This window comes from Apodemus sylvaticus, chromosome X, assembly GCF_947179515.1.
Source record: "Apodemus sylvaticus chromosome X, mApoSyl1.1, whole genome shotgun sequence".
Taxonomy (NCBI): domain Eukaryota; kingdom Metazoa; phylum Chordata; class Mammalia; order Rodentia; family Muridae; genus Apodemus; species Apodemus sylvaticus.
In genome coordinates this window covers 127,850,583-127,922,671 of record NC_067495.1, presented here as the reverse complement: position 1 = coordinate 127,922,671, position 72,089 = coordinate 127,850,583, and positions in this window count along the sequence as shown.

Sequence of the window (72,089 nt, the reverse complement as noted above, 5' to 3'; positions counted from 1 at the left end):
AAATGTATGAAACTGTAAGGCAATTATAAAACTCATAATTCTTTAGTGTCAAATATAAAAGAAAGAACCAGGTCAGTTTTTGTTATACCAAATTCTTCCCATGGTATAAAGTGATCCCCTCCCAGTTAGTGATTCCTCTAGTAAATTAGGCATTAATGGACTTCAACTTTATTCTGTGCCTTACTTTATGTTTAGAGTTCATGTTAAAGATAGGCTTAGGGTTTGACTTTCTCTTAGCTACAGACATTGAAGAAATCAAGTGGTCAACAGTCAGTGTGCCCTGCTAGAAGAAGAAACATCTTACAGTTGCCAGAGAGTCACCTTGGCAGACTGCCCAGGCTTTGTGGAAAATCCTGCTTGCCTTATTTCTTCCCCTGCCTGTATAAATTCCCTGAGAAAATACAGTTTGTCAGACCTTGATCAGAAAACCTGTCTTGGTCTCATTCCTTGCGTTTCCTGTCCTTTCCATTCTCTCCCCTTCTCTCTTAGGGTCCCCTGTTGAAAACCCCTGCAGGCTGGGGCAATACTGTACTTTGATTCTCTCTGTCTTTGGTATTTTCTAACCAGTCTTCACCCCAATAGTCATTTGCTCCTTTAATAATCTAAATTCTTTTCCTTATTAAAAGTCCAATGCTAGTGTTAGTGCTTTTGAGAATTTTTCTCCTAGTTCTCCAACCATCTCCTACATTTTTGGGATTGTGTTGACAATGGTATGATGTTGAGAATTTTAGAATTAAGAAAATTAAGTTGTACCCCTCTGAGAAAGTCACAACTATAAGGACTGTGATTAACTGAGTGCCTGTCTCTCAGATTCAATAATCTACAATACCTAGACTACTATACTAAAGCACAAATCTCAGTAGAAGAAATCAGAGGCCAGATAAATGGGAATGGCAGAGGAGAGGGGAATAGAAGTAACTCCAGCAGTGAGTTAAGGAAGAGAGTGAGGGATAATTAAGGAACTAAACATTGGCCTCCTCATAGGTTGATCCAAAGCTCTCACTCTTTCTCTGAGAAAAGTTTTCGTTTTTATTTTTAGATTTTCTTAGGTAAATTATATTACTTTAATTGTATATGTTAAATGAAGACAGATCTTTTCTGAATGTTCCACATATGAAAGAATTCACGAGTTTTGTAGATTTAATTTCTTCTACCTGGAAAATCATAAATCAAGAATTATACAAAATTAAAATAAGCAAAATAAAACATACTGTAATATTTCTTTGTCTATGTAGCCAATATTCCTGACCAGACACACATGTGGTTTGCTAAAAAGCAAGTTTACCAGATGAGCTCCTGAATTGACCAAAGTTGTATCTCTGTTTTTTTTTGTTTGTTTGTTTTTTGTTTCTTGTTTTTTAGTGGATCAGTTTCTTGGTTATATAGGTATAAGGATGGTTAATTCAGGAAGTTGTCATACCAGGAAATCTAACTTATTTGTAGATTCTATATAGTATATATAGAATTCAAATTTTTGGGTAAGGTCAACCCAAAAGATCAATGGGGTTTAGAACATCACTGGAAGGATAAGGAGCCAAGGACTAAAGCTAATTGTGAATTTTAAGGGCTGATTGCAGTAGTATATATAATAATTTTAGCAAGAGTTACATAGCTAGTCAGTGGCAGAACCATTCCCTACTTCAATCTTTTTTACTTCTTTCAAATCATCTCCTGGTACTGCACAGTAATAGAAGATTTGTGTGCCCAAAACGTACAATGAATAATTATCAACCAGCATATAAAGGGTGAATGGATTAATTTACATAAGTTAACTTGTATTTCTCTTTAAAGGTTTACGTTTTCTCCCTTTTTGTGTGTTTTTACGTAGCTAATGATTCTTTCCACAATTACCTGCACCCAATTCCCTCATCCCCAACACTGTAGCTTCAAGTGTTAAGTATTAGAATCCAGTGAGACTGATCAAAATCTGATTTAGTACCCTTTTCTTACTAACAAACTTATTTTGCTTAGACTAAGTTTGTGAAACTTTATTGTTTTTATAGAATCCCACCATTAATAATTATGTTTATTACTTATATTAGATGGTATCTTTTTTTCCAACTAGACTCTGTTTCAAAGGACAGTTTGATACTTTTATATAAGCCTCATAAAAAAGTTTTTAAAAATTATATTCCAGATCTCCCAAAGCTCTCAGGGGCTAAACCACCAACCAAAGAGTACACATGGGAGACCCATGGCTCCTGCTGCATAAGCAGCAAGGACGGCCTTATCTGGGATCACTGGGAAGATAGCCCCTTGGTCCTGTGGAGGCTTGATGACCCAGGATAGGGGAACACTAGGCCACTGAAGCAGGAGTAGGTGGGGGGGAGCACCCCCATACAGGCAGGGGTAGGGAGGAGGGCATAGGGGGCTTGTGGAGGGCAAACTGGGAAGGGGGGGTAACATATGAAATGTAAATAAATATAATAAATAATAAAAAAGAAAAAAATATATTCTCATTCCTGTAGTTTTCTGTTACTGCACTAAAATACCATAATCAAGGCTACTTATAAAAGATAGTGTTTAATATGGAGCTGACAGTTTCAAGGAGTTAGAGCTTATAGCCACCATGATGGAGAGCAGGCAGGCAGGTATGGCAATGAGGCGTGCCACTGAGAGCTTACATCTTGGGACAAAATATGAGACAGTGAGAGAGAATGGGAGGAGTTTTTTGAAACCTCAAAACCTGACACTAGAGACATAACTCCTCCACAAGGCCACAACTCCTAATTCTTTCCAAACAATTCCACCAATTAAATACCAAGTTTTTAAATATATGAGCTTATGGAAGGCATTTTTTTTCATAGCAGCCTTATTTATTTATTTATTTATTTATTTATGTATTTATTTATTTATTTTTTATTTTTGTTTTTAATTTATTTTTTATTCGATATAATTTATTTACATTTCAAATGATTTCCCCTTTTCTAGACCCCCCACTCCCCAAAAGTCCCGTAAGCCCCCTTCTCTTCCCCTGTCCTCCCACCCACCCCTTCCCACTTCCCCGTTCTGGTTTTGCCGAATACCGTTTCACTGAGTCTTTCCAGAACCAGGGGCCACTCCTCCATTCTTCTTGTACCTCATTTGATGTATGGATTATGTTTTGGGTATTCCAGTTTTCTAGGTTAATATCCACTTATTAGTGAGTGCATACCATGATTCACCTTTTGAATCTGGGTTACCTCACTTAGTATGATGTTCTCTAGCTCCATCCATTTGCCTAAGAATTTCATGAATTCATTGTTTCTAATGGCTGAATAGTACTCCATTGTGTAGATATACCACATTTTTTGCATCCACTCTTCTGTTGAGGGATACCTGGGTTCTTTCCAGCATCTGGCAATTATAAATAGGGCTGCTATGAACATAGTAGAGCATGTATCCTTATTACATGGTGGGGAATCCTCTGGGTATATGCCCAGGAGTGGTATAGCAGGATCTTCTGGAAGTGAGGTGCCCAGTTTTCAGTGGAACCGCCAGACTGATTTCCAGAGTGGTTGTACCAATTTGCAACCCCACCAGCAGTGGAGGAGTGTTCCTCTTTCTCCACACCCTCTCCAACACCTGCTGTCTCCTGAATTTTTAATCTTAGCCATTCTGGCTGGTGTAAGGCATTCTTATTGAAATCACCTGACTCATTAAGGTCGATCACTTCAGTTGGGATTATTTCAGAATAGTTTGGGGATGCTTTTGCTAAAAAATAGATTTTTTTCCATACATTTTTTTTGATTACTGTTTTCAGGGAAGCCTCTGTGTTTGCAATGAGTGGTGTATTTTCTTCCACTGGGTCTTCAAATAGACCTGCTAAAAATCCTCCTTTTATCAACTTTGGTAAAACAACCTCTTCATCAGATCTTACACTTATTCATGTATTATTATTATTATTGTTGTTGTTTCTAATCAACCTATATCATGAGCTATTAAGCATGTGCTAAGATCTTCTTACTTCTGACATATTTTAGTTCTACCACAGTGATGTTAGTTTTGTCAAGTCTTTTTTTCTTTTTTTGAGACAGGGTTTCTCTGTATAGCCCTGGCTGTCCTAGAAATAACTCTGTAGACCAGGCTGGCCTTGAACTCAGAAATCCGCCTGCCTCTGCCTTCCAGAGTGCTGGGATTACAGGTGTGTGCCACCACCCTATTGTCAAGTCTTTAAACAAATTCCTGTCCGCTATCTGGAATCAAAAATATAATGGATATTAAAGAACAAGTACTATAGTCATTTTCCTTGTGATTCAATTGTAATAAAATAATTTTTATATAATTTCTAGTTTCAAATTAAACTATATTCATATGTGGCTTACTTACATATTAATGAGGTATTTAAGTGAAAAAATATATGAACACCTTAAACATTTGTTAATCTATATCTATTATCAGACACTGAGATTCAAAGATGAGAACCTAGCTAAGGTTCTTCAGTTTGAATAAAAGGTTACTTTTATTTACCAAGAAATGTAAATGTACATATTTTTAAAACTATATTTCATTTTCCTAATTTATTTGGAAAATTTCATATGAGACTTTGTAATAACATTTTTCCTGAGAATCTTAATAAAAAACTAATCACCCAGCAAAACAAATACTGACATTTTCATTAGAAACACTACCTTGGATTTTTTAAAATGATGAATAATGACCAAAATTGTAAAGGTTTTCAAACTTTAACTCCTTGCTACTCTACTGCTAATTATTTGAACACATTTACCAACAGACACTTCCAAGTATAATATTTAAGTCCCCTAGCCTCCTTAGTTGAATGCCAGTTTCTATTTTATAATTTTGAAGACAGGTCAAGGAAAGGTATGATTAAATAACTGACCTTTTCTATTTCTTTTGCCATTGATAATACCATAGAATCTTTAAAATAGTTTGAGTTATCAATCTTATATTCCAACATCTCTTTGTAACACTATAGGCCAGATTTTTAAATAAATGCTACCATAAAGGAGTATTTTTTGAAGCAAAATGAAAAACAGACTTTTGAAACAATCAATTTTGATTGTGTGCTGATAGAGGGGAAGAGCAACTCAAAATATGAAAACAGTTTATGGCTTTGGATGTTCTCAACATGTGAAGATTTAATCTGCATGTGTCTGATATGCTAGGAAATTTTGGTGCCTCCAAAGAGCAAATGAAGCCGGTAGATTCCAGAATCAGGAATTGTCTAGGTTCTAACTCAACTCCTGTTCTTTCTACAAGCACCTCTCTTATGCTGAGGATGGGTGGGCATTACTGTCCTGGTTGCTGAAAAGCATTAGTTACAGTTGAGATGCTTGTATCTATTTCCTTTCCTTCAGATAACTTAAGCTCCCATTATGAGAGCCAGGGATATGTAGCTATTGTTCCTTAATTTGTTGTTATTTTTTTCTTGATGACTGCTATTCTGATTGGAGGAAGATAGCATTTGAATGTAATGTTAATTTGCTCTTTCCTTATGGATAGTAACACTGAAAATGTTCTCTAGCTTGTTGGCCATTTTTAATTCATATTTTGAGAATCATGTATATTTTATTAGTCATTATTGATGTTTATTGATTTCTCATGGTTTAATTTTTTGAGTATTTTGTATAGTCTAGATATTAATCCTTTGCCAGATCTATAGCTAGAAAAGATTTTCCTACAATTCTAAATGCCTTCTCTTCACTCCATTGTTCCCTTCATTGTCAGCCATAAATAAGAGCAAATTTAATTAGCATGAAAACAGATGCAGTGCAGGCTGGTACAGCCAGGAGCACAGGGAACACAGGAGTGTTAGAGCAGCATGGACAGGGTCCTTCCAGGTTCCATCTGCAACCCAAAAGCTGGTCTGAGCCACAGCCCTCTGTGCCAGGGAAGAGCTGGTCTCCCAGGAGTGCTGACATGGGCTTTCAGGTCCACAGGAGGGACAGACTCCAGCCTGAGATAGTGGAACCAACTAATACCAGAGATAACCATATGGCAAAAGGCAAACTCAAAAGCATTACTAACAGAAACCAAGGCAACACGGCACCATCCAAACTCAGGTCTCCCACAACAGCAAGTCCTGGATACCCCAACACACCTGAAAATCAACATCTGGATTTAAAATCACATCTCATGATGCTGATAGAGGACTTAAAGAAGGACATAAATAACTTCCTTAAAGAAATATAGGAGAGCTCCAGGCATCTCAGCTGCCTGGTGGTCAACAAATCATGGATGGAGATGAGTGCCTAATATTTGAGGATCTTGAAAACTTCCTTAAGCAGCAGTTGCTGTGCTCGCCTCCTAGGACATTCAGCAGTTGTCCTGTCACCTGCCAGGGTCTCTTTTTTTGGTGTTTGTCACCACCTATTAAAAATCAATTTTCGAGTCCTGAGGCCTCTGGCGGCAGCCCTCAGACCTCTCCGCTTCCGGATCCAGATCAGCCTGAGCAGCAACACCACATCTCCAGGTCCTGAAAGAGGTAAGTGGGGCTTCCAGGCAGCCAGCGGGGAGAAGTCGGTGTGCTCCAGTGAATCCAGCGGGCCCCAGCAGGAGCCTTCAGGCACCAGCTTTGGGATCTGAACAGCCTGGGCCACAGCACTCGGTCTCCAGGAAGTGCGGGAGACCTGGTGTGCACCCAGAGGCAGTCTGGGAGCTCAAAACACAGCTCATTCTTGTGGCACAGAGCTTAGGCTTCAGTCCTGAGGCCTCTGGCAGTAGCCCTCAGACTTCTCCACTTCCAGATCCAGATCAGCCTGAGCGGCAACACCACATCTCCGGGTCCTGAAAGAGGCAAGTGGGGCTTCCAGGCAGCCAGCAGGGAGAAGTTGGTGTGCTCCGGTGAATCCAGCTGGCCCCAGCAGGAGCCTTCAGGTGTCTACTTCGAGATCTGAACAGCCTGGACAACAACACCCTGTCTCCAGGCAGTGCAGGAGGTAAGCTGTGCACCAGAGGCCACCTGGGAAGGGGCAGCTTGCACTGGTGAGTCCAGCATTGACAACACCAACTAACACCAGTGAGAACTAGATGGCAAAAGGCAAACGCAGGAACGTCACTAACAGAAATCAAGGCAATATGGCAACATCTGAACCCAATTCTCCTTTACCAGCATGTCCTGGATACCGCATCACACCAGTAAAACAAGATTTGGATTTAAAATCACTGGTCATGATGCTGGTACAGGAACACATGAAGGACATACTTAAAGAAATTCAGGAGAAAATGGATCAAAAGTTAGAAGCCCTTGCAAGGGAAACACAAAAATCATTAAAAGAAATCCAGGAGAATACAAAAGCCAATAATGAGGAAACGCAAAAAAACACTTAAAGAAATACAGGAGAACTTTGGTCAACAGGATGAGGTCATGAAAGAGGAAACACAAAAATCTCTTAAAGAATTACAGGAAAGCACAAACAAGCAAGTGAAGGAGCTAAGCAAAACCATCCAGGATCTGAAATCAGAAGTAGAAACAACTAAGAAAACACAAAGAGAGACAACTTTGGAGATAGAAAGCCTTGGGAAGAAATCAGTGGTTATAGATACAAATATCAACAACAGAATACAAGAGATAGAAGAAAGAATCTCAGATACTGAAGATACCATAGAAACCATGGACTCAACAGTTAAAGAAAATGCAAAAAGCAAAAAGCTTGTAACCCAAAATATCCAGGAAATCCAGGACACAATGAGAAGACCAAACCTAAGGATTATAGGCATAGATGAGAGTGAAGATTTACAACTTAAAGGGCCAGCAAATATCTTCAATAAAATTATGGAAGAAAACTTCCCTAACCTAAAGAGAGAGATGCCCATGAATAAACAAGAAGCCTACAGAACTCCAAACAGACTGGACCAGAACAGAAATACTTCCCGTCACATAATAATCAAAACCCCAAATGTTCTAAACAAAGAAAGAATACTAAAGGCAGTAAGAGAAAAAGGCCAAGTAACATATAAAGGAAGACCTATCAGAATCACAGCAGACTTTTCACCTGAGACTATGAAGGCTAGAAGATCCTGGGCTGATCTCATACAGACTCTAAGAGAACACAAATGCCAGCAAAAACTACTATATCCAGCAAAACTCTCAATCACCATAGATGGAGAAACTAAGATATTCCATGACAAAACCAAGTTTACCCAATATCTATCCACAAACCCAGCCCTACAAAGGATAATAAGAGGAAAACACCAATACAAGGAGGGAAACTTCACCCTGGAAAAAGCAAGATAGTAACCTTTCATCAAACACAAAAGAAGTTAACCAATCAAATTTAAAAAATAATGTCAAAAATGACAGGAAGTAACAATCATTATTCCTTAATATCTCTTAACATCAATGGACTCAATGCCCCAATAAAAAGACATAGACTAACTGACTGGATACGTAAACAGGACCCTACATTTTGCTGCTTACAGGAAACACACCTAAGGGTCAAAGACAAACACTACCTTAGAGTAAAAGGCTGGAAGACAATATTACAAGCAAATGGTCTCAGGAAACAAGCTGGAGTAGCCATTTTAATATCAGATAAAATTGACTTTCAACCCAAAGTCATCAAAAGAGACTCTGAGGGACACTTCTGGCTGGTCAAAGGAAAAATACAACAAGAACTCTCAATCCTGAACATCTATGCTCCAAATGCAAGGGCACCCTCTTTCGTAAAAGAAACTTTATTAAAGCTCAAAGCACACATTGCACCTAACACAATAATTGTGGGTGACTTCAACACTGCACTTTCCTCAATGGACCGATCAGGAAAACAGAAACTAAACAGGGACATAATGAAACTAATTGAAGCTTTGGACCAATTAGATTTAACAGATATAGAACATTCTATCCTAAAGCAAAAGAATATACCTTTTTCTCAGCACCTCATGGTACCTTCTCCAAAATCGACCATATAATTGGTCACAAGTCAGACCTCAACAAATATAAGAAGATCGAACTAATCCCATGCCTCCTATCAGATCACTATGGAGTAAAAGTGGTCTTCAATAGCAACAAAAACAACAGAAAACTCACATACATGTGGAAACTGAACAATATTCTACACAATGATACTTTGGTCAAGGAAGACATAAAGAAAGAAATTAAAGACTTTTTAGAACACAATGAAAATGAAGACACAACATACCCAAATCTATGGGACACAATGAAAGCAGTGCTAAGAGAAAAACTCATAGCCCTGAGTGCCTCCAAAAAGAAAATGGAGAGAGCATACATTACCAGCTTAATGACACACCTGAAAGCCCTGGAACAAAAAGAAGCTATTTCACCCAGGAGAAGTAGAAGGCAGGAAATCATCAAACTCAGGGCTGAAATCAATCAAGTAGAATCAAAGAGAACCATACAAAGAATCAACAAAACCAGGAGCTGGTTCTTTGAGAAAATCAACAAGATAGATAAACCCTTAGCCAGACTGACCAAAGAGCACAGAGAAAGTATCCAAATTAACAAACTTAGAAACAAAAAGGGAGATATAAAGAACAGGAATTCAAGGCCCATACCTAAACAGGGCTGCCCCCTTCTCCTTATCTTTTCAATATTGTACTTGAGGTCCTAGCTCAGGCAATTCGACAACATAAGGAGGTCAAAGGGATACAAATTGGAAAGGAAGAAGTCAAACTATCATTATTTGTAGATGACATGATAGTCTATCTAAGTGACCCAAAAAACTCCACTAGAGAGCTCCTACAGCTGATAAACAACTTCAGCAAAGTGGCAGGTTATATAATCAACTCAAGCAAATCAGTGGCCTTCCTATACTCAAAGGATAAGCAGGCTGAGAAAGAAACTAGGGAAATTTCCCCCTTCACAATAGCCACAAACAGTATAAAGTATCTTGGGTTGACTCTTACCAAACATGTGAAAGATCTGTATGACAAGAACTTCAAGACTCTGAAGAAGGAAATGGAAGAAGACCTCAAAAAATGGGAAAACCTCCCATGCTCATGGATCGGTAGAATTAATATAGTTAAAATGGCCATTTTGCCTAAAGCACTATACAGATTCAATGCAATACCCATCAAAATCCCAACTCAATTCTTCACAGAGTTAGAAAGAGCAATTATCAAATTCATCTGGAATAACAAAAAAATCAGGATAGCTAAAACTATTCTCAGCAACAAAAGAAAGTCTGGGGGAATCAGTATCCCTGACCTCAAGCAATACTACAGAGCAATAGTGTTAAAAACTGCATGGTATTGGTACAGTGACAGGCAGGAGGATCAATGGAACAGGATTGAAGATCCAGAAATGAACCCACACACCTATGGCCACTTGATCCTCGACAAAGAGGCTGAAAACATCCAATGGAAAAAAGATAGCCTTTTCAACAAATGGTGCTGGTTCAACTGGAGGTCAGCCTGCAGAAGAATGCGAATTGATCCATCCTTGTCTCCTTGTACTAAGTTCAAATCCAAATGGATCAAGGACCTCCACATAAAGCCAGACACTCTGAAGTTAATAGAAAAGAAACTGGGGAAGACCCTTGAGGACATAGGTACAGGGAGAAAGTTTCTGAACAGAACACCAATAGCATATGCTCTAAGATCAAGAATTGACAAATGGGACCTCATAAAATTACAAAGTTTCTGTAAGGCAAAGAACACCATCAAGAGGACAAATCGGCAACCAACAAATTGGGAAAAGATCTTCACCAATCCTACATCAGATAGAGGGCTAATATCCAATATATATAACGAACTCAAGAAGTTAGACTCCAGAAAACCAAACAACCCTATTAAAAAATGGGGTACAGAGTTAAACAAAGAATTCTCAACTGAAGAACTTCGGATGGTGGAGAAGCATCTTAAAAAATGCTCAACTTCATTAGTCATTAGGGACATGCAAATCAAAACAACCCTGAGATTTCACCTTACACCAGTCAGAATGGCTAAGATTAAAACTTCAGGAGACAGCAGGTTTTGGAGAGGGTGTGGAGAAAGAGGAACACTCCTCCACTGCTGGTGGGGTTGCAAACTGGTACAACCACTCTGGAAATCAGTCTGGCGGTTCCTCTGAAAACTGGGCAGCTCACTTCCAGAAGATCCTGCTATAACACTCCTGGGCATATACCCAGAGTATTCCCCACCATGTAATAAGGATACATGCTCTACTATGTTCATAGCAGCCCTATTTATAATTGCCAGATGCTGGAAAGAACCCAGATATCCCTCAACAGAAGAATGGATGCAAAAAATGTGGTATATATACACAATGAAGTACTATTCAGCCATTAGAAACAATGAATTCATGAAATTCTTAGGCAAATGGATGGAGCTAGAGAACATCATACTAAGTGAGGTAACCCAGACTCAAAAGGTGAATCATGGTATGCACTCACTAATAAGTGGATATTAACCTAGAAAACTGGAATACCCAAAACATAATCTACACATCAAATGAGGTACAAGAAGAAAGGAAGAGTGGCCCCCTGTTCTGGAAAGACTTAGTGAAGCAGTATTCGGCAAAACCAGAACGGGGAAATGGGAAGGGGTGGGTGGGAGGACAGGGGGAGAGAAGGGGGCTTGCGGGACTTTCGGGGAGTGGGGGGTTAGAAAAGGGGAAATCATTTGAAATGTAAATAAAAATATATTGAATAAAAAAATTTAAGAAAAAAAAAGAAATATAGGAGAATATGGGTCAACAGGTAGAAGCCATTTAAGGAGGAAACACAAATATCCCTTAAAAATTACAGGAAAAAAAAAGCAAACTGAACAAAACCATACAAGATCTAAAAAGGGTAGTAGAAACAATAAAGAAATCAAAAAGTGAGACGAAGCTAGAGATAGAAAACCTTGGAAAGAAATCAGGAGTCATAGATGCAAGCATCAAAAACAGAATACAAGAGATTGAAGAAAGAATCTCAGGTGCTGGAGATACCATAGAAAACATTGACACAACAGTCAAAGAAAATGCAAAATGCAAAAAGCTTGTAACCCAAAACATCCAGGAAATCCAAGACACAATGAGAAGACCAAACCTAAGGATTATAGGTATAGAAGAGAACAAAGATTTACAACTTAAAGGGCCAGTAAATATCTTCGACAAAATTATAGAAAATGTCCCTAACCTAAAGAAAGAGATACCCATGAACATACAAGAAGCCTACAGAACTCCAAACAGACTGGACCAGAATGGAAATATCAAGACATGTCAGAATGTGCACAGTGTACTAATAAATTTGTGTTTTTTTCTCTGAAGTAATGAGAAGCTACCATGCTCTTTAAATAGCAAATAAATGCCTATGAATCTACCTAAATATACAAACATGTAAATGCTATATCTGTTTCTATATATATACACTTGTATGTCTAGGTTAATATATATATATATATATATATATATATATATATATATATATATATATATTATCATTATATATTTTGATAAAGCAATATACTATAACTTTTGAAGTACAAAAAATAAAATATAATTTAAATAAAAAAACCCGGTCACAAAAGAACACACATGGTGTGCACTCACTGATAAGTGGATATTAGCCCAAAAGCTCAAAATAAACAAGTTACAATAAACAGACCACGGGCAACACAAGAAGAAGGAAGACCAAAGTGGGGGTGCTTTGGTTCCTCTGGGAAAGGGAACAAAATAATCACAGGAACAACTATGGAAACAAAGTATGGAGCAGATACTGAAGGAAAGGCCACCCAGAGACTGTCCTACCTGGGGATTCATCCTATAAACAGTCACCAAACCCCAAAACTACTATGGATGACAAGAAGTGTGTACCAAAAGGAGCCTATTATGGTTGTCTTCTGGAGCAGCCCTGCCGTAGCCTTACAGATACAGAGGTGAATACTAGCAGCTAACCATTGGACTGAGCGAGGGGTTTTCAATAGAGGAGTTGGAGGGCAGACTGGAGGAGCTTGGGGGGTTTGCAGCCCCATGGGAAGAATGAAGATGTCGGCCACCCAGACACCCCAGGTCTCCCCGGGACTAAGCCATCAACCAAGGGGTACACATGGTTCCAGCCAAAAGAGTGGCAAAGGAATGCCTTGCCAGGCATCAGTGGGAGGAGTGGTCCTTGGTCAGGTGAAGGCTCAAAGGTGCTGCACCCTGGAGAAATTCAGAAGTGTTCCTGTGAGTTGGTTGGGTTGAGGAGCATATTCTTGGAGGCTGGGGGTGGGAGGATGGGTTGTGGGTTTTCAGGGAAGGGGAAAACAAGGAAAGAGCATAACATTTGAAATGTAAATGAAGAATATATTCAATAACAAAAGAAGATTGAATTAATCTCACGCCTCCTATTAGAGCACTACAGACTAAGGTTGGTCTTCAATAGCAACAAAAACAACGGAAAGCTCACATACATATGGAAGCTGAACAATACCCTACTCATTGATAACTTGGTCAAGGAAGAAATAAGGAAAGAAATCAAAGACTTTTTAGAATTTAACAAAAATGAACACACAACATAACCAACCTCATGGGACACAATGAAAGCAGTGCTAAGAGGGAAACTCATAGCTCTGAGTGCCTCCAAAAAGAAACTGGACAGAGCACACACCAGCAGCTGAATAGCACACCTGATATCTCTAGAACAAAAAGAAGCTAATAATATGCACAAGAGGAGTAGAAGGCAGGAAATAATCAAACTCAGGGCTGAAATTAACCAAGTAAAAACAAAAAGAATTATACAAAGAATCAACAAAATCAGGAGCTGGTTCTTTGAGAAAATCAACAAGATAGATAAACGCTTAGACAGACTAACGAGAGGGCACAGAGACAGTATCCAAATTAACAAAATCAGAAATGAAAAGGGGGATATAACAACAGAAACTGAGGAAATTCAAAAAATCATCAGATCCTATTACAAAAGCCTTACTGGAAAATCTGGATGAAATGGACAATTCCCTAGACAGATACTAACTACCAAAGTTAAATCAGGATCAAATAGATCATCTAAACAGTCCCATAAGCCCTAAAGAAATAGAAGCAGGCATTGAAAGTCTTCCAACCAAAAAAAAGTACAAGACCAGATGGTTTTAAAGCAGAATTCTATCAGACCTTCAAAGAAGACCTAATACCAATACTCTTCAAACTATTCCACAAAATAGAAACAGAAGGAACACTACTCAACTCATTCTATGAAGCCACAATTGAGGTTGTTACCAAAACCACACAGAGGTCCAACAAAGTAAGAGAACTTCAGACCAACTTCCCTTATGAATATCCATGCAAAAATACTCAATAAAATTCTTGCCAACCAAATCCAAGAACACATCAAAACGATCATCCACCATGATCAAGTAGGCTTCATCCCAGGGATGCAGGATGGTTCAATATACAGAAATCCATCAATGCAAATGACTACATAAACAAACTCAATGAAAAAAAACGCATTATCATTACATTAGATGCTGAAAAAGCATTTGACAAAATTCAGCATCTCTTCATGTTAAAATTCTTAGAAAGATCAGGAATTCAAGGCCCATGCCTTTTTTTTGGATAACATTAATGATTTTTATTTCCTTCAATAAAAAGATATAGATTAATAGATTGGACTTAAAAAGAGGACTCATTTTTCTGCTGTATTCAAAGAAAGACATTTCACCATCAAAAACTGACATTACTTTAGGTTAAAAGGATGAAAAATGATATGCCAAGAGAATGGACTCTAAAAGAAAATCATTTCTATATCTGGTAAAATAGTCTTGAGGCCAAAACAAATCAGAAAAGATAGCGAATGAAACTACAAACTCATTAAAGAAAAAAATCAACCAAGAGGATATTGTAATTCTAAACATTTACATAGCAAACACAAGGGTACCCAAGCTTGTAAAAGAAACACTAATGTACCTAAATTCATATATTGGCCTTCACACAGTAATATTAGATGACTTTAAAACCCTACTTTCACTATTTTTAGATTTTAAATCAATATTATGTACTTTTATATATATATATATATATATATATATATATATATATTATTTATTTTATTTTCTATATTCTATGTTTACATTCCAAATGATTTTTCCTTTCCTGGTTCCCCCCTCCCCATAAGTTCCCTGAGCCCTCTTCCCTCCGCCCATTCTATCAACCCCCTCCTACTTCTCTGTTCTGGTACTCCCCTGCAATGCTGGAATAACCCTTTTCAGGTTCTGAGACCTCTCCTTCCTTCTTCTTGGGAGTCATTTGATATGTGAATTGTGTCTTGGATATTCAGAGTTTCTGAGTTAATATCCACTTATCAGTGACTGAATTCTATGAGTGTTCTTTTGTGACTGGGTTACCTCACTTAGGATGATATTTTCCAGATCCAACCATTTGCCTATGAATTTCATGAATTCATTGTTTTTAATTGCTGAATAGTACTCCATTGTGTAAATATACCACACTTTCTGTATCCATTCCTCCATGAGGGACATCTGGGTTCTTTCCAGCTTCTGGCTATTATAAATAGTACTACTATGAACATAGTGGAACATGTGTCCTTATTGCATGCTGGAGAATCCTCTCGGTATATGGCCAGGAGAGGTATAGCAGGGTCCTCCAGAAGTGTTATGCTCAATTTTCTGAGGAAAAGCCAGACTGATTTCCAAAGTGGTTGTAGGAAAGTGTCATGACCAGTTTTCTGGATATATTCCCAGGAATGGTATAGCAGGGTCCTCCAGAAGTATTATGCCCAATTTTCTGAGGAAAAGCCAGACTGATTTCCAAAGTGGTTGTACCAACTTGCATTCCTACCAGCAGTGGAGGAATGTTCCTCTTTCTCCACATCCTCACCACCACCTATTGTCTCCTGAGTTTTTCATCTTAGCCATTCTAACTGGTGTAAGGTGAAATCTCAGGGTTGTTTTGATTTGCATTTCCCTAATGACTAGTGATGCTGAACATTTCTTACGGTGCTTCGCAGTCATTCGAAGTTCTTCATGTGAAAATTCTTTGTTTAGCTCTGTACCCCATTTTTAATAGGGTTATTTGGCTCTCTGGCATCTAGCTTGAGTTCTTTGTATATATTGGATATTAGCCCTCTGTTGGATGTAGGGTTGGTGAAGATTCTTTCCCAATTTGTTGGTTGCCATTTTGTCTGCTTTACAGTGTCCTTTGCCTTACAGAAACTTTATAGTTTTATGAGGTCCCATTTGTCAATTCTTGATCTTAGAGCATAAGCTATTAGTGTTCTATTCAGAAACATTTCCCCTGTGCCCTTGTCCTCAAGGGTTTTCCCCAGTTTCTTTTATATTAATTTCAGTGTGTCTGGTTTATGTGGAGGCCCTTAATCCACTTGGAGTTGAGCTTAATACAAGGAGATAAGAATGGGTCAATTCACATTCTCCTGCATGCTGACCTCCAGTAGAACCAGCACCATTTGTTGAAAAGGCTATCTTTTTTCCACTGGATGTTTTCAGCTCCTTTGTCATGGATCAAGTGACCATAGGTGTGTGTGTTCATTTCTGGGTCTTCAGTCCTATTCCATTGATCTACCTGCCTGTAACTGTATCAATACCATGCAGTTTTTTAACACTATTGCTCTGTAGTACTGCTTGAGGTCCCATATACTGATTCCCCCCAGAAGTTCTCTTACTGTTGAGAATAGTTTTAGCTATCCTGGGGTTTTGTTATTCCAGATGAATTTGAGAATTGCTCTTTCTAACTCTATGAAGAACTGAGTTGGGATTTTAATGGGGATTTCATTGAATCTGTATATTGCTTTTGGTAAGATGGCTATTTTAACTATATTAATCCTGCCAATCCATGAGCATGGAAGATTTTTTTCCATTTTCTGATCTTTTTCGATTTCCTTCTTCAGAGACCTGAAGTTCTTCTCATACAGACATTTCACTTATTTGGTTAGAGTCACACCAAGATACTTTATACTGTTTGTGGCTACTGTGAAGGGTGTCATTTTCCTAATTTCTTTATCTGTCTGCTTATCCTTTGTGTATAGGAAGGCTATTGATTTGCTTGAGTTGATTTTATAACCAGCCACTTTGCTGAAGTTGTTTATCAGCTATTAGGAGTTCTCTGATGGAGTTTTTTGGGTCGCTTAAGTATACTATCATATCATCTGGAAATAGTGGTAATTTGATTTCTTTCTTTCCAATTTGTATCCCTTTGACCTCCTTATGTTGTCTAATTGCTCTAGCTAGAACTTCAAGTACTATATTAAGTAAATATGGAGAGAGAAGGCAGCCTTGTATAGTCCCTGATTTCAGTGGTCTTGCTTCAAGTTTCTCCGCATTTAGTTTGATGTTGGCTACTTGTTTGCTATATATTACTTTTACTATGTTTATGGATGGGCCTTGAATTCATGGAAGGATTACCCAGGACACAGTCTGCCTGCATTCCTTCCCTACCAGGAAGCTAGGCAGCTCTACAGCTGTCTGGGCATTTATCCTTAAGGGAGCTTCTGACCTGTAGGAAGCCCTGTGGTTAGGCTGAGCCCCTCAGGTTTGAGGTTGCCAGTCACCATCTTGGCTCTGGGAGCTCAGCCCAGGAACCATCTGACCTCAAGGCCCATACCTAAACATAGTAAAAGCAATATATGGCAAACCAGTAGCCAACATCAAACTAAATGGAGAGAAACTTGAAGCAATCCCACTAAAATCAGGGACTAGACAAGGCTGCCCTCTCTCTCCATATCTTTTCAATATAGTACTTGAAGTTCTAGCTAGAGCGATTAGACAACATAAGGAGGTCAAAGGGATACAAATTGGAAAAGAAGTCAAATTACCACTATTTGCAGATGATATGATAGTCTACTTAAGCAACCCAAAAACTCCACCAGAGAACTCCTACAGCTGATAACTTCAGCAAAGTGGCTGGATATAAAATCAACTCAAGCAAACATTAGCCTTCCTATACTCAAAGGATAAACAGGCTGAGAAAGAAGTTAGGGAAATGACGAAACCCTTCACAGTAGCCACAAACAATATAAAGTACCTTGGTGTGACTCTATTTTTTTTAATATTTTTATTTTCTATATTCTTTGTTTACATTCCAAATGATTTCCCCTTTCCCAGATCCCCCCTCCCCATGTCCCATAAACCTTCTTCTCTCCATTCATTCTCCAATCACCTCCCTCCTTTTTCTCTGTCCTTATATTCCCCTCCAATGCTAGATCAATCCTTTCCAGGATCAGGACCTTCTCCATACTTCTTCATGGGAGTCATTTGTTATGCGATTTGTGCCTTGGGTATTCAGGGCTTCTGAGCTAATTAATATCCACTTATCAGAGATTGCATTCCATGTGTATTCTTTTGTGACTGGGTTACCTCAATTAGGATGATATTTTCCAGATCAAACCATTTGCCTAAAAATTTTGTGAATTCATTGTTTCTAATTGCTGAGTTTCTAATTCCATTGTGTAAATATCCCACATTTTCTGTATCCATTCCTCCTTTGACAGGCATCTGGGTTCTTTCCAGCTTCTGGCTATTATAAATAAGGCTGCTATGAACATAATGGAGCATGTGTCTTTATTGCATGCTAGGGAATCCTTTGGGCATATTCCCAGGAGAGGTATAGCAGGGTCCACTGGAAGTGTCATGTCCAGTTTTCTGGGGAACCACCAGACTGATTTCCAAAGTGGTTGTACCATCATACAGTCCCACCAGCAGTGGAGGAATGTTCCTCTTTCTCCACATCCTTGCCAACACCTGCTGTCTCCTGAGTTTTTGACCTTAGCCATTCTGACTGATGTAAGGTGAAATCTCAGGGTTGTTTCGATTTGCATTTCCATAATGACTAATGATGTTGAGCACTTCTTAAGGTGCCTCTAGGCCATCCGAATTTCTTCAGTTGAAAATTCTTTGTTTAGATCTGTACCCCATTTTTTAATAGGGTTATTTGGTTCCCTGGGGTCTAACTTCTTGAGTTCTTTGTATATATTGGATATTAGCCCTCTATCAGATGTAGGGTTGGTGAATATTCTTTCCCAATTTGATGGTTGCTGTTTTGTCCTTTTAACAGTGTCCTTTGCATTACAGAAGCTTTGTAATTTTATGAGGTCCCATTTGTCAATTCTTGATCTTAGAGCATAAGCTATTGGTGACCTGTTCAGGAACTTTCCCCTTGTGCCCATGTCCTGTAGGGTCTTCCCCAGTTTCTTTTCTATTAGTTTCAGTGTGTCTGGTTTTACATGGAGTTTCTTGATCCACTTGGAGTGAAGTTTAGTACATGGAGATAAGAATGGATCAATTCGCATTCTTCTGCATGCTGACCTCCAATTGAACCAGCGCCATTTGTTGAAAAGGCTATCTTTTTTCCACTGGATGTTTTCAGCTCCTTTGTCGAAGATCAAGTGACCATAGGTGTGTGTATTCATTTCTGGATCTTCAATTCTATTCCATTGGCCCACTTGTCTGTCACTGTGCCAATACCATGCAGTTTTTAATACTATTGCACTGTAGTATTGCTTGAAGTCAGGGATACTGATTCCCCGAGAATTTCTTTTGTTGTTGAGAATAGTTTTAGCTATCCTGGGTTTTTTGTTATTACAGATGTATTTGAGACTTGCTTTTTCTAACTCTGTGAAGAATTGAGTTGGGATTTTGAAGGGGATTGCATTGAATCTGTAGATTGCTTTTGGCAAGATGGCCATTTTAACTATATTAATCCTGCCGATCCACGAGCATGGCAGATTTTTCCATTTTATTGAGTATTTTTACATTGATGTTCATAAGGGAAATTGGTCTGAAGTTCCCTTTCTTTTCTGGATCTTTGTGTGCTTTTGGTATCAGCGTAATTGTGGCTTCATAGTAGGAATTGTGTAGTGTTCCTTCTGTTTCTATTTTGTGGAATAATTTGAAGAGTATTGGTGTTAAATCTTCTTTGAAGGTCTGATAGAACTCTGCACTGAAACCATCTGGTCCTGTGCTTTTTTTTTGGTTGGAAGACTTTCTATGACTCCTTCTATTTCTTTAGGCATTATGGGACTGTTTAGATGATCTATTTGGTCCTGATTTAATTTTGGTATTTGGTATCTGTCAAGGAAATTGTCCATTTCCCCCAGAATCTCCAGTTGTGTTGAGTACAGGTTCTTGTAGTAGGATCTGATGATTTTTTGGATTTCCTCAGTTTCCATTGTTATATCTCCCTTTTCATTTCTAAGTTTGTTAATTTGGATACTTTCTCTGTGCCCTTTGGTCAGTCTGGCTAAGGGTTTATCTATCTTGTTGATTTTCTCAAAGAACCAGCTTCTGGTTTTGTTGATTCTTTGTATGGTTCTCTTTGTTTCTACTTGATTGATTTCAGCCCTGAGTTTGATGATTTCCTGCCTTCTACTCCTCCTGGGTGAAATAGCTTCTTTTTGTTCCAGGGCTTTCAGGTGTGTCATTAAGCTGGTAATGTATGCTCTCTCCATTTTCTTTTTGGAGGCACTCAGGGCTATGAGTTTTCCTCTTAGCACTGCTTTCATTGTGTCCCATAGATTTGGGTATGTTGTGTCTTCATTTTCATTGTGTTCTAAAATGTCTTTTAATTTCTTTCTTTATTTCATCCTTGACCAAGGTATCATTGAGTAGAATATTGTTCAATTTCCATGTGTATGTGGGTTTTCTGTTGTTTTTGTTGCTATTGAAGACCACTTTTACTCCATAGTGATCTGATAGGAGGCATGGGATTAGTTCGATCTTCTTATATTTGTTGAGGTCTGTCTTGTGACCAATTATATGGTCAATTTTGGAGAAGGTACCATGAGGTGCTGAGAAAAAGGTATATTCTTTTGCTTTAGGATAGAATGTTCTATATATATCTGTTAAATCTAATTGGTCCAAAGCTTCAGTTAGTTTCATTATGTCCCTGTTTAGTTTCTGTTTTCCTGATCAGTCGATTGAGGAAAGTGCAGTGTTGAAGTCACCCACAATAATTGTGTTAGGTGCAATGTGTGCTTTGAGCTTTAATAAAGTTTCTTTTACGAATGAGGGTGCACTTGCATTTGGAGCATAGATGTTCAGGATTGAGAGTTCTTCTTGTTGTATTTTTCTTTGACCAGCAAGAAGTGTCCCTCAGTGTCTCTTTTGATGATTTTGGGTTGAAAGTCAATTTTATCTGATATTAAAATGGCTACTCCAGCTTGTTTCCTGAGTCCATTTGCTTGTAAAATTGTCTTCCAGCCTTTTACTCTAAGGTAGTGTTTGTCTTTGACCCTTAGGTGTGTTTCCTGTAAGCAGCAAAATGTAGGGTCCTGTTTACGTATCCAGTCAGTTAGTCTATGTCTTTTTACTGGGGCATTGAATCCATTGATGTTAAGAGATATTAAGGAATAGTGATTGTTACTTCCTGTCATTTTTGACGTTATTTTTTAAATTTGATTAGGTAACTTCTTTTGGGTTTGATGAAAGGTTACTATCTTGCTTTTTCCAGGGTGAAGTTTCCCTCCTTGTATTGGTGTTTTCCTCCTATTATCCTTTGTAGGGCTGGGTTTGTGGATAGATATTGGGTAAACTTGGTTTTGTCATGGAATATCTTAGTTTCTCCATCTACGGTGATTGAGAGTTTTGCTGGGTATAGTAGTCTTGGCTGACATTTGTGTTCTCTTAAGTCTGCATGAGATCTGCCCAGGATCTTCTAGCCTTCATAGTCTCAGGTGAGAAGTCTGGTGTGATTCTGATAGGTCTTCCTTTATATGTTACTTGGCCTTTTTCTCTTACTGCCTTTAATAATCTTTCTTTGTTTAGTACATTTGGTGTTTTGATTATTATGTGACGGGAGGTATTTCTGTTCTGGTCCAGTCTGTTTGGAGTTCTGTAGGCTTTTTGTATATTCATTGGCATCTCTGTCTTTAGGTTAGGGAAGTTTTCTTCCATAGTTTTATTGAAGATATTTGCTGGCCCTTTAAGTTGTAAATCTTCACTCTCATCTATGCCTATAATCCTTAGATTTGGTCTTCTCATTGTGGCCTGGATTTCCTGGATATTTTGGGTTACAAGCTTTTTGCATTTTGCATTTTCTTTAACTGTTGAGTCCATGGTTTCTATGGTATCTTCAGCATCTGAGATTCTTTCTTCTATCTCTTGTATTCTGTTGTTGATATTTACATCTATGTCCCCTGATTTCTTCCCAAGGTTTTCTATCTCCAAAGTTGTCTCCCTTTGAGTTTTCTTAGTTGTTTCTACTTTTGAGTTTTCTTAGTTGTTTCTACTTCTGATTTTAGAACTTGGATGGTTTTGCTTACTCCTTCACTTGCTTGTTTGTGCTTTCCTGTAATTCTTTAAGAGATTTTTGTGTTTCGTCTTTCATGACCTCAGCCTGTTGACCAAAGTTCCCCTGTATTTCTTTACGTGATTTTTGCATTTCATTTTTATTGGCTTTTGTATTCTTCTGAATTTCTTTCAATGATTTTTGTGTTTTCCTTGTAAGGGCTTCTAACTTTTGATCTATTTTCTCCTGAATTTCTTTAAGTATGTCCTTCATGTGTTCCTGTACCAGCATCATGACCAGTGATTTTAAATCCAAATCTTGTTTTACTGGTGTGATGGGGTATCCAGGACATGCTGTTAAAGGAAAATTGGGTTCAGATGCTGCCATATTGCCTTGATTTCTGTTAGTGACATTCCTGTGTTTGCCTTTTGCCATCTAGTTCTCACTGGTATTAATTGGTCTTGTCAATGCTGGACTCACCAGTGCAAGCTGCCTCTTCCCAGGTGGCCTCTGGTGCAAAGCTGACCTCCTGCACTGCCTGGAGACAGGGTGCTATGGCCCAGGCTGTTCAGATCCTCAAGCAGACACCTGAAGGCTCCTGCAGGGGCCTGCTGGACTCACCAGAGCACACTGATTCCTCCCCGCTGGCCTCCTGGATGCCCCTCTTGCCTCTTGCAGAACGTGGAGATGTGGCGTTGCAGGCCAGGCTGTTCTGGATCCCTAAGGGGAGATCCGAAGGCTCCTGCCTGAGACCTCAGGACTAGAACCAAAGCTCAGTGCTGCAGGAGCAAGCTGTGTGCTCCCAGTCTTCTTCCGGGTGCACACCAGGCCTCTTGCACTTCCTGGAGACCAAGTGCTGTGGCCCAGGCTGTTCAGATCCCGAAGCAGACACCTGAAGGCTCCTGCAGGGGCCTGCTGGACTCACCAGAGCACACTGACTCCTCCCAGCCGGTCTCCCGGATGCCCCTCTTGCCTCTTGCAGGACCTGGAGATGTGGTGTTGTAGCCCAGGCCGTTCTGGATCCCGAAGTGGAGATCTGAGGGCTCAAGCCAGAGGCCTCAGTACTGGAACCTAAGCTCCATGCGCCAGAGCAAGCTGTGCTTGGTGTGACTCTAACCAAACAAATCAAAGATCTATATGATAAGAACTTCAAGTCTCTGAAGAAAGAAATTGAAGATGATCTCAGAAGATGGAAAGTTCTCCCATGCTTGTGGTTTGGCAGGATTAATACAGTAAAAATGGCCATCTTGCCAAAAGCAATCTACAGATTTCTACAGATTCAATGCAATCCCCATCAAAATTCCAACTCAATTCTTCCTAATGTTATTAAAAGCAATTCTCAAATTCATCTGGAATAATATAACCCAGGATAGCTAAAACTATTCTCAACAGTTAAAGAACTTCTGGGGGAATCATTTTCCTGGACCTCAAACAGTACTACAGAGCAATAGTTATTTTTAAAACTGCATGGTATTGGTACAGTGACAGACAGGTAGGTCAATGGAACAGAATTGAAGACCAAGAAATGAACCCACACACCTATGGTCACTTGATCTTTGACAAAGGAGCTAAAACCATCCAGTGGAAAAAAAGATAGCCTTTTCTACAAATGGTGCTGGTTCAATTGCGGGTTAGCATGCAAAAGATTGCAAATCAATCCATTCTTATCTCGTTGTACTAAGCTCAAGTTCAAGTGGATCAAGGACCTGCACATAAAACCAGACACACTGAAACTAATAGAAAAGAAAGTGGGGAAGAGCCTCAAGCATATAGACATGGGAAAATGTCCTGAACAGAATGCCAATAGCTTATGCTCTAGTATCAAGAATTGACAAATGGAACCTCATAAAAAGACAAAGTTTCTGTAAGGCAAAGAACACTGTCAATAGGACAAAATGGTGACCAACAGATTGGGAAAAGATCTTTATCAACCCTTCATCCAATAGAGGCTAATATCCAATATGTACAAAGAACGCAAGAAGGTAGACTCCACGGAACCAAATAAACCTATCAACAAATGGAGTACAATGCTAAACAAAGGATTCTCAATTGAGGAACACCGAATTGTCAACCATGTAAATAGATTAAAAATATTTACTATCCCACAAAATGTTGTACCAGCCCTTCTGCTTTTGTGATATCCCAATTATAATAAAGCTGATGCAATTAGCATTTTATGACTCAAAAAAAAAAAGATTTGATGTGCCACGGTGGTTTATTCCCCATGGAGGACTTCTTTTTCTCTGAGAAGAAAGGGAAGAGTAATGGGGAAAAAGATTTGTGTGGAACTTGGAAGAGAGGAGGGCGGGTGCTGTGATATATAACTTATAAATAAATAAATAAATAAATAAATTATCATATAATATAATATAAAGAAATTAATGAAAAACAAACACTTCAGAGTCAGAGTCAGTTTTTTAAAAGAATACAAATAGTATTTTTTTAAAAATCTCAAAACCAGTAGCCAACACTCTCCAAACCTCTGTTTTAGCTCCTGCCTCCAGGTTCTTGCCTTGAGTTCCCTTCATGATGGACTGTAATTAGGATATATAAGCAACATAAAATTTTTTTTTCTCCCCATGTTCCTTTTGGCTATGGCATTTTATCACAGCAATAAAAAGCAAAGTATGTATCACTTGGATGTCACAAACTTTTGAGAGATTGAGCAGTGTCCAGTATGCTGACCAACATGGCAGGCACACTCACTGTCTTGTTTGTGTTTCAGAAATAGATCCTAGGTATCTTCCCCTGGGAGTCCTCTTCTATGGTCAATCTCCATGTTCAACTATCTTATCCTTTTCTCTCAGCGTCAATCAGGCCTCCTGTAATGATTGCATCTGACTAAAATCTACCACATTGGCAGGCATCTGTCAGCAGCTTCTGGAGTTCATCTTTGACAGTGAGATCTAGTGTGTATTGCAAACTGCTGTACCAGGTGGACAGAGGAAAGGGGGAAGACCTGTCATCTAAGTGACAGTATTTTCCTCTGGATGTTTCCCATCAAAATTTACTCTCAATTTGCCTTGATAACTTGGCTGCTTCATTTTGTTTAAAGAAAAAAACTGTATGTACTTAGCTATCATGGGTCTATGCATTATTTCAAATATCATAATTTAAAATTCAGTATGAATTTAAAAGCTCCAAATGAAGTCTTGTTTTCAAGTTAGTAATGTGAAGTGTATACAAATTATGTGTTGATTCCATGGATTCATAAGAAACAAATATTCTAAAAAAAGTTGCTGATCAGACAATGAGTGTTCCTAAGTGCTGCCACATCATACTACCTTTTCTTACCCAAGTAAGTCTTTTATCTTTGTATGCAGCAACATGGGCAATAATAGCAGCATGTCAAAAATCTACCTTGTCATAAACTAAATACCTACTCGTTCATTCAAGTTTTCTCATATATGTGGTTTGCTAAAGCTGTCCTTCTCTCTGGGTGATAGATCAGAACACACTACATCTAACCTGTGAGCAGATAAGATTTTTTTTTAATGCTGCTCACTGTGAAATGTCAGGAGGGAAGTGTGAGACACTCCAAAATATAAAGAGATGGCTTTGGGAAACTTTGAGGCCCTAGAGATCAGAAACTTGACAGGACATGCATCGTTTTTCCTGGCCAAAATGAATTGAACCCATCACTAGCAAACTAAATGTAATCAGGACCTTGAGTTGAATCATAAATTGTGTTTAAATTATAGCTATCAGGGCATCAGGGCAATATATAAGAGAAAGGAGTTTATAAAATCTTGTGCATGTATGATTATCCCTTTCTTGGAGTTTGTGATGCTTTTTTTTAGAAAATACTCTTGTAGAGTATTTTCTAGGACTAGGAATATGCATACATTTGCTTGAGAAAAGAGAAACGGAAAGAAGGGAAGGATGTGGTAGGGATGAAGAGAGGGAGGGAAGGTGGAACAAGAAAGAAGAGAGAACAAAGTGCTTCATAGTTCAACTGGAATATATATAGTAATATTAAGTATATATTCACTTACATGTGGATATTAGTCATTAAAAAATGATAACCAAGCTACAATCTGTAGACTCAAAGAGGTTAGGCATAGAGAAAGAGACTAGGTGGGAGGGCTGGGGGAGATACATGGATCTCCATGGAAGAGGGGAATAATATAAATTTTATGGGTGGATTGGAGGCTTGTTGCGGACAGGAACAGGAGGATCTGGTGGGGACAGGGAGGGGAGATGGACTTATCAAAGGGAATATGTAGAGACAGCTAGATTTGAGAAGTACTAGAATTAGAATTGGGAGGTGTTATAGAAACTTATCCCAGCTGAAAGTTCCTAAAATATATAAAGGTGAATCTTATGAAAATTTCTAATACTTGGAGATATAGAGTCGCAACTGGCCAACTCTTGTCATCAAAGTTTCCAATACTGGGACAGGGTTGCAAACAATTGAATTATTGGCCAAAGGAGTCCTGTGGAATTAGAGTGCTCTCCACAAACTGAGATCAAGGCCCCATTGCTGAAGACAACACCCACACAATTCATTTGAACATGGAGATGTTGGGCTGGTACCTACATAGAACCTTCACCCCCATGTGTTGTATTAGTTATTTAATCTCAATCAGGGGTTTCTACCTCACCTTTGGTCATTCAATTCCCAGATAAAAACATACAAAAGATATATTTATAATAAGCCTCATGTACTACAGCAGGGCAGATATCTACCCTCTAAGTTATGAGAATCTACTTCCACATCAATAACCCTGAGTTATAACTTGCCATGTTCCATCTAGACAGCTCTTAACTCCAATTGACCATCCCATAGTGTCTTCTCCTCTCCCCTCTTCTTCTCTTCTTCTCTTCCACATAGTCTCTCCTCAGATCTCAAGCTGGGGAATTGAAACCCCAACTATCTCTCTTCTACCCAGCTATAGGCTGTTGGCATCTTTATTCAACCAATATTCTTTTAAATTAAGAGGCAAGGTCATAGCATTACTTGGTGTACCTGCAAATTTTTTAATTCCTGAGGTAACTAGGGCCAGTATTTAGCATTACAATACATAGCAACAGACCAAACCTCAATACCCTTGTTCTAGTGTCTTTAATATGGGAAGATACTGTGATACCAGAAGAGAAATATAAACAGCAACCTACCACAAAAACCATTGATCTACAATCTGTCCTATTTACAAAATATGCTAGGGCAAATGTGACACAAAGCATGTGGAACAAATGTCAACAAATGTCTTATTTGACTTAATGCCCACTCCATAAGATAGAACCCATACCTGGCACTACTTGTGTGACCAAGAAACAGAGACTAGACAACACAGAGATCTGGGATATAACCAAATACTTTGGGTCTAAAATAAAAGTAGCAATAAAATGACTCCTAATGATATTCTACTATAATTGTAGATCAGTGCCTTAGTCAGTCATCATGAGAGAATCTTTCTTCTTAACCAAATGGAAACAAATACAGAGACTACAGTCAGACATTATACAAAGAGAGAGACCTTGGAACACATATCTCTAAATGGGATGACTACATCAGAATTCCGGGAACCCTTCAGAAGAGGAGGAAGAAGGAATAGAGGAACCATGGGGAATGGAGGACACCAGGAGAACAAGACATTCTAAATCAATTGAGCAAAGGTCATATGAATTCACAGAAACTGAAGCAGCAGGCACAGGGCCCACATGGACCTAAACCAGATCCTCTGTGTATATATTATAGTTTTCAGTCTATGGGACTCCTGAGTGTGTTAATGAGTGGGTCTGATTCTTATGCCTTCTCTTGGCCTCTTTTCCTTCAGTTGATTTGCTTTCACCAACTCAATGTCATGTGTTTGTTTTATCTTAATATATTTTACTTTGTAAAACAAAGGAAAAACACAAGAAACACACATAAGATTAGAAAACATAATATAAAATCAAATAATCAGTAAAACAATAAATAAAAGGCCTAAACAAGGCCACCTGAGACAAAAAGTCTACAAAAGTACCATTGACTTCATTGTCTTTTGGCCAGTAACTGCTGGGCGTGGGACCTACCCTAAAGTATGGTTTTTATACTGGTGAGTGTCCATTGGCAAAAACTAAGTTTTCCTTTGGCCAAGTGGGTTTCAACTGCAAATAGTTTCTTGGAGGTAGGTGTCTATGTCTACTTCCTCCTCTCAGCACTAGACCCTATTTAGCTTTGACTTGTGGAGACCCTGATCATGCTGCCACAGACTCTGATTTCATGTGTGCATCAGTCCTATTGTGTCTTACAATCTCTCTACCTCTTCTTCTGAGGAGCTCTCTGAGTGCTCCGAAATCTCTTACTCTTTGTTGTCCAGTTGTAAGCCTCTGTATTAGTTTCCATCTGTTGCAGGAGGAAGCCTCTCTGATGATGGCTGAGCAAGGCACTTATACTTTCTATAAGTATAGAACAATGCCCTTAGGAGACTTTTTTGCTATATTCCCTTAGCATGAAAATGGTATTTGGTTTTTCCCTACTCCCATGGTCTATCTAGTTTCAGGTCCTTGGCCACCATAGCAGCATCTATCACTACAAGACAGTGGTTGGTTATTCACCCAACATTTGTGCTCCTATTTCACCAGCATATCATGAAGGCAGGTCACCATCGTAAATCATGGGGTTTGAAGCTAGGTTGGTGTTTCCTTTTCTCCACTGGTAACATACAGAGTACCTTCCAAGACCATGAACACTAGTCAGGAGAAGTGAAGCTCTAGTGTGGTACAAGCTCAACTTTTCTATGTACAACTAGATATGTAAGTATTGTCTTCAACAATAGGGTCTTACTGCCTTAGCAATAGCGAAGACGTCTGAGGGTTTCTATGGGGCCCCTTTGGCCAACAACTCAACTAGATGTAACCCACCCATTCCTGGCACTAGAGGTTTCGCCTGTGATGAAAGTTGTCTATTTGTGGCATTGTCTCCCCATTTAAAAGGACTTTTTTCACATATGTTTTAGAATGTTTCTACAATTGTAGATGTCCGCATGACCCTTTATTGTTAACTGTCCCTCCCCATATTCTTTATCTTACCTCTCCTGTCCTTAAATTTCCCCATTTAATCCACCTATTGTAACCCCACCCCACAATGCAGTCTCTCCCTAACTATATATTCTATTTCCTCTTCCTTGCTGGGAATCCTCTCCTCCCCCCAAGTCTCTTACTAGATACCTAACTTCTGGTTATATAGATTGCAACACATGTATCGAAGTCTAAAAGAGAAACTAACATCCACATATAATTTTTAAAAATTCAGTGTTCTACTCCTCCACTGCTGGTGGGGTTGCAAATTGGTAAAACCACTCTGGAAGTCAGTCTGGTGGTTCCTCCGAAAACTGGGCACCTCCCTTCCAGAAGATCCTGCTATACCACTCCTGGGCATATACCCAGAGGATTCCCCACCATGTAATAAGGATACATGCTCTACTATGTTCATAGCAGCCCTATTTATAATTGCCAGATGCTGGAAAGAACCCAGGTATCCCTCAACAGAAGAGTGGATGCAAAAAATGTGGTATATCTACACAATGGAGTACTATTCAGCCATTAGAAACAATGATTTCATGAAATTCTTAGGCAAATGGATGGAGCTAGAGAACATCATACTAAGTGAGGTAACCCAGACTCAAAAGGTGAATCATGGTATGCACTCACTAATAAATGGATATTAACCTAGAAAACTGGAATACCCAAAACATAATCCACACATCAAATGAGGTACAAGAAGAAAGGAGGAGTGGCCCCTTGTTCTGGAAAGACTCAGTGAAACAGTATAGGACAAAACCAGAACAGGGAAGTGGGAAGGGTTGGGTGGGAAAACAGGGGGAGGGAAGGGGGCTGATGGGACTTTTGGGGAGTGGGGGTCTAGAAAAGGGAAAATCATTTGAAATGTAAATAAAAAATATATCGAATAAGAAAAATTCAGTGTTCGTCTTTTTTGGGTCTGGTTTACCTCACTCAAGATGAATTTTTCTAACTCTATCCATTTACCTGCAAATTTCATAATTTCGGTGTTTTTTAAATAGATAAGAGTCCATTGTATAAATATACCACATTCTACTTATCCCCTCATCAGTTGGTGAACACCTAGGCTATTTTTAATTTCTGGCTACTATGAATAGATCAGAAATGAACATAGATGAACAAGTGTCTCTGTAGTGAGCTATAAAGTCCTCTGGACATATGTCCTGTTGTGGGAAATACTAAAAAAAAAAGATCCTGCCAAGTCTCTAACCACACTCCTGCACTCCTGTAGCTGCCAACTCTCTGGAGCTGCTGGTCTCTAGACCCTCAAACTCCCTGGCCCTGTGGGGCCATAGGGCCTCCACTGTGCCATCTCACTTGGCATTCCCTCTGTTAGCCATCTTCTCTGGCAGGGGACCCCCAAGTTCCTCTTGCTACCACCAAACCTCCACATACACCCCGCAATCTGCCTCTTCACCCCCCAATTACCTGGTAGAATCATGACTCTTAATCTTAATTAGTTAGCCAATTATATATATGTATAATTAAAATCACAATTACAAGATGCCAAGACAGCAATTTAAGAGCCAATTGGTTATGATAAAAGCTTTATCTCAATATTACTAACCTTATAAAAATTAGCTATTTTGGCTAGTAGATGTCACACAGGTCCACTTCTGAAGTCATCTTGATTCCTTTCTTCTCCTCCTTTGACATCTGAGACTCTCCAACTCCTAGCTCCATCTCCCCTTTCCTGTCCAATCACAGGCCTTCCACTGCCCTAATATGATTAGATATGGAAAATTTTGCAACAACATCCAGGAGAGATATAACTAGATATTGAGACAGAATTCCCAGCTTCCTGAGAACTGCAATGCTGATTTCCATAGTGAGTATACACCCACCAGTAATGAACAAGTGTTCCCCTTTCCTTGTATCCTAACCAGCATGAGCTGTCATTTTGTTTTACTGATCTTGGCCAAGGTCCTCTTTTAACCACTGAGCCACATGTTCAATCTAGCAAGAATAGATTATCAAAAGTCAGATTAAAATTGAAAGACAAGTCAAAGAATCAAGCACGATATCATTAGCAGACAAGGCAACTAATAAAAAAAGTAGTTTTTACTTATAACACTGTTTTAAAGCATTGTGGTTCATATATTGCAATGTTAGAGGACAGAATGCATAAAAAAATCTGTGCAACACTATAGGAAAATTTCACACACCTTTACATGACTTTAAAATTGTTAAAAGTTAGAAACTCACTATATGTGCACATCTGAATGAAGAAATGTTATGATTATTTGTGTAATACAAAGTGTTTTTAACAAAATGTTTGGGGCTGGTGAGATGGCTCAGCGATTAAGAGCACTGATTGCTCTTCCAAAGGTCCTGAGTTAAAATCCCAGCAACCACATGGTGGCTCACAACCATCTGTAATAATATCTGATGTCCTCTTCTGGAGTGTACTTAGATAAAATAAAGCTTAAAAAAATGTTTGAACCCCTGATCAATATTTTTAAAAAGCATGAGTCAGCTAAAATAATGATGATGATGATTATATTAATGATAATGACTGAAGATGATGATGATGGGTCCAGACAAGCAAATATACGCTCTCTTTTAGTGTAGATTAGTATGGCATTGTCCAGAGTGTACAGATTCATTATAGGATTATAATTCCTAGGAAGGAAAAATCACCATGTTTGGAATTAGCTTTAGAAATTGTCAAAATTATGGAAAATGTGCAAAGATTGGTAAAGATTTAAAAGGAAAAGTCTTTTAATATAGAGAGATCATTCTGTTAGGTAACACATTTTTACAGGAAATATTGGTCATGTTTTGGTTAAATTGCCAAGTGCCTGAAGCAAAGTTGTAAAAAATTATCAGACCGACTCAAGCAAGTCACATCTCACCTGACAAAATCTGTGAGGGACAAAAGTATTGGCATTTTAGCTCTTGATCTCAACGAACATCTTAAAAGAGAAAGTAGAGAAAGTATTTCGCAGACCACTGATTCTGTATATAACCATATACTACACGAATGTGGAACATGTGAAGAAGTTCATTATGACAGGAAAATTCAAAGCTGCTTTCCTGGTAAGGGAGCTCTAATTACTGGTTAAGTTTTAAATCATACACTAGAAACAGTTACCCACATATTAATCTCAGCAGTGAGCTGAAATGTGCAGGAATCATTGAGAAGGCACATTGAGTATGCTGTTAAAATGAACCCTGAGTTAGAGGGGGGAAATGAGTTCAATCAAGATTCAAAAGATGAACTTCCAAATTAAAAGAATTCCTCACCATGAGAAATGACCAATCAGTGTCTACCCAGAGATTGCAGCAAACACTTAGAAATCATGCCTGTAAAAATACATCCTCTTTAAGAACTCCAAATGGACCATATACCTACAGCAGGACAAAGCACAGAATCTCTGCAAAGAACATCAATAAGTGGAAATTATTATTTCACAGATTCATTCACAGGAATAAAGAAAGACAGATCAAATTACACTGGACAAGGCTCTACAACTCAGGGTAAAACCACTACAGCTTAGTATGAGAAGAACTGAGGAAAGGCAATGAACATCTAGTGAGACCTTGGCCCCCTTCTGTGACATTGCTCTTGAGAAAGGCCTATGAAATGCATTTGTAAAATAAGGTTAATTTGTCCCAGCCCAGTAGAATTGAATAGTCTTGATTCATGCAGTATAACCTTGTGCCTTCCTGCAGAGTATTTCATTAGCTCAATGGCTAAGTATAAATGTATCAAGATAGTTTACATGAGCCAGTCATACTGATCTGACATTTCTTAAGGAGTAAGAATGCAGGGAAATAGTCCGGACAGCTTGAATCAATTTGGCACTCTTTACAATTCTAACATCTTTTTGATGGATTCACAGTATCATGACTATAGAGATGTAAATGGGTCAGTTAGATCAACTAACCTAGTCTGCAATGTGCATTTAAACTAACAAACATAAGGCTTCACAGAAGTTCCCATTTTTTCCTCTAAAGCATTCATCAAGAGACTGCAGACTCCTGAGATTTCACTCATCTTATTTTAGTTTCATGACAGAAGACTTTTGCAAAGATAGACTTACAACTATTTGACACCATATTCTCATTTAATATCTATGGCCTTTGGTATAGAGGAGCCTCTTGGAGCCTTTTGTATTAGAATTGGAACCTATGGCTTAAAAACTAAGCTACTTCGAAAAAAGAATATTCAACCCCCCCCCCCAATCTAAGCAGCTTTAAGGACACCAGCTTCCCTGAAGCATAAGACTGGAACATGTTTTTATTTACCACTATTTTCCAACCCACTAAGTATCCAAGTTGGTGAGTACATTGATAGGCATGTTTTGCAGTCCCAAATATGGGGAAATTTATGGGTTTAAACATGAATGAAATTTCCTTTGCCCTTAGATAATTGAACAAGATGAAAATAGTTTCCAACTCTGAAATATCCAGTTCTCCCTGGGTTCTCAAATTTATATTCATTTAATATATAGCCTTCATTTTTAGGTATATAATTTCTTGGGTATAAATATGGATGATTGAACTGTAACATGATACCAAGTCAATCTTTAACTTCAGAAGCTTCCATCCCAGTCCTTATTCTTGGCTACCTGTTCTGTTCACTTGAATCCTTTATCAGTATTTTAACCATCTCTTCATTGCACAGACAAAATTAGAAAGAATATTTAATCCAAAACAATTCTCTGGCCTGCCTGTTTTTTACTTTATCTGAAATTCTCAATAACATATATAATTGTATAAAGATATTTAATTATATTCTCACATGATGTACTTTATTCACTCATATCTTTTCTAATCCTCTTTCCACCTTCCTGGTGGTTCCTACCTCTAGTTTCACACACTCCTCTTTCCTGCTTAGCATGCTCTATTTGTTTTTGTCAGGCTGCCTTACTTCACTCCTCACTACTGTCTCCAACTCCATGCATTTTTCTACTTAAGTTTAGTATTCTTTCTGGCAGGATAAAACTCCATTGTGTATTTCTCTGATATTTTTTTTCTATTCTTCCTTGTGGATTTTGTTTATTTTCATTTGCACATACTCATTATATTTAGCACTGGGTTCCAGAGGGGCTTATTCATTGAAGGATTTCATATATTTTAACATGTTTCACCTCCATAATTTCCTACCCTCTTTACTCTCCCTCCTGTTAATTCCTTCAGTCACCTAGGCAGTTTTATTTCCACATGAATTTTATGTAACTATAAAATGTCTCAGGTCCACAAATGAAGCATAAAAACTGTTGTTTTGAATCTGAATCAATTCACTTATTACAATAACCTCTAGTTTCATCTATTTTCTATTTTTTCTTTTTTATTGCATATTTTCTTTATGTACATTTCAAATGTTATCCCCTTTCTCGTTTCCCCTCTGAAAACCCCATATCCCATTCCCATCACCAACTCACCCACTCTAACTTCCCTGTCCTGGCATTCCCCTACACTGGGGCATCAAGCTTTTTCAGGGCCAAGGACCTCTTCTCCCTTTGATGTCCCACAAGGCCATCCTCTGCTACATATACAGCTGCAGCCATGGGTCCCTCCATGTGTACTCTTTGGTTGGTGGTTTAGTCCCTGGGAGCTCTGGGGCTACTGGTTGGTTCATATTGTTTTTCCTACTATGGGGTTGCAAGCTCCTTCAGTTCCTTTGGTTCTTTCTCCAGTTCCTCCATAGGAGGCCTTGTGCCCAGTCCAAGGGTTAGCTGGGAGAACCCACCTCTGTATTTGTCAGATGCCAGCACAGCCTCTCAGAGACAGCTATATCAGGCTTTCATCAGCAAGCACTGCTTGGCATCCACAATAGTGTCTGGATTTGATAAAAATGTATGGGATGGATCCTAAGGTGGGGAAGTCTCTGGATGGCCTTTCCTTCAGCCTCTACTCCACACTTGGTCTATGTATCTCCTCCCATGAATGTTTTCTTCCCCTTTCTAAGAAGGACCAATGTATCCACACTTTCATCTTCCTTCTTCATGAGCTTTCTTTGGTCTGTGAATTGTATCCTGGGTATTTCAAGTTTCTGGGCTAATATCCATTTATCAGTGAGTGCATACGATGCGTGTCCCTTTGTGTGCTACCTCAAACAGTTTCTGTATCCATTACTCTGTTGAGGGACATTTGGGTTCTTCCCAGCTTCTGGCTGGTATAAATAAGGTTGCTATGAACATAGTGAAGCACGTGGACTTGTCATATATTGGAGTATCTTCTGGGTATATGCCCAGGAGTGGTATAGCTAGGTTCTCAGCTAATACTATGTCTAATTTTCTGAGAAACCACTAAACTGATATGCAGAGTAGTTGTACCAGCTTACATTCCCACCAGCAATGGAGGAGTGTTCATTTTTTCCACGTCCTCACCAGAACCTGCTGTCCCTTGAGTTTTTGATCTTAGCCATTCTTACTGGTGTGAGGAAAAATCTCAGGGTTGTTTTGATTTGCATTTCCCTGATGACTAAGGATGTTGAACATTTTTTTTTCATTTTTTTGAACCTTTCTTCACTATAGAGTAGACTCTGTGTAGACCCTGCCCCTAGAAAAGCAAACGCCTCTGTTTTCATTCTCAATGTCCTTTAGACATTTTATATATATCTTTCTGGGTTATCTCATTCAGGATTTTTTTTTTTAATTCTATCTACTTGACTGAAAAAATCGTGATGTCTTTCATCTTTAAACATCTAAGTAATACTCCATAGTGTAAATGTAATACATTTTCTTCATACATTCTTCTGTTGAGGGGCATCTAAGGTATTTCTAATTTCTGGCTATTATGAATAGAACAGCAATGAACATGGTTGAGCAAGTGTCCTTGTAGTAGGATGAAGTGTTCTTTAGGTATATGCCCAAGAGTGGTATAGCTGAGTCTTGAGGTGTTATATCAATTTTCACCTTTCTGTGGAAACACCATATTTATTTCCATAGTATCTATACAAGTTTGCATTCCCATGAGCAATGGAGGAGTGTTCTCCATGTTCTACATCCTTACTAGTATGAGCTGTGACTTGTTTTATTGATCATAGTAATTCTGACAGGTGTAACATGGAATCTTAAAGTAGTTTTGATTTGCATTTCACTGATGGCTAAAAGGTGTTGAACATTTCTTTAAGTGTTCCTCAACCATTTGAATTTCTTCTATTGAGAAGTTTAGCTATCTTGGGCTGTCTTAGGATTTCTTTGCTGTGACATGACCAAGGCAGCTCTTACAAAGAACAAAATTTAGTTGGGGCTGACTTACAGTTTTAGAGGGTTAGTCAGTTCTCATCATGGTGGAAAGCATGACAGCATCTAGAAAGACATGATGCTGGAAGAGCCAAGAGTTCTGCATATTGATCCAAAGGCCACCAGAAGAGACAAGTAGTCAGGAGGAGCCTCTTTCTTCTGCCTTGGGCAGAACTTGAACATAGGACTCAAAATCGATAGCACACTGACGCACTTCCCCAAACAAGGCTGCACCTACTCCAACAAGGCCACACCTTCAAATAGTGCCATTTACTTTGGACAAAGCATATTCCAACCACTACATGGGCATTTTGTGTTTCTATAAGAAGAGAAAAATTGTCTTTTCAAGATCTGTGAAGAATTGTGTTAGAACTTTGATAGGGATTGCATTGAAACTGTAGAGTCTTTTTGGTAGGATGACCATTTTTACTATATCAATCCTAACAAACTATGAGCATAGATTTCTATTTTCTAATATCTTCTTCCATTTCTTTTTTCAAAGATTTGAAGGTTTTATCATACAAGTATTCTGCCAGGAGTCAACCCATTCTGGAATAGTTTGAAGAGAAATACATCATTGGACATAGAGGTAGCTTTAAAGACTCATAGTTTCTGGTCTTCTAGCTCTCTACCTATACCAATCACTTACTGATAACTTCTAAAAATCCTAAAAACTTTCGTGCTTATTCTATGGTTTAAAACCACTGGCTTGGGGAACTAACACCTATCCCTAGCAGTGGAGAATTAACTAAAATATTTGAAGCTATCATTCTCTTCTCTGTCCAGACAGCCAGAAGCCTCTCTGGCTAGGCTGGTTAAGTCCTTGTGAATCAGAGAGGATGGAAAGGAAAATAATTAACATGTTGTATACAGGCAAATATTTAGACACATATACATTCATACATACATTTACATTTTCATTAACATTCTCATTTACACATTAACAGGTTCACATTTATGCTGGGCCCAACCACATGTTTTATACATTCCAAATATATTCATGCATGATTACATATATACACATATGCCTACACATGTACATACAGACAAGCAGGCATATACATTTGGATGATGGATTCTATGTATGTATTTATGAACGTATGTAACAGAGCTCCCGAAGCCAAACCATTCAACCAACACTTTTATTTATTTTCTCTGGCCTTTTTATACCTTCTTAGACAAAAAGTTCTTTAGAGAATCACCTTGAGTCTGGGCCATGGTGGCCCATCTCCAGGCAGTGCAAGAGGCCAGCTGGGTACCCGGAGGCCAGCTAGGAAGAGGCAGCTTGCACTGCTGAATCCGGCATCAACAAAAAGACCAACTAACACCAGTGAGAACTAGATGGAAAAAGGCAAATGTAGGAACATTACTAACAGAAATCAAGGCAATATGGCAGCATCTGAAGCCAATTCTCCATTAACAGCAAGTCCTGGATACCCCAACACACCAAAAAAACAAGATTTGTATTTAAAATCACTGGTCATGATACTGTTACTGATACATGATACATGATACATGAAGGACATAAATAAATCTCTTTTAAAAATTCAGGAGAAAATGGACCAAAAGTTAGAAGCCCTTACAAGGGAAACACAAAAATCATTTAAAGAAATTAAGGAGAATATGGGTCAAAAGATAGAAGCCAATAAGGAGGAAACTCAAAAATCACTTAAAGAAATACAGGAGAACTTTGGTCAACAGGGAGAAGTCATGAAAAAGGAAACACAAAAATCTCTCAAAGAATTACAGGAAAACACAAACAAGCAAGTGAAGGAACTGAGCAAAACCATCCAGAATCTAAAAACAGAAGTTGAAACAACTAAGAAATCGCAAAGGGAGACAAATTTGGAGATAAAAAACCTTGGAATGAAATCAGGGGCCATAGATGCAAATATCAACAATAGAATACAAGAGATAGGGGAAAGAATCTCAAATGCCAAAAACACCATAGAAACCATGGACTCAACAGTTAAAGAAAAGGCAAAATGCAAAAGGCTTGTAACCCAAAACACCCAGGAAATCCAGGACACAATAAGAAAGCCAAACCTAAGGATTATAGGCATAGATGAGAGTGAAAATTTACAACTGAAAGGGCCAGCAAATATCTTTAATAAAATTATGCAAGAAAACATCCCTAACTTAAAGAGAGAGATGCCTATGAATATACAAGAAGCCTACAGAACTCCAAACAGACTGGACCAGAACAGAAATACCTCCCATCACATAATAATTAAAACCCCAAATGCACTAAACGAAGAAAGAATATTAAAGGCAGTAAGAGAAAAAAACCAAGTAACATATAAAGGAAGACCTATCAGAATCACACCAGACTTCTCACCTGAGACCATGAAAGCTAGAAGATCCTGGGCAGATCTCATGCAGACTCTAAGAGAACACAAATGCCAGCAAAACTCTCAATCATCACAGATGGAGAAACTAAGATATTCCATGACAAAACCAAGTTTACCCAATATATTTCCACAAACCCATCCCTACAAATGATAATAGGAGGAAAACACAAATACAAGGAGGGAAACTTCACCCTGGAAAAAGATAGTTACCTTCTTTCATCAAACGCAAAAGAAGATAACCAATTGAATATAAAAAATAACATCAAAAATGAAAAGAAGTAATAATCACTATTCCTTAATATCTTTATTTAATTATACATTTTTATTTTCTATATTCTTTGTTTACATTTTAAATGATTTCCCCTTTCCCAGTTCCCCCCTCCCCATATGTCCCATAAGCCTTTTTCTCTCCACTCATTCTCCAATTACCTCTCTCCTGTTTCTCTGTCCTGATACTCCCCTACAATACTAGATCAATCCTTTCCAGGATCAGGACCCTCTCCTTACTTCTTCATGGGAGTCATTTGTTATGCTAAATGTGCCTTGAGTATTCAGAACTTCTGGGCTAATTAATATTCACTTATCAGAGATTGCATTCCATATGTATTCTTTTGTGATTGGGTTGCCTCACTTAGGATGATATTTTCCAGATACAACCATTTGCCTAAAAATTTCGTGAATTCATTGTTTTTAATTGCTGAGTAGTAATGGACTCAATTCTCCAATCAAAAGACATAGACTCGGCAGCAGCAGCAGCGGTGGCAGCAGCGGAGGCAGCAGCAGCAAAGGCAGCAGCGGTGGCAGCAGCAGAGGCGGCAGCTGGTCCAGCAGAAGGGACATCAGTAGTGGAACCAAGAAGCCACATCAGAACTCTGCCTCCCGCCTGTCAGTTACAAGAGTCTCTCTGCCATCTTGGATCTCGGGCACCAGAGAGATCAGACAGACTGATGTACACAAATATAACCCAAGGCCAACATCACAGGGGTCTAAGCCTGATGGGCGTTGGCCTGCACCCAGGCCCTGGGCTGCTGGGGGGCGGGCCATCGGTGTGCAAACCAGGCCAGGAGGTTGATTGCCCGGCCAGCGCACACTCTGCCATTTTGACTAGAGGACACCAGAGAGTCCTAGCAGGCAAAGTCAGCTAAGAGTCATAGCCCAAGGCTAACATAGCAGGGGGTCTAAGACTGACAGGCCTTGGACTGACCCCAGGCCCTGGGCTGCTCCGTGGGCCATCTGTGTGCCAACACAGCCAGGAGGTTGTTAGCCCAGCAGACTCTGCCAGCACTTTCAGGGAGCTCACACATGCTGCCATCCTGACCACCTGACAGAATCAATTAACACTCATAGCCCAAGGGGAACTTTGCTTGGGCCTTAGCCTGCCAGGCTTTTGCCTAGACTCAAGGCCTCAGCAGCTAGGCTAGCCTTGTGTGCACCAACCTAGTTGGGAGATAGGCTCCCCAGCAGAGTGACCAGCACTCAGAAAAGGTCCCGAAGCAGCATAGACCATCAGCACTCACTGAAGGAACAAACAGGCACCCCCTGGTTCACACAGACAACCTGGGGCAAAGCAAACTAAGGCTGCAGGGACACCCAAGAGGATGACAGCATATCAGCAATCTGTAACAGGGGAAACCCAGCCATCCAGTGTTGCAGAAATAGCCATATAGGCTCACAGGAGGCACAAATACCAGCCAGAGACAAGACCAACTAATGCCAGAAATAACAAGATGGCAAAGGGCAAATGCAGGAAAGCTACAAACAGAAACCTAGGCAATATGGCAGCATCTGAACCAAACTCTCCAATATCAGCAAGACCTGATTATGCAAAAACACCAGAAAAACAAGATTTGGATTTAAAATCACTGTTCATGATGCTGCTAGAAGAACACAAAAAGGACATAAATGAATCTCTTAAAGAAATGCAGGGGAACATGAATAAGCTAGAAACCCGATTAATGGAAACACAAAAATCACTTAAAGAAATTCAGGAGAATAAGGCTCAAGAGATAGAAGCCAATAAAGAAGAAACACAAAAAAAAAAATTTAAAAAATGCAGGAGAAAGTGAGTCAAACAGCAAAAGTCATGAAAGAGGAAACACAAAAGTCTCTTAAAGAATTACAGGAAAACACAAACAAGCAAGTGAAGGAGCTAAGCAAAACCAACCAAGATCTAAAATCAGAAGTAGAAACAACTAAAAAATCACAAAGGGAGACAACTTTGGAGATAGAAAACCTTGAGAAGAAATCAGGGGCTATAGATGCAAATATCAACAACAGAATACAAGAGATGGAAGAAAGAATCTCAGATGCCGAAGATACCATAGAAACCATGGAATCAACAGTTAAAGAAAATGCAAAATGCAAAAAGCTTGTATCCCAGTACATCCAGGAAATCCAGGATACAATGAGAAGACCAAAACTAAGGATTATAGGTATAGATGAGAGTGAAGATTTACAACTGAAAGGGCCAGCAAATATTTTCAACAAAATTATGGAAGAAAACTTTCCCAACTTAAAGAGAGAGATGCCCATGAATATACAAGAAGCCTACAGAACTCCAAACAGACTGGACCAGAACAGAAATACCTCCCGTCACATAATAATCAAAACACCAAACCTACAAAACAAAGAAAGAATATTAAAGACAGTAAGAGAAAAAGGCCAAGTAACATATAAAGGAAGACCTATCAGAATCATAACAGACTTCTCACCAGAGACAACGAAAGCTAGAAGTTCCTGGTCCTGTATGCTCTCTCCATTTTCCTTTCCATCCTCTCTGATTCACAAGGACTTAACCAGCCTAGCCAGAGAGGCTTCTGGCTGCCTGGACAGAGAAGAGAATGATAGCTTCAAATAATTTAGTTAATTCTCCACTGCTAGGGATAGGTGTTCGTTCCCCAAGCCAGTGGTTTTAAACCATAGAATAAGCACGAAAGTTTTTAGGATTTTTAGAAGTTATCAGTAAATGATTGGTGTAGTTAGAGAGCTAGAAGACCAGAAACTATGAGTCTTTAAAGCTACCTCTATGTCCAATGATGTGTTTCTCTTCAAACTATTCCAGAATGGGTTGACTCCTGGCAGAAGACTTGTATGATAAAACCTTCAAATCTTTGAAAAAAGAAATGGAAGGAGATATTAGAAAATAGAAATCTGATAAAAACTTCAGAAATGTGTCTGGATGGACTTCCGGCGGCAGCGGTGGCGACGGCGGCCGCAGTGCAGCAGTGGCTGGTCCAGCTGAAGAGCCATGAGCAGTGGAACCAAGGCAACACAGGGTCCAGTTAGGCCCTGCGCCCACAACCACTGACCTTCGCTGACCAGCCAGGTAGCAAGCAGCTGCAGTTGTGCGGTGCCTTTCCTGAAGCCACTTCAGAACTCAGCCTCCCACCAGTTAGGAGAGGTGCATCCATCTTGGTTTCGGACTCCAGGGATCGGACAGACTGAGGTACACAAACATAATCCGAGGCCAACACCGCGGTGGTCTGAGCCCGACGGGCGTTGGCCTGCACCCAGGCCCTGGGCTGGTTGGGGGGCCATCGGGGTGCCAAACCAGCCAGGAGTTTTTTTGCCCAGGCCTGCGCGCGCGCCGCCATTTTGCCTGCAGGACGACAGAGAGCTCTGGCGGGCAGACCTGTAACAGGCATAGCCTGAGGCTAACAAAGCGGGGGTCTAGGCCCCAAAAGGCACAAGACTGACCCCAAGAACTGAGCGGCTTGGTGGGCCATCTGTGAGTCAACCCGCCCAGGAGGTCGTTAGTACAGCAGACTCTCCCGGTGTTTTCAGGGAGCACAGGCGCGCACGCCCGCCATCCGGGTCACCTGGTGGACCCAATTAACAGTCATAGTCCTAGGGGAACTTTGCTCGGACCTTGGCCTCCCAGGCTTTTGCCTGGACTCAGGGACTGGGCAGCCAGGCTAACCTTGTGTGCGCCAGCCCGGTTAGCGGATCGGCTGCCCAGCAGAGTGAGCGGGACACAGGGGAGGTCACAGCAGCATACACCGTCGGCACTCCCTGGGGGTGCACACGGGCTCCATCTGGTCCACAGACACAATCTGGGGCAAGGCCTCAGGCGTAAGCCCTCAGCTCTACTCTCTCCGCTTCCGGATCCAGATCAGCCTGGGCGGCAGCACCACATCTCCAAGTCCTGCAAGAGGCTAGCAGGATTTCCGGGCGGCCAGCTGGGAGAAGTCAGTGTGCTCCAGTGAATCCAGTGGGCCCCAGCGGGAGCCTTCTGTGCCTGCTTTGGGATCTGAACAGCCTGGGCAGCAGCACCCTGTCTACAAGCAGTGCAGGAGGTAAGCTGTACACCAGAGGCCAACAGGGAAGGGGCAGCTTGCACTGGTGAGTCCAGCACTGACAAGACAAACTAACACCAGTGAGAACTAGATGGCAAAAGGCAAACGCAGGAACGTCACTAACAGAAATCAAGGCAATATGGCAACATCTGAACCCAATTCTCCTCTACCAGCATGTCCTGGATACCCCATCACACCAGTAAAACAAGATTTGGATTTAAAATCACTGGTCATGATGCTGGTACAGGAACACATGAAGGACATACTTAAAGAAATTCAGGAGAAAATGGATCAAAAGTTAGAAGCCCTTGCAAGGGAAACACAAAAATCATTGAAAGAAATGCAGGAGAACACAAAAGCCAACAAGGAGGAAATGCAAAAAACACTTAAAGAAATACAGGAGAACTTTGGTCAACAGGCTGAGGTCATGAAAGAGGAAACACAAAAATCTCTTAAAGAATTACAGGAAAGCACAAACAAGCAAGTGAAGGAGCTAAGCAAAACCATCCAGGATCTAAAATCAGAAGTAGAAACAACTAAGAAAACTCAAAGGGAGACAACTTTGGAGATAGAAAGCCTTGGGAAGAAATCAGGGGACAGAGATGCAAATATCAACAACAGAATACAAGAGATAGAAGAAAGAATCTCAGATGCTGAAGATTCCATAGAAACCATGGACGCAACAGTTAAAGAAAATGCAAAATGCAAAAAGCTTGTAACCCAAAATATCCAGGAAATCCAGGACACAATGAGAAGACCAAACCTAAGGATTATAGGCATAGATGAGAGTGAAGATTTACAACTTAAAGGGCCAGCAAATATCTTCAATAAAATTATGGAAGAAAACTTCCCTAACCTAAAGAGAGAGATGCCCATGAATATACAAGAAGCCTACAGAACTCCAAACAGACTGGACCAGAACAGAAATACTTCCCGTCACATAATAATCAAAACACCAAATGTTCTAAACAAAGAAAGAATACTAAAGGCAGTAAGAGAAAAAGGCCAAGTAACATATAAAGGAAGACCTATCAGAATCACAGCAGACTTTTCACCTGAGACTATGAAGGCTAGAAGGTCCTGGGCAGATCTCATGCAGACTCGAAGAGAACACAAATGCCAACCAAAACTACTATATTCAGCAAAACTCTCAATCACCATAGATGGAGAAACTAAGATATTTCATGACAAAACCAAGTTTACCCAATATCTATCCACAAACCCAGCCCAAAAAAGGATCATAGGAGGATAACACCAATACAAGGAGGGAAACTTCACCCTGGAAAAAGCAAGATAGTAACCTTTCATCAAACCCAAAAGAAGTTAAGCATTCAAATTTAAATAATAACGTCAAAAATGATAGGAAGTAACAATCACTATTCCTTAATATCTCTTAACATCAATGGACTTAATGCCCCAATAAAAAGACACAGACTAACTGAATGGATACGTAAACAGGACCCTACATTTTGCTGCTTACAGGAAACACACCTCAGGGTCAAAGACAAACACTACCTTAGAGTAAAAGGCTGGAAGACAATTTTACAAGCAAATGGTCTCAGGAAACAAGCTGGAGTAGCCATTTTAATATCAGATAAAATTGACTTTCAACCCAAAGTCATCAAAAGAGACCCTGAGGGACACTTCTTGCTGGTCAAAGGAAAAATACAAAAAGAAGAATTGTCAATCCTGAACATCTATGCCCCAAATGCAAGGGCACCCTCTTTCGTAAAAGAAACTTTATTAAAACTAAAAGCACACATTGCACCTAACACAATAATTGTGGGTGACTTCAACACGGCACTTTCCTCAATGGACCATTCAGGAAAACAAAAACTAAACAGGGACACAATGAAACTAATTGAAGCTTTGGACCAATTAGATTTAACAGATATATATAGAACATTCTATCCTAAAACAAAAGAATATACCTTTTTCTCAGCACCTCATGGTACCTTCTCCAAAATCGACCATATAATTGGTCACAAGACAGACCTCAACAAATATAAGAAGATAGAACTAATCCCATGCCTCCTATCTGATCACTATGGAGGAAAAGTTGTCTTCAATAGCAACAGAAACAACAGAAAACCCACATACACGTGGAAACTGAACAATACTCAATGATAACTGGGTCAAGGAAGAAATAAAGAAGGAAATTAAAGACTTTTTAGAACACAATGAAAACGAAAACACAACATACCCAAATCTATGGGACACAATGAAAGCAGTGCTTAGAGGAAAACTCATAACCCTGAGTGCCTCCAAAGGAAAATGGAGAGAGCATACATTACCAGCTTAATGACATACCTGAAAGCCCTAGAACAAAAAGAAGCTATTTCGCCCAGGAGGAGTAGAAGGCAGGAAATCATCAAACTCAGGGCCAAAATCAATCAAGTAGAAACAAAGAGAACCATACAAAAAATCAACAAAACCAGGAGCTGGTTCTTTGAGAAAATCAACAAGATAGATAAACCCTTAGCCAGACTGACCAAAGGGCACAGAGAAAGTATCCAAATTAACAAACTTAGAAATGAAAAGGGAGATATAACAACGGAAACTGAGGAAATCCAAAAAATCATCAGATCCTACTACAAGAGCCTGTACTCAACACAACTGGAGAATCTGGAGGAAATGGACAATTTCCTTGACAGATACCAAATACCAAAATTAAATCAGGACCAACTAGACCATCTAAACAGTCCCATAATGCCTAAAGAAATAGAGGGAGACATAGAAAGTCTTCCAACCAAAAAAAGCACAGGACCAGATGGCTTCAGTGCAGAATTCTACCAGACCTTCAAAGAAGAGTTAACACCAATACTCTTCAAACTATTCCACAAAATAGAAACAGAAAGAACACTACCCAATTCCTTCTACGAAGCCACAATTACGCTGATACCAAAGCCACACAAAGATCCAACAAAGAAAGAGAACTTCAGACCAATTTCCCTTATGAACATCGATGCAAAAATACTCAATAAAATTCTTGCCAACCGAATCCAAGAACACATCAAAACGATCATCCACCATGATCAAGTAGGCTTTATCCCAGGAATGCAGGGTTGGTTCAATATACGGAAATCCATCAATACAATCCACTACATAAACAAACTCAAAGAACAAAACCAAATTGTCATTTCATTGGATGCTGAAAAAGCATTTGACAAAATTCAGCATCCTTTCATGCTTAAAGACTTGGAGAGAACAAGAATTCAAGGCCCATACCTAAACATAGTAAAAGCAATATACAGCAAACCGGTAGCCAGCATCAAACTAAATGGAGAGAAACTTGAAGCAATCCCACTGAAATCAGGGACCAGACAAGGCTGCCCCCTTTCTCCTTATCTTTTCAATATTGTACTTGATGTACTAGCTCGGGCAATTTGACGACATAAGGAGGTCAAAGGGATACAAATTGGAAAGGAAAAAGTCAAACTATCATTATTTACAGACGACATGATCATCTACCTAAGTGACCCAAAGAACTCCACTAGAGAGCTCCTACAGCTGATAAACAACTTCAGCAAAGTGGCAGGTTATAAAATCAACTCAAGCAAATCAGTGGCCTTCCTATACTCAAAGGATAAGCAGGCTGAGAAAGAAATTAGGGAAATGACCCCCTTCACAATAGCCACAAACAGTATAAAGTATCTTGGGGTGACTCTTACCAAACATGTGAAAGATCTGTATGACAAGAACTTCAAGACTCTGAAGAAGGAAATGGAAGAAGACCTCAAAAAATGGGAAAACCTCCCATGCTCATGGATCGGTAGAATCAATATAGTTAAAATGGCCATTTTGCCTAAAGCACTATACAGATTCAATGCAATACCCATCAAAATCCCAACTCAATTCTTCACAGAATTAGAAAGAGCAATTATCAAATTCATCTGGAACAACAAAAAACCCAGGAGAGCTAAAACTATTTTCAGCAACAAAAGAAAATCTGGGGGAATCAGTATCCCTGACCTCAAGCAATACTACAGAGCAATAGTGTTAAAAACTGCATGGTATTGGTACAGTGACAGGCAGGAGGATCAATGGAACAGGATTGAAGATCCAGAAATGAACCCACACACCTATGGCCACTTGATCCTCGACAAAGAGGCTGAAAACATCCAATGGAAAAAAGATAGCCTTTTCAACAAATGGTGCTGGTTCAACTGGAGGTCAGCATGCAGAAGAATGCGAATTGATCCATCCTTGTCTCCTTGTACTAAGCTCAAATCCAAATGGATCAAGGACCTCCACATAAAGCCAGACACTCTGAAGCTAATAGAAAAGACCCTTGAGGACATCGGTACAGGGAGAAAGTTTCTGAACAGAACACCAATAGCGTATGCTCTAAGAGCAAGAATTGACAAATGGGACCTCATAAAATTACAAAGTTTCTGTAAGGCAAAGGACACCATCAAGAGGACAAATCTGCAACCAACAAATTGGGAAAAGATCTTCACCAATCCTACATCAGATAGAGGGCTAATATCCAATATATATAAAGAACCCTATTTAAAAATGGGGTACAGAGTTAAACAAAGAATTCTCACCTGAAGAACTTCGGATGGCGGAGAAGCATCTTAAAAAATGCTCAACTTCATTAGTCATTAGGGAAATGCAAATCAAAACAACCCTGAGATTTCATCTTACACCAGTCAGAATGGCTAAGATTAAAAATTCAGGAGACAGCAGGTGTTGGAGAGGGTGTGGAGAAAGAGGAACACTCCTCCACTGCTGGTGGGGTTGCAAATTGGTACAACCACTCTGTAAAGCAGTCTGGCGGTTCCTCCGAAAACTGGGCACCTCACTTCCAGAAGATCCTGCTATACCACTCCTGGGCATATACCCAGAAGACTCCCCACCATGTAATAAGGATACATGTTCTACTATGTTCATAGCAGCCCTATTTATAATTGCCAGATGCTGGAAAGAACCCAGGTATCCCTCAACAGAAGAGTGGATGCAAAAAATGTGGTATATCTACACAATGGAGTACTATTCAGCCATTAGAAACAATAAATTCATGAAATTCTTAGGCAAATGGATGGAGCTAGAGAATATCATACTAAGTGAGGTAACCCAGACTCAAAACGTGAATCATGGTATGCACTCACTAATAAGTGGATATTAACCTAGAAAATTGGAATACCCAAAACAATCCACACATCAAATGAGGTACAAGAAGAAAGGAGGAGTGGCCCCTGGTTCTGGAAAGACTCAGTGAAACAGTATTCGGCAAAACCAGAACGGGGAAGTGGGAAGGGGTGGGTGGGAGGACAGGGGAAGAGAAGGGGGCTTACGGGACTTTCGGGGAGTGGGGGGGCTCGAAAAGGGAAATCATTTGAAATGTAAATAAATTATATCGAATAAAAAAAAAGAAAGAAAATAGAAATCTATGCTCATAGATTATTAGGATTGACATAGTAAAAATGGTCACCCTATCAAAAAGACTCTATGGATTCAATGCAATCCCTATCAAAGTTCTAACACAATTCTTCACAGATCTTGAAAAGACAATTTTTCTCTTCTTATGGAAACACAAAATGCCGATGTAGTGGTTGGAATATGCTTTGTCCAAAGTAAATGGCACTATTTGAAGGTGTGGCCTTGTTGGAGTAGGTGCAGCCTTGTTTGGGGAAGTGCGTCAGTGTGCTATCGATTTTGAGTCCTATGTTCAAGTTCTGCCCAAGGCAGAAGAAAGAGGCTCCTCCTGACTACTTGTCTCTTCTGGTGGCCTTTGGATCAATATGCAGAACTCCTGGCTCTTCCAGCATCATGTCTTTCTAGATGCTGTCATGCTTTCCACCATGATGAGAACTGACTAACCCTCTAAAACTGTAAGTCAGCCCCAACTAAATTTTGTTCTTTGTAAGAGCTGCCTTGGTCATGTCACAGCAAAGAAATCCTAAGACAGCCCAAGATAGCTAAACTTCTCAATAGAAGAAATTCAAATGGTTGAGGAACACTTAAAGAAATGTTCAACACCTTTTAGCCATCAGTGAAATGCAAATCAAAACTACTTTAAGATTCCATGTTACACCTGTCAGAATTACTATGATCAATAAAACAAGTCACAGCTCATACTAGTAAGGATGTAGAACATGGAGAACACTCCTCCATTGCTCATGGGAATGCAAACTTGTATAGATACTATGGAAATAAATATGGTGTTTCTACAAAAAGATGAAAATTGATATAACACCTCAAGACTCAGCTATACCACTCTTGGGCATATACCTAAAGAACACTTCATCCTACTACAAGGACACTTGCTCAACCATGTTCATTGCTGTTCTATTCATAATAGCCAGAAATTAGAAATACCTTAGATGCCCCTCAACAGAAGAATGTATGAAGAAAATGTATTACATTTACACTATGGAGTATTACTTAGATGTTTAAAGATGAAAGACATCACGATTTTTTCAGTCAAGTAGATAGAATTAAAAAAAAATCCTGAATGAGATAACCCAGAAAGTTATATATATAGTAATATTAAGTATATATTCACTTACATGTGGATATTAGTCATTAAAAAATGATAACCAAGCTACAATCTGTAGACTCAAAGAGGTTAGGCATAGAGAAAGAGACTAGGTGGCAGGGCTGGGGGAGATATATGGATCTCCATGGAAGAGGGGAATACTATAAATTTTATGGGTGGATTGGAGGCTTGTTGGGGACAGGAACAGGAGGATCTGGAGGATCTGGTGGGGACAGGGAGGGGAGATGGACTTATCAAAGGGAATATGTAGAGAGACAGCTAGATTTGAGAAGTATTAGAATTGAGAGTTGTTATAGAAGTTTATCCAGCTGAAACTTCCTAAAATATATGAAGGAGAATCTTATGAAAATTTCTAATTCTTGGAGATATGGAGTCGCAACTGGCCAACTCTTGTCATCAAAGTTTCCAATACTGGGACAGGGTTGCATACAATTGAATTATTGGCCAAAGGAGTCCTGTGGAATTAGAGTGCTCTCCACAAACTGAGGTCAAGGCCCCATTGCTGAAGACAACACTCACACAATTCATTTGAACATGGAGATGTTGGGCTGGTACCTACATAGAACCTTCACCCCCATGTGTTGTATTAGTTATTTAATCTCAATCAGGGGTTTCTACCTCACCTTTGATCATTCAATTCCCAGATAAAAACATACAAAAGATATATTTATAATAAGCTTCATGTACTACAGCAGAGCAGATATCTACCCTCTAAGTTATGAGAATCTACTTCCACATCAATAACCCTGAGTTATAACTTGCCATGTTCCATCTAGACAGCTCTTAACTCCAATTGACCATCCCATAGTGTCTTCTCCTCTCCCCTCTTCTTCTCTTCTTCTCTTCCACATAGTCTCTCCTTAGATCTCAAGCTGGGGAATTGAAACCCCAACTATCTCTCTTCTACCCAGCTATAGGCTGTTGGCATCTTTATTCAACCAATATTCTTTTAAATTAAGAGGCAAGGTCATAGCATTACTTGGTGTACCTGCAAATTTTTTAATTCCTGAGGTAACTAGGGCCAGTATTTAGCATTACAATACATAGCAACAGTATTATGGAGTCGCAAACCTCAATACCCTTGTTCTAGTGTCTTTAATATGGGAAGATACTGTGATACCAGAAGAGAAATATAAACAGCAACCTACCACAAAAACCATTGATCTACAATCTGTCCTATTTACAAAATATGTTAGGGCAAATGTGACACAAAGCATGTGGAACAAATGTCAACAAATGTCTTATTTGACTTAATGCCCACTCCAAAAGATAGAACCCATACCTGGCACTACTTGTGTGACCAAGAAACAGAGACTAGACAACACAGAGATCTGGGATATAACCAAATACTTTGGGTCTAAAATAAAAGTAGCAATAAAATGACTCCTAATGATAGTCTACTATAATTGTAGATCAGTGCCTTAGTCAGCCATCATGAGAGAAGCTTTCTTCTCAACCAAATGGAAACAAATACAGAGACTACAGTCAGACATTATACAAAGAGAGAGACCTTGGAACACATATCTCTAAATGGGATGACTACATCAAATCCTTCCCCCTCAGAATTCCCTGGAACCCTTCAGAAGAGGAGGTAAAAGGAATACAGGAACAACCATGAGGGATGGAGGACACCAGGAGAAAAAGACATTCTAAATCAATTGAGCAAAGGTCATATGAATTCACAGAAACTGAAGCAGCAGGCACAGGGCCCACATGGACCTAAACCAGATCCTCTATGTATATATTATAGTTTTCAGTCTATGGGACTCCTGACTGTGTTAATGAGTGGGTCTGATTCTTATGCCTTCTCTTGGCCTCTTTTCCTTCAGTTGATTTGCTTTCACCAACTCCATGTGATGGGTTTGTTTTATCTTAATATATTTTACTTTGTAAAACAAAGGAAAAACACAAGAAAGACACATAAAATTAGAAAATATAATATAAAATCAAATGATCAGTAAAACAATAAATAAAAGGACTAAACAAGGCCACCTGAGACAAAAAGTCTACAAAAGTATCATTGACTTCATTGTCTTTCGGCCAGTAACTGCTGGGCATGCGACCTACCCTTAAGTATGGTTTTTATACTGGTGAGTGTCCATTGGAAAAAACTAAGTTTTCCTTTGGGCAAGTGAGTTTCAACTGCAAATAGTTTCTTGGAGGTAGGTGTCTGTGTCTACTTCCTCCTCTCAGCACTAGACCCTATTTAGCTTTGACTTGTGGAGACCCTGATCATGCTGCCACAGACTCTGATTTCATGTGTGCAACAGTCCTATTGTGTCTTACAATCTCTCTACCTCTTCTTCTGAGGAGCTCTCTGAGTGCTCCGAAATCTCTTACTCTTTGTTGTCCAGTTGTAAGCCTCTGTATTAGTTTCCATCTATTGCAGGAGGAAGCTTCTCTGATGATGGCTGAGCAAGGCACTTATACTTTCTATAAGTATAGAACAATGCCCTTAGGAGACTTTTTTGCTATATTCCCTTAGCATGACAATGGTATTTGTTTTTTACCTACTCCCATGGTCTATCTAGTTTCAGGTCCTTTGCCACCATAGCAGCATCTATCACTACAAGACAGTGGTTGGTTATTCACCCAACATTTGTGCTTCTATTTCACCAGCATATCATGAAGGCAGGTCACCATCAGAAGTCATGGGGTTTGTAGCTAGGTTGGTGTTTCCTTTTCTCCACTAGTAACATACAGAGTACCTTCCAAGACCATGAACACTAGTCAGGAGAAGTGAAGCTCTAGTGTGGTACAAGCTCAACTTTTCTATGTACAACTAGATATGTAAGTATTGTCTTCAACAATAGGGTCTTATTGCCTTAGCAATAGCCAAGACGTCTTGGGGATTCTATGGGGCCCCTTTGGCCAACAACTCAACTAGATGTAACCCACCCATTCCTGGCACTAGAGGTTTCGCCTGTGATAAAAGTTGTCTATTTGTGGCATTGTCTCCCCATTTAAAAGGACTTTTTTCACATATGTTTTAGAATGTTTCTACAACTGTAGGTGTCCGCATGACCCTTTATTGTTAACTGTCCCTCCCCATATTCTTTCTCTTACTTCTCTTGTCCTTAACTTTCCCCATTTAATCCACCTATTGTAACCCCACCCCACAATGCACTCTCTCCATAACTATATATTCTATTTACTCTTCCTTGCTGGGAATCTTCTCCTCCCCCAACGTATCTTACTGGATACCTAACTTCTGGTTATATAGATTGCAACACATGTATTGAAGGCTAAAAAAGAAACTAACATCCACATATAATTTTTAAAAATTCAGTGTTCTACTCCTCCACTGCTGATGGGTTTGCAAATTGGTACAACCACTCTGGAAATCAGTCTGGTGGTTCCTCTGAAAACTGGGCATCTCACTTCCAGAAGGTCCTGCTATACCACTCCTGGGCATATACCCATAAGATTCCCCAGCATGTAATAAAAATACATGTTCCACTATGTTCATAGCAGCCCTATTTATAATTGCCAGAATCTGGAAATAACCCAGGCATCCCTCAACAGAAGAGTGGATGCAAAAAATGTGGTATATATACACAATGGAGTACTATTCAGCCATTAGAAACAATGAATTCATGAAATTTTTAGGCAAATGGATGGAGCTTGAGAACATCATACTAAGTGAGGTAACCCAGACTCAAAAGATAATCATGGTATGCACTCACTGATAAGTGGATATAAACCTAGAAAACTGGAATACCCCAAACATAATCCACACATCAAATGAGGTACAAGAAGAATGGAGGAGTGGCCCCTTGTTCTGGAAAGACTCAGAGATCCGGGCGGTGGTGGTGCACGCCTGTAATCCCAGCACTTGGGAGGCAGAGGCAGGTGGATTTCTGAGGTCGAGGCCTGCCTGGGCTACAGAGTGAGTTCCAGGACAGCCAGGGCTATACAGAGAAACCCTGCCTCAAAAAAAAAAAAAAAAAAAAAAAAAAAAAAAAAAAAAAAAAGACTCAGTGAAGCAGTATAGGGCAAAACCAGAACAGGAAAGTGGGAAGGGTTGGGTGGGAAAACAGGGAGAGGAAGGGGGCTAATGGGATTTCAGGGAGTGGGGGTCTAGAAAAGGGGAAATCAATTGAAATGTAAACAAAAAATATATCAAAAAAATAAAAATAATAAAAATAAAAAGAATGAAAACTTTTTAAAAAAGAAGAAAAAAAAAGAACTTTTTTTGACCAGATCTCATGCAGACTCTAAGAGAACAAAAATGTCACGCCAAGACTACTATACCCAGCAAAACTCTCAATCACGATAGATGCAGAAACCAAGATATTCCATGATAAAACCAAATTTACACACTAATATTTCCACAAACCCAGCCCTACAAAGGATAATAGGAGGAAAACTCCAACATAAGGATGGAAACTACGCCCTGGAAAAAGCAAGGTAGTAACCTTCACTCATCAAACCCAAGAGAAGATAACCACTCAAATGTAAAAATAACATCAAAAATGACAGGAAGTAATAATCACTATTATTTAATATCTCTTAACATCAATGGACTCAATTCCCCAATAAAAAGACATAGACTAACAGACTGGATAAGGAAATAGGACCCTACATTTTGCTGCATACAGGAAACACACCTAAATGTCAAAGACAAAAACCACCTTAGAGTAAAAGGCTGGAAGACAATTTTACAAGCCAATGGTCTCGGGAAATGAGCTGGAGTAGCCATTCTAATATCAGATAAAATTGATTTTCAACCTAAAGTCATCAAAAGGAACACGGAAGGACACTTCTTGCTGGTGAAAGGAAAAATCCATCAAGAAGAACTCTCAATTCTAAACATCTGTGCTCCAAATGCAAGGGCACCCACATTCGTAAAAGAAACTTTACTAAAGCTCAAAGCACACATTGCACCTAACACAATAATTGTGGGTGGCTTCAACACTCCACTATCCTCAATGGACCGATCAGGAAAACAGAAACTAAGCAGGGTCACAGTAAAACTAATTGAAGCTTTGGACCAATTGGATTTGACTGAAATTTATAGAACATTTCACCCTAAATCAAAAGAATATAGATTTTTCTCAGCACCTCATGGTACCTTCTCCAAAATCGACCATATAATAGGTCACAAGACAGACCTCAAGAAATATAAGAAGATCGAACTAATTCCATGTCTCCTATCAGATCACTATGGAGTAAGAGTGGTCTTAATTGCAACAAAAACAAGAGAAATCCCACATACACATGGAGCATGAACAATACTCTACACAATGATACCTTGGCCAAAGAAGAAATAAAGAAAGAAATCAGAGACTTTTTAGAATTTAATGAAAATGAAGGCACAATATACGCAAATCTTTGGGACACAATGAAAGCAGTGCTAAGAGGAAAACTCATACCCTGAGTGCCTCCAAAAAGAAACAGGAGAGTGCATACACTAGCAGGTTAATGGCACATGTGAAAGCTCTGGAACAAAAAGAAGCTATTTCACCCAGGAGGAGGAGAAGACAGGAAATCATCAAACTCAGGGCTGAAATCAATCAAGTGGAAAGCAAGAGAAGCATACAAAGAATCAACAAATCCAGGAGCTGGTTCTTTGAGAAAATTAACAAGATAGATAAATCCTTAGCCAGAATGACGAAAGGGCACAGAGAAATTATCCAAATTAACAAAATTAGAAATGAAAAGGGAGATATAATAACAGAAACTGAGGAAATTAAAAAAATCACCACATCCTATTACAAAAGCCTATCTTCAACACAACTGGAGAACCTGGAGGAAATGAACAATTTTCTAGACAGATACCAAATACCAAAATTAAATCAGTACCAAATAGATCTTCTAAACAGTCCCATAACCCCTAATGAAATAGAAGGGGTCATAGAAAGTCTTCCAACCAAAAAAATCACAGGACCAGATGGTTTCAGTGCAGAATTCTATCAGACCTTCAAAGAAGACCTAACACCAATACTCTTCAAACTATTCCATAAAATAGAAACAGAAGGAACACTACACAATTCCTTCTATGAAGCCACAATTACGCTGATACCAAAACCACACAAAGATCCAACAAAGAAAGAGAACTTCAGACCAATTTCCCTTATGAACATCAATGCAAAAATGGTCAATAAAATTCTTGCCAACCGAATCCAAGAACACATCAAAACGATCATCAACCGTGATCAAGTGGCTTTATCCCAGGGATGCAGAGATGGTTCAATATATGGAAATCCATCAATGCAATCCACTACATAAACAAACTCAAAGAAAAAAACCACATGGTTATTTCATTGGATGCTGAAAAAGCATTTGACAAAATTCAGCATCCTTTCATTCTTAAAGTCTTGGAAAGAACAGGAATTCAAGGCCCATACTTAAACACAGTAAAAGCAATATACAGCAAACTGGTAGCCAACATCAAACTAAATGGAGAGAAACTTGAAGCAATCCCATTAAAATCAGGGAATATACAAGGTTGCCCCCTCTCTCCTTATCTTTTCAATATAGTACTTGAGGTATTAGCTAGGGCAATTAGACAACATACGGATGTCAAAGGGATAAAAATTGGAAAGGAAGAAGTTCAACTATCACTATTTGCAGATGATATGATAGTCTACCTAAGTGACCCAAATAAACTCCACTAGAGAACTCCTACAGCTGATAAACAACTTCAGCAAAGTGGCAGGTTATAAAATCAACTCAAGCAAATCAGTAGCCATTCTATACTCAAAGGATAAGCAGGTTGAGAAAGAAGTTAGGGAGATGAAACCCTTCACAATAGCCATAAACAGTATAAAGTACTTTGGGGTGACTCTGACCAAACAATTGAAAGATCTGTATGACAAGAACTTCAGATCTCTGAAGAAGGAAATGGAAGAAGACCTCAGAAAATGAAAAAAAATCTCTCATGCTAATGGATTGGCAGGATTAATATAGTTAAAATGGCCATTTTGCCGAAAGCAATATGCAGATTCAAGCAATACCCATCAAAATCCCAACTCAGTTCTTCATAGAGTTAGAAAGTGCAATTCTCAAATTCATCTGGAATAACAAAAAACCCAGGATAGCTAAAACTATTGGCAAGAACAAAAGAAATTCTGGGGGAATCAGTATCCCTGACTTCAAACAATACTACAGAGCATTAGTGTTAAAAACTGCATGGTATTGGCACAGTGACAGACAAGTGGACAAATGGAATAGTATTGAAGATCCAGAAATGAATCCACACACCTATGGCCATTTGATCCTCGAAGGAGAAGCTGAAAACATCCAGTGGAAAAAAGATAGCCTTTTCAACAAATGGTGCTGGTTCAACTGGAGGTCAGCATGCAAAAGAATGAGAATTCTTGTTCATTCTTATCTCTTTGTACTAAGCTCAACTCCAAATGGATCAAGGACATCCATATAGAGCCAGACACTCTGAAGCTAATAGAAAAGAAACTGAGGAAGATTCTTGAGGACATTGGTACAGGGGGAAAGTTCCTGAACAGAACACCAATAGCTTATGCTCTAAGATCAAGAATAGACATATGGGTCCTCATAAAATTACAAAGTTTCTGTAAGGCAAAGGACACGATCAAAAGGACAAATCGGCAACCAACAAATCAGGAAAAGATCATCAGTAACCCTACATCAGATAGAGGGCTAATATCCAATATATACAAAGAACTCAAGAAGTTAGACCCCAGAAAGCCAAATAACCCTATTAAAAAATAGGGTACAGAGATAAACAAAGAATTTTCACCCGAAGAACTTTGGATGGCTGAGAAGCATCTTAAAAAATGTTCAACTCCAAACAGACTGGACCAGAACAGAAACTCCTCCCTGCACATAATAATCAAAACACCAAATGCACCAAAAAAAGAAAAAATATTAAAAGCAATAAGGGGGAAAGGGCAAGAACTTATAAAGGAAGACCTATCACAATCACACCAGACTTCTCACCAGAGAAGATGAAAGCTGGTAGATCCTGGGCAGATCTCATACAAACCCTAAGAGAACACAAATGCCAGCCCAGACTACTATGCCCAGCAAAACTCTCCATCACCATAGATGGAGAAACCAAGATATTCCATGATAAAACCAAATTTACACAATATCTTCCCACAAATCCAGCCCTAAAAAGGATAAATGGAAACTGCCAACACAATGAGGGAAACTACACCCTAGAAAAAGCAAGAAAGTAGTCTTCCAACAAACCCAAAAGAAGATATCCACACAAATATAAAAATAACATCAAAAATAACAGGAAGCAACAATCACTATCCCGTAATATTGCTTAACATCAATGGACTAAATTCCCCAATAAAAAGACATAGACTAACAAATATTTTTCATGTAAATCTTCAATTTTATCAGAAAATGTTTGTAATTCCTCTTTCAATTAATTTAATAATGTTTTTATATCTACCATTTTATCTGTATTATTTTTCATGATAATCTTCAATTTTAACATATTTTTCTATGTACTTATTTTTTAAGCAGAGTTCTTTTTTTATTCGATATATTTTTTATTTAAATTTCAAATGATTTCCCCTTTTCTAGACCCCCACTCCCTGAAAGTCCCATCAGCCCCCTCCCCTCCCCCTGTTTTCCCACCCAACCCTTCCCACTTCCCTGTTCTGGTTTTGCCCTATACTGCTTCAATGAGTCTTTCCAGAACAAAGGGCTACCCCTCCCTTCTTCTTGTACCTCAATTGATGTGTGGATTATGTTTTGGGTGTTCCAGTTTTCTAGGTTTATATCCACTTGTTAGTGAGTGCATGATTCATCTTCTGAGTCTGGGTTACCTCACATAGTATGTTCTCCAGCTCTATCCATTTGACTAAGAATTTCATGAATTCATTGTTTCTAATGGCTGACTAGTACTCCATTGTGTACATATACCACATTTTTTGCATCCACTCTTCTGTTGAGGGATACCTGTGTTCTTTCCAGCATCTGGCAATTATAAATAGGGCTGCTATGAACATAGTGGAACATGTATCCTTATTACATGGTGGGGAATCCTCTGGGTATATGCCCAGGAGTGGTATAGCAGGATCTTCTGGAAGGGAGGTGCCCAGTTTTCAGAGGAAATGCCAGACTGATTTCCAGAGTGGTTGTGCAAATTTGCAAACCCACCAGCAGTAGAGTAGTGTTCCTCTTTCTCCACATCCTTGCCAACACCTGCTGTCTCCTGAATTTTTAATCTTAGCCATTCTGACTGGTATAAGGTGAAATCTCAGGGTTGTTTTGATTTGCATTTCCCTAATGACTAATGAAGTTGAGCATTTTTTAAGATGCTTCTCAGCCGTCCGAAATTTTTCAGGTGAAAATTCTTTGTTTAACTCTGTACTCCATTTTTAATAGGGTTATTTGGTTTTCTGGAGTCTAACTTCTTGAGTTCTTTATATATATTGGATATTAGCCCTCTATCTGATATAGGATTGGTGAAGATCTTTTCCCAATTTGTTGGTTGCCAATTTGTCCTTTTGATGGTGTCCTTTGCCTTACAGAAACTTTGTAATTTTATGAGGTCCCATTTGTCAATTCTCGATCCTAGAGAATACACTATTGGTGATCTGTTCAGAAACTTTCCCCCTATACCAATGTCCTCAAGGGTCTTCCCCAGTTTCTTTTCTATTGGCTTCAGAGTGTCTACCTTTATGTGGATGTCCTTGATCCATTTAGATTTGAGCTTAGTACAAGGAGACAAGGATGGATCAATTCGCATTCTTCTGCATGCTGACCTCCAGTTAAACCAGCACCATTTGTTGAAAAGGCTATCTTTTTTCCATTGGATGTTTTCAGCCCCTTTGTCGAGGATCAAGTGGCCATAGGGGTGTGGGTTCATTTCTGGCTCTTCAATCCTGTTCCATTGATCTGCCTCCCTGTCACTGTACCAATACCATGCAGTTTTTAACACTATTGCTCTGTAGTATTGCTTGAGGTCAGGGATACCGATACCCCCAGATTTTCTTGTATTGTTGAGAATAGTTTTAGCTATCCTGGGTTTTTTGTTATTCCAGATGAATTTGAGGATTGCTCTTTCTAACCCTGTGAAGAATTGAGTTGGGATTTTGATGGGTATTGCATTGAATCTGTATATTGCTTTAGGCAAAATGGCCATTTTAACTATATTAATCCTGCCAATCCATGAGCATGGGAGGTTTTTGCATTTTTGAGATCTTCTTCGATTTCCTTCTTCATAGTCTTGAAGTTCTTGTCATACAGATCTTTCACATGTTTGGTAAGGGTTACCCCAAGGTACTTTATCCTGTTTGTGGCTATTGTGAAGGGGGTCATTTCCCTAATTTCTTTCTCAGCCTGCTTATCCTTTGAGTATAGGAAGGCTACTGATTTGCTTGAGTTGATTTTATAACCTGCCACTTTGCTGAAGTTGTTTATCAGGTGTAGGAGTTCTCCAGTGGAGTTTTTTGGGTCACTTAGGTAGACTATCATATCATCTGCAAATAATGATAGTATGACTTCTACCTTTCCACTTTGTATCCCTGTGACCTCCTTATGTTGTCTAATTACCTGAGCTAGTACCTCAAGTACAATATTGAAACGTTAAGGAGAAAGGCGTCAGCCCTGTCTAGTCCCTGATTTTAGTGGGATTGCTACAAGTTTCTCTCCATTTACTGTGAGTCTGGCTATATTGCTTTTACTATGTTTAGGTATGGGCCTTTCTTTCTTTCCAAGACTTTAAGCATGAAAGGATGCTGAATTTTGTCAAATGCTTTATCAGCATCCAATGAAATAACCATGTGGTTTTTTCTTTGAGTTTGTTTATGTAGTGGATTACATTGATGGATTTCTGTATATTGAGCCATCCCTGCATCCCTGGGATAAAGCCTACTTGAACATGGTGAATGATCGTTTTGATGTGTTCTTGGGTTCAGTTGGCACGAATTTTATTGAGTATTTTTGCATGTTCATAAGGGAAATTGGTCTGAAGTTCTCTTTTTTTGTTGGATCTTTGTGTGGTTTTGGTATCAGTGTAATTGTGGCTTCCTAGAAGGAATAGTGTGTAGTGTTCCTTCTGTTTCTATTTTGTGGAATAGTTTGAAGAGTATTGGTGTTAAGTCTTCTTTGAAGGTCTGATAGAATTCTGCACTGAAACCATCTGGTCCTGTGCTTTTTTTGGTTGGAAGACTTTCTATGACCCCTTCTATTTCATTAGGGGTTATGGGACTGTTTAGATGATCTATTTGGTCCTGATTTAATTTTGGTATTTGTTATCTGTCAAGGAAATTGTCCATTTCCTCCAGATTCTCCAGTTGTGTTGAGTATAGGCTTTTGTAGTAGGATCTGATGATTTTTTGAATTTCCTCAGTTTCTGTTGTTATATCCCCCTTTTCGTTTCTAATTTTGTTAATTTGGATATTGCCTATGTGGTCCTTGGTTAGTCTGGCTAAGGGTTTATCTATATTGTTGATTTTCTCAAAGAACCAGCTCCTGGATTCATTCATTCTTTGTATGCTTCTCTTTGTTTCCACTTGATTGATTTCAGCCCTGAGTTTGATGATTTCCTGTCTTCTACTCCTTCTGGGGGAATTAGTTTCTTTTAATTCCAGAGATCTCACATGTGCTGTTAAGCTGCTAGTGTATGCTCTCTCCTGTTTCTTTTTGGATGCACTCAGGGCTATGAGTTTTCCTCTTAGCACTGCTTTCATTGTGTCCCAAAGATTTGGGTATGTTGTGCCTTCATTTTCATTAAATTCTAAAAAGTCTCTGATTTCTTTCTTTATTTTTTCCTTGGCCAACATGTCATTGAGTAGAGTATTGTTCAGCATCCATGTGTATGTGGGCTTTCTGTTGTTTTGGTTGCTATTGAAAACCACTCTTACACCATAGTGATCTGATAGGAGGCAAGGGATTAGTTTGATCTTCTTATATTTGTTGAGGTCTGTCTTGTGATATGGTCGATTTTGGAGAAGGTACCATGAGGTGCTGAGAAAAAAGTATATTCTTCTGCTTTAGGATGAAATGTTCTATAAATATCAGTCAAATCCAATTGGTCCAAAGCTTCAATTAGTTTTACTGTGTCCCTCTTTAGTTTCTGTTTTCCTGATCGGTCCATTGAGGATAGTGGAGTGTTGAAGTCCCCCACAATTATTGTGTTAGATGAAATGTGTGCTTTGAACTTTAGTAAAGTTTCTTTTACGAATGAGGGTGCCCTTGCATTTGGCACATAGATGTTCAGAATTGAAAGTTCTTCTTGGTGGATTTTTCCTTTGACGAGCAAGAAGTGTCCCTCAGTGTCTCTTTTGATGACTTTAAGTTGAAAGTCAATTTTATCTGATATTAGAATGGCTACTCCAGCTCGTTTCCCGAGACCATTGGCTTGTAAAATTGTCTTCCAGCCTTTTACTCTAAGGTAGTTTTTGTCTTTGACATTTAGGTGTGTTTCCTGTATGCAGCAAAATGTAGGGTCCTGTATCCTTATCCAGTCTGTTAGTCTATGTCTTTTTATTGGGGAATTGAGTCCATTGATGTTAAGAGATATTAAGCAATATTGATGATTACTTCCTGTCATTTTTGATGTTATTTTTATATTTGAGTGATTATCTTCTTTTGGGTTTGATGAAGGAAGGTTACTATCTTGATTTTTCCAGGGTGTAGTTTCCCTCCTTGTATTGGAGTTTTCCTCCTATTCTTTGCAGAGCTGGGTTTGTGGAAAGATATTGTGTAAATTTGGTTTTATCATGGAATATCTTGGTTTCTCCATCTATAGTGATTGAGAGTTTTGCTGGGTATAGTAGTCTTGGCTGACATTTGTGTTCTCTTAGAGTCTGCATGAGATCTGCCCAGGATCTTCTAGTTTTCATGGTCTCTGGTGAGAAGTCTGGTGTGATTCTGATAGGTCTTCCTTTATATGTTACTTGGCCTTTTTCTCTTACTGCCTTTAATATTCTTTCTTTGTTTAGTACATTTGGGGTTTTGTTTGTTATGTGACGGGAGGTATTTCTGTTCTGGTTTAGTCTGTTTGGAGTTCTGTAGGCTTCTTGTATATTCATAGGCATCTCTCTCTTTAATTTGGGAAAGTTTTCTTCCATAATTTTGTTGAAGATATTTGCTGGCCCTTTTAGTTGTAAATCTTCACTCTCATCTATACCTATAATCCTTAGGTTTAGTCTTCTCTTGTGTGCTGGATTTCCTGGATGTTCTGGGATACAAGCTTTTTGCATTTTGCATTTTCTTTAACTGTTGCGTCCATGGTTTCTATGGTATCTTCAGCATCTGAGATTCTTTCTTCCATCTCTTGTATTCTCTTGTTGGCACCCCATGGCCCCCCGAACAGCCCAGGGCCTGGGTGCAGGCCAACGTCCGTCAGGTTTAGACCCCTGCGATGTTGGCCTCAGGTTATATTTGCGTACCTCAGTCTGTCTGATCTCTCTGGAGTCTGAGAACCCAGATGGAGGCGAGTCTTTCGTGACTGGTGGGAGGCAGAGTTCTGATGTAGCTTCTGTGCGGTGAAAGGCATAGTAAATCCGCCACTGCTTGCAGCCCGGCTGGCCAGCGAAAGTCAGTGGTCATGGGCGCAGGGCCTGCCTGGACTTTGTCACCTTGGTTCCACTGCTGATGGCCCTTCAGCTGGACCCGCCACTGCTGCTGGCGTAGCCACCTCCGCAGCTGCTATATTTCTTTTTTATCATAAATGTTTTCCATGTAAATCTCTGATTTTTATCACAAAATGTTTTTAATTTCACCTTCAATTAATTTAGAAAGGGTTTTTATGTCTACCATTTTATCTGTAGAATTTTCCATGAAATTGTCCATTTTAACATGCTTTTCTATATATTTCTTGAATTTTATCAGAAATATTTTCCATGTAAACCCTCAATTTTACCTGAAAAATGTTTATAATTCCACCTTCAATCAACTTAGAATTGTTTTTATGCCTGCCATTTTATCTGTAGAATTTTCCATGATAACCTTCAATTTTAACATGTTTTTCTGTATATTTCTTCAATTTTATCAGAAATATTTTCTATGTTAATCTTCAACTTTATCAGAAAATGTTTATAAGTACACTTTCAATCAACCTAGGAATACTTTTGTGCCTACCATTATTATAGCTATATAGCATTTTCCATTATAATTTAACATGTTCCTTTACATTTTCTACAATTTTATCAGAAATATTTTCCACATAAATCTTCAATCCTATCATAAAATGTTTCTAATTCCTTTTTCAATAAAAGAACATGCTTTTCAAAAATTAAAAATTAAAAAATTAAAATTTTAAAAAGGGAGGTTAAATTAAATACTGACAATTTAGCTTTTATGAATAAATATCTTAGCCAGGTGGTGGTGGCGCATGCCTGTAATCCCAGCACTTGGGAGCCAGAGGCAGGTGGATTTCTGAGTTTGAGGCCAGCCTGGTCTACAGAGTGAGTTCCAGGACAGCCAGGGCTACACAGAGAAACCCTGTCTTGAAAAGAAAAAAAGAATAAATATCTTTTAAGGACCAGCCATGTCTACATAAAAATATCTGGACTTTCAGTGAAATGAAAAATGTAGGTCACAGGGCCCTGGGCCAGCCAGGAGACACCCAAGCAGGTGCTGCCCAGGCCCTGCAACCTGAGGGGAAGGAGGAGTGGGAGAGTGGTAGGTGGGAGTGAGTGTGGAGGTGAAATGGTGGGGGGATAGAAGACTGATGTCACTACAACCAATTATATGAAGTGGAAAATGTTGCCAAGATGGTGTACAACAACTTGGAACTTATGCCGACACATACTCAGCCACCAAACCTTCTGCCTGGCCAAGGAATATAACAGGTCTGAGATGAAGAAGGGTTCACTTTCTGGATTGGACCTCCTCACAGGACTATTGGAGGACATATTTTTGGTGGGCCACACTGCTGCCCCAGACCTCAATGAAGTCTGAGATCCATGTGGATATATACAGTCTGGGCCACTGCCCACTGCCTAGATGATGTCCTCAGACCTTGCTGCCTCCAAGAACCATGCTGATGTGAGTGGTGTGTGTAATGTCCTGAGACCATGCAGCCACTGAGGGCTATGAGTGAGTCAGTGGTCTTGATATATCCAGCAGCTGTGATGATGTCTGCAACCCTTGTTACTACCAAAGCCCATGCAGAGGACTGAGGCTGAGGCTGCTGCCTGAAGCCTTGTTAATGTCTATGGATAGAGAGTTGTCCCTGCCCCTCACAAGAGATCAGGCTCTGCCCTTAGGTGGTATTCACATGGCCATGCCACCAGGGAGGCAGGAGAGGCTGCCCTGCAGTAGCATGGGGGTGGCTATTGCTTGGCTGTCCTCAGCTTATAGATTCTGGCACAAATGAAGGCAGAGAAAAGTCTTGTCCTCCCTTGTAGGAACTGCCCGATAGGAATATGACCATGATCCAGTGAATATATGGAGTATATTTTGAGAGGAGAGGTCACAGTGAGAAGGAAGACAAAAATGGGAAGACCAGGAAGTGAGCATGATGGGGACACATGATATGAGTTTCATAAATAATCAATAAAAAAGATAAAAGAATAAATATAAAGTAGAAAATAGCATCAGAGAACATAGTAGTAAGTGCTGAGGTCAAATTATTGAAAGACATACGTTGTGTGCCCCGTGATCATTGTAGATTAAAATAATCATGAAGCTTTACTTCTTACCTAACAAAGTCACAACGTTTATAACATCAACAATATAGAGGCCACATATTCTCATCTTCTAAAGTCCACTCCATAATTGAAAACACATCACAGGCTATAATAATAAAAAAAATAAAAATAAAAAACACTTCCATGTCCCTTCTAGTCACATCACCAGTGGCTCTAAGAATGTGATATTTTCATTAGCATACCGACATTTTCTCATTGGTGCTGATGTACTAAATAAAGAGCCACTAGATGTGAATGGCTTGAAGTTAAAATGAATATGGAATATTTGGGTTTCATTTGGTAGAAGCAACAAGACATCTCTGGTCAATATGTGGAAAATGGATGTCTGCACCTGAGTCTACAGTTCATGATACTATCCTACAGTTTTTAATTACCTGGAGTCATTTGCCCAAATTTTGGGAAAAATGATTTTTTTATCTTATGCTTGCATTTGGGAAAATGTTTTTGTTGTCTTTAGGTTGTTTTTTTTAAAAAACAAAATCTCTACCTATATATACTAACAACATGGTAAAAATTGTGAGGGGGAATGAAAGGATAAGGGGTCTAATACCATCAAAATCAGCTTTGATCGACACTAGCAAGGAAGCTGGCTGTCTTTGTCACAAAGCTAAACTATAATATTATGGCACAGTATTAAGTAGAAAGAAGAAAAAGGAAATGTGTTATTTCCTTCAAAAGAAATATCTTAAATCTTCTGGATGGAAATTCTTTTGCTTCATTGTTTGTTTGTCTGTCTGTTTGTTTGGGGATTTCACTGCATAATCTTGGCTGGCCTGGAACTTGCTCTGTAGATCAGACTGGCCTCAAACTCATAGATAACCACCTGCCTCTTCCTCCCAGATTCTGGGTTTAAAGGCACTTGCTAACCATGCCCAGTCAAGTCTTAACTCTTAAATGGAATTAACATGAATAGTTAGTTCTCATTGGATTTCTCACTAGATTTCTAGTCTTAGGAAAGTTCACAACTGTTCCAGATTACAAGTATTAATCGGAATTGGAAATGTCCTAAATGACATGTTATCAAAGATTATAAAATCATATATTCTCTCCAAACAATCGCCCAAATGAAGAATGAATTAAAGAGAATTTGAGAATTAGTAATGTATTGTATCATGAAGTACAATTTACTTTGCATGCAATGCAACTAAATCATATAATATTAAGATGAATATAAGGGTTTTATTATTTATTTTTTGAGATTATAGTATAATCACATCATCTCTTCAAACCAATATGCCTTCCTTGATGAAGAGCAGTTTATAATTCTAGAATATAAAGCCTTCTCAGCTTAGGTTGTCATTGACAGCCTATCATTGGCTTCATTCGAAAAGTAAATGGATGCTGTGACATTGTCTCCAGCATAACATGTGTCATGACAAGGCAAGGCATTCAAGCAGAAGTTACCAAAAATGTACATTCATCATCACAATCTCATGTAGACAACATCTACCATGCTAGTGATGAAACACTTCCTCAAATATCTATTAGAGATCTGAACAAAGCAACAGATCCTTTAGTGCCTGCAACAGATGTAACTATTCCATTGGTATTATTAGAAGCATATTTCAAATTTTTACTACTCCTTCACAAAAAAATATATTAACTTTGTAAGTAACACTAAGACTAACACACCTCCAGAAAATATCTCCCTTCCTGAACAGAGTACCAGAGGAAATTCCTCTGCCTCTTCTATCATTCTAAAATCTATGTACATCTCAGCCTAAATTGAATCATAAACAAATACCAAGTAAAGTATGGGTGAAATAGTATATAGTCACTATTAACAAATTTAGAAGAGTTTGTTACTTCCAACATAAAGTTTGTTGCATTATGAAGATAGTTTGTATTGGTTGTCAACTGGACAACATCTAGACTCATCATAGAAACAAGATTCTGGGCGTGTCTGTGAGAGATTATCTGCACTATCATAACTGAAGTGGGAAGAATCATTCCAATTTTGGGAGTAACTATTCCATGTTTGGGTCTCTACGTGTATGACAAAAAGAAAGACGATCAGATGAGCATGAGCATTCAAACCTCTGTGCTTTCTATGAATAGTGTGTTCACATACTTCCTATTGTTCTGCCATGCCTTGCCTGTCAAAAGAAACTTTATCTGTTAGAAGGCTAAGCCAAAATAAACTTCCTTGCATAAGTTTGTAAGGTATTTGGTTATAGTCATGACAAACTTAACTAATGCAGTTGTTAATTTCAAAGTTTCAATGACTATATCAGGGTGATACTGCTTTAATTTAACCATGATTATCAACGAAAAATTTGTGTTCTAATGTTTAATAATTTTGCCTGGTGAATCATGAGTCAGGAAAGGCATCAATATCTCAGATGATTGGCTCGAAATCAAATGTGTATCAAACACAAGCAACTCTTCAAATTTTACAAGGAATAAAAATTTATGTTTAAGAAATAAAAAAGTCCATTATTATGGCTTTGAATGTTGGATCAGAGATTAAGAATATTTGTTCTTGCAGAAGACCAGACACCCATGTATAGTCTCACAAACATCTATTAACTTCAGTGAATAGATCCATGGGATCTGATGCTCTCTTCTAGCCTCTGTCAGCACTATAGACACAAAACTGCACATCTAATTTATGAAAACCATTAGATGAATATGAATCTCTGCATCATCTATGGGTCCACCATAATTGATGCCAATATTTTAGGATGATCTGTATTATTTTCTTTTAGGAGAAGTTTGTATCTTACACCTCTCTACAAGATGAGAACATCATCTGAAATGGGCTTGCTATCATCAGCGATGGTAGCCATGTCTTGCCATCATGAATGACTGTATTGCCTCCATCCCTTTTAGAAGACATGCTTTTTAGGCTTCTCACTTATGCATTCTATTCAACTGACACTGGAACTGAACTAAAAGAGAAGTTTGTAGCTACAGTTTGAAAACTGGGTGATAAAATTCTAATGGCTACTTCAAAGCCTGAGGTTTGCTGCTACACAGGAGTATGTAGAATGTATGTAATTATGAATAATTGAGAACTTTGCCAGCTTCTTATAGAACAATATGGTAATTCTTTTTTAATTTTCTTTTACTTTTAATTGGATATTTTCTTTATTTACATTTCAAATGTTTTCCCCTTTCCAGGTCTCACCTATCCCATTCCTCCTGCTCCCTGATTCTGTGAGGTACTCCCTCACCTACCTACCCAATCCAATCTTGATGCCCTGGCATTCCCCTACCCTGCAGCATCAAACACCCTCAGGCCCAAGGGCCTCTCCTCCCCTTGATGTTGAACAAGGCCATCCTCTGCTACATATGCAGCCAGAAGCATGGGTCCCTCCATGTGTAATCTTTGGTTCGTGGTCCATTCCCCGGTAGCTCTGGGGGATCTGGCAAATTGAAACTGTTGTTCCCTTCATGGGGCTGCAAACCCCCTCATTTCCTTCAGTCCCTTCTCCAACTCCTCTGTCTGGGACCCCCTGATCAGTCCAATGGTTGATTGCAAGAATTCTCCTCTGTATTTGTCAGGCTCTGGCAGAGCCTCTCAGCAAACAGTCACATCAGGTTCCCATCAACTAACACTTTCCCAGCATCCACAATAACGTCCATGTTTGGTGACTGTATGGGATAGATCCAGAGTCTCTGGATGGCCTGTCCTTTAGTCTCTGCTCTATACTTTTTTTCCTCCTGTGAGTATTTGTCCTTTAGTCTCTGCTCTATACTTTTTTTCCTCCTGTGAGTATTTTGTCCCCCCTTCTAAGCACTTAAGCATCCACACTTTGGTCTTCCTTCTTCTTGGGCTTCATATGGTCTGTGAATTGAATCTTGGGTATTCCGAACTTTTGGGCTAATACCCACTTATCAGTGAGTTCATACCATGTGTGTTCTTTTGTGACTGAGTTTATTCAAGGATGATTTCAAGTTCCATCCATTTGCCTGTGAATTTCATGTAGTCATTGTTTTTAATAGCTGAGTAGCATTCCATTGCGTAAATTTACCACATTTTCTGTATCCATTCCTCTGTTGAGGACATAAATAAGACTGTTATGAACATAGTGTAGCATGTGTCCTTGTTACATGTAGGAACATCTTCTGGGTATATGCCCAGGAAAGGTATAGATGTGTCCTCGTGTAGTACTATGTCTGATTTTCTGAAGAACCAACAGAGTGATTTCCACAGCGGTTGTACCAGCTTGCAGTCCCACCAACAACGGAGGGGTATTCCTCTTCCTCCACATCTTCGCCAGCATCCACTGTCCCCTGAGTTTTTCATCTTAGCCATTCTGACTGGTGTGAGGTAGAATCTCAGGGTTGTTTTGATTTGCATTTCCCTGATGACTAAGGATGTTGAACATTTCTTTAGGTGCTTCTCGGCCATTCAAGTTTCCTCAGTTAAGAATTTTCTGTTTAGCTCTGTTCCCCATTTTTAATGGGGTTATTTGATTCTCTGGAGTCTAGCTTCCTAGATTTTTTGTATTTATTGGATATTGGCCCTATATCAGATGTAGGGTTAGTAAAGATCTTTTACCAATCTGTTGGTTACCATTTTGTCCTATTGACAGTGTCCTTTGCCTTACAGAAGCTTTGCAATTTTATGAGGTCCCTTTTGTTGCTTCTTGATCTTAGAGCATAAGCCATTGGTGTTCTGTTCAAGAACTTTCCCACTGTGCCCATGTGTTCAAGGCTCTTCCCCACTTTCTCTTCTATCTGTATCTGATAGTGTATCTGATTTTATGTGGAAGTTCTTGATCCACTTGGGCTTGAGCTTTGTACAGGAGATAAAAACGGATCAATTTGCTTTCTTCTACATGTTGACTGCCAGTTGAACCACCACCATTTATTGAAAAGGCTATCTTTTTTCCACTGGATAGTTTTAACTCCTATGTCAAATATCAAGTGACCATAGGTGTGTGAGTTCATTTCTGGGTCTTCAATTCTATTCTATTGATCTATCTGCCTGTCACTGTACAGATACCATACAGTTTTTTATCACTATTGCTCTATAGTACAGCTTGAGGTCGGGGATACTGATACCCCCAGAAGTTCTTTTATGGTTGAGAAAAGTTTTAGCCATCCTTGGTTTTTTGTTATTCCAGATGAATTTGCAAGTTGCTCTTTCTAACTCTATGAAGAATTGAGATGGAATTCTAATGGGGATTGCATTAAATCTGTAGATTGTTTTCGGCAAGATGGCCATTTTTACTATATTAATCCTACCAATCTTTGAGAATAGGAGATCTTTCCGTCTTCTGAGGTCTTCTTTGATTTCTTCAGAGACTTGACCTTCTTGTCATAAAGATCTTCCACTTGTTTGGTTAGAATCACACCAAGATATTTTATATTGTTTGTGGCTATTGTGAAGGATGCCATTTTCCTATTTTCTTTCTGGGCCTGTTTATCCTTAGAGTATAGGAAGTCTACTGATTTGCTCGAGCTAATTTTATATCCAGCCACTGTGCTGAAGTTGTTTATCAGCTGTAGGAGCTCTCCAATGGAATTTTTTGGGGTCATTTAAGTATAGAATCATATCATATTCATTTTTTATTTTAACCATGTGATTGTGTTGCCTGGATTATGTCTGTGCATCCCATGTATACCTGATGCCTGAGGAGGTCAGAAGATGGCATTGAATCCTATGCAACTAGAATTACAGATGGTTGTGAGCTACCACGTGAGTCTGGGACCCAAATCCAGGTCCTCTGGAAGATCAGCATATGCTCATAACCACAGAGCCTTCTCTCAAGCCAAAGTGCACAAAGATGTGTACTAAAGAGAAGTGTATTTCCTGGGAGAGTAGCTTGTTTCATTAGTACAGAAATTGTAGACCTCAATCTATTGTTATTTGGAAGAGAATAATCTCTGAAAATCACCATGTGATTTAATTTGTAAATCCCATTAAAGAAAAAAAAAAGCCCTTACCACATACTTCTTTGTATTTTCCTCTACTTTCAGAAAAAAAGATGCTGTCATTGGGTTGTTCACAGGTTTCAACTTCTCCAAACACTCCTGAAAATTCCATGGATAAAGGTATATCAGAAGATTTATAGGCATGTCTATAAATTTTGTAACTGACCTGCTAGAGGATTTGGAAAAGGTGATATTAATGTTCTATCAAATGCTAAAGAAATGTTTCCTCGTCCATCAGCAGATGTTCAATTGACAAGATGTCTTAGTTTGTGAATAAAACAAGTTATAGCAATATCTGGACCTAGCCATTTTCAGAATGATAGAGGTTATGCTGTGGAACACATGGCTGCTGCCTTAGTTACAAATACCATCTCAGATTTTAAGACTCTTACTTATTCCAGGACACTGGTATTTCCACCCTTGCATTTTTTTTATTTATTTAGAAGTCACTTTATTTTCTTCCCATGGAACAGCAGCATTTTCTAAATTATTTTTGAAAAGCATGTTCTTTTATTAAAAAAAGAAATAAAAATATTTTATGATAAAATTGAAGATTTACATGGAAAATGTTTCTGACAAAATAGAAAAGATATACAGAAAACGCATGTTAAAATTGACACTATTCATGGAAAATTGAAGAATAAAATGGTAGACATAAAAACATTGCTAAATTAAATGAAAAAGGAAGTAGAAATATTTTATGATAGAATTGAAGATTTGCCTGGAAAATATTTCTGATAAAATTGTAGAACAATGTAGAGAAACATGTTAAAATTGAAAATTATCATGAAAAATTTTATATAGCTATAATAATGGTAGGCATAAAAGTATTCCTGGCAAGCAGCGGCGGATTTACAGCGCCTTTCACGACACTGAAGCTACATTAGAACTCTGCCTCCCGCCAGTCAGTTACAAGAGACTCTCTCTCATCTTGGCTCTTGGACGCCAGAGAGAACCAACAGCCAGAGGTAGACAGACTTAGCCCAAGGCCAACATCACAGGGGTCTAAGCCCGACAGGCATTGAATTGCACCCAGGCCCTGGGATGTCCTGTGGGCCACCTGTGTGCCAACCCGGCCAGGAGGATGTTAGCCGGGCCGGGCAGACTCCCCCTTCCCCCTGCCCCCGTGCTCATGCCACCATCTTGGCTATCTGACAGAACCAATTAACAGTCATAGCCCAAGGCG